General features: G+C 48.6%; 2 protein-coding genes and 1 non-coding gene across 4 annotated transcripts; 1 reads left to right on the forward strand and 2 right to left on the reverse strand.

Moving 5' to 3' along the window:
- Nucleotides 1-7901: 7901 nt before the first annotated feature.
- On the reverse strand, nucleotides 7902-34317 carry FBXO31 (F-box protein 31). Of its 2 annotated transcripts, XM_030458074.1 has the most exons (10): nucleotides 33864-34274; nucleotides 27236-27307; nucleotides 24831-24917; nucleotides 20415-20491; nucleotides 18894-19061; nucleotides 18102-18176; nucleotides 16515-16624; nucleotides 15660-15813; nucleotides 14717-15081; nucleotides 7902-13543 (listed from the first exon to the last, which is right to left on the reverse strand). In XM_030458074.1, exons 1-10 carry the CDS (start codon nucleotides 34240-34242, stop codon nucleotides 13321-13323), a joined length of 1710 nt encoding a protein of 569 aa, XP_030313934.1. In that variant the 5' UTR covers nucleotides 34243-34274; the 3' UTR covers nucleotides 7902-13320. The 2 variants fall into 2 exon arrangements, with proteins under 2 accessions (XP_030313934.1, XP_030313936.1); XM_030458076.1 differs by lacking the exon at nucleotides 24831-24917 and having other exon boundaries at nucleotides 33864-34317.
- Nucleotides 34318-34650: 333 nt separating this feature from the next.
- Nucleotides 34651-34723, reverse strand: TRNAM-CAU. The gene has a single exon. It is a non-coding gene; the product is annotated as a tRNA-Met (tRNA).
- Nucleotides 34724-42221: 7498 nt separating this feature from the next.
- MAP1LC3B (microtubule associated protein 1 light chain 3 beta) lies at nucleotides 42222-51236 on the forward strand. The gene is made up of 4 exons (XM_030457561.1): nucleotides 42222-42370; nucleotides 45207-45262; nucleotides 47725-47831; nucleotides 49590-51236. Exons 1-4 carry the CDS (start codon nucleotides 42331-42333, stop codon nucleotides 49762-49764), a joined length of 378 nt encoding a protein of 125 aa, XP_030313421.1. The 5' UTR covers nucleotides 42222-42330; the 3' UTR covers nucleotides 49765-51236.
- Nucleotides 51237-51693: the final 457 nt, after the last annotated feature.

The raw sequence follows: 51693 nt of genomic DNA on the forward strand, positions 1-51693 counted from the left end.
GAGGGTTCCAGAAATCCCCAGAGCCCCACATCCCACCCAGAGCCCCTCAGCTCATCCCCTTCCCCAGGAGCTGCAGAATTCCCTTGAACCTTCTTCTGCTTTTGAACCCCAGCCCACAGCTACCTAAATTCAAGTCAGACCTCCAGGTGCTGCCAGAATAGAGAAATAATAAAATACAGACCTGGTGTGTCCCATGGCTGTAAAATCGCTGGTTTGGTTTCTTTTTTTTTTTTTCTTTTTTCCTGTTTTTTTGGGGGGGGGTTGGTATTTTTTTTTTTTTTAGGGTGGGGGTTGGTTGTTGGTTTATTTGCTTTTGGGTTTTTTGGGTTTTTTTTTTTCCCCTCCCGGGCTGAAACAAGGAAGAGATAAACCACGCTTCTTGCTCCAAAGCAGAGGCAAACAACAGCTTATCACCACGTTAGCAGCCTCAAGGCTATTGCAGGGCTTCAGGAAAAGCATTATTCCTCTCTGCCGGTGGTAAAGTTGCTATTTTTGGCCCCTCTGTCACACCGAGCTGCTGCTTCCATCCCCGCAGGGCTGGGAAACCAGCCAGCCCCGCACCCCCCAGCCAGCCCCGCAGCCCCCAGCCCTGCTCCTCCATCCCCCATCCAGCTCTGCCCCTCCCCAGCTGCTCATCTCACCCCCAAAACTGCTGAATTTTCGGTTCAAGTGAGATATTTTTTTTGCTAAAGGGACAAATTTCTCGCAGTCCCACTCTTTATTATTGTTGCAGGGAATTATTTTTATATTTTATATTATCCTTTATTTTTATAGGTGTTTCCTTTTATTATTGTTGCTTCTTACAGTGATTTTTTTTTTTTAATTTCACATGGCTGTTATTATTTATAGGGAATTGTTTATATATAAACAATAATATATAATTATATATTATTTATAGGGCTATTATTATTATTATAGGGAAATCAAGGTGGCTAAAATGCATCCAGCTGCCCAAGGGCATGGGGTGGGGGGATGCTGCCAGGCTGGGGATGCTGTGCCAGGAGAGCAGGCACCAGTCTGGGGATGTCTTGATGCTGAGAAGAGTCCAACCAGGGCCACCAGAGGGTTTGGGGCTGACATTGGTACCCCAAGGGATGCTCAAAGGAGAGATACCCGAGGGCAGATGCATAAAGACTTCATGTTGCACAACTTAGGGTGGAAAACTGTGGCTTGTCTGTCCTCAGGGGGACAGAAAAACTGCCCCCGTGTTGGTGAGAGCCCTGGATGGTGCAAGGGACAGCAAGCAGCTCCTGCTGCCAACACATCTGTGATGCTTTTCCTCCTGCACCACGTTTGCCTCGGCCAAAAAGAGCAGATAAATTCATTTTCTCTCTCAGCTGGTTCCCTATTTCCAGAGCCCATCAGCCAGCCTTGGGCTGCAGAGCTGCCACCACCACTTCTGCAGTGCCCAAATCCAGACCCTGAATACATTGGGGGGGAAAAACCCCACCTTTATATATATATATATATATAATTACATTCCATAGAACTGCAAGATCTGTAATTGAGGGTGAAATTACATCCAGGGTGCATTTCACTGCTGCAAATAACATGATAAATTAGCTCAGTTTTGTTTGTTTTTTTTTTCCTGGTTGACTCAGCTAATCCTTCAGCCGCCGAGGGACAGATTTGATTGTATCATCTCTCCTTGGGCTCAGGAAATACCAAGGCCAAGTCGTGGCAGCTGCAAGAAGAGAGATCCAGGGGCTGCTGCCTGCAATCTATAATCTGCCTTTATTCCTGGATGCAGCAAGGCTCAGCAGCAGAGCTGAACCGAGGTGGCTCCAGTGCCTGTTTTGATTTATGAATATGGATTTTGTTGGTTAAGCCATTAGGAGTGGTGATGAAGCAATTCAGGGTACATCCTGAACTGCAGCTTGCCTCATTTGAAGCCTGTTCAGCAGAACATTCTCCACGTCTTTCCTTCCCCCCCCCCCTCCCTACAAGGCTGTTCAGGCAGGGAAGATTATATTAAGGGCTTTGTCTGTGATGCTGTAATCTCACCTTGCAGCCCTGAGCCTTCTCCCAGGGAGGAAACAACCCAGAAGCAGCAGGCAAGGAAACGCTGGCAAAACAAGGGGATTTTAGAAGTCTAGCATCCTGTTCCCTGTGGGAAAAGCAGATAGCCCACCCAGGAGGCTTAAAGCAAAGCTTTATATCTGCTGAGACCCCAGCAGGGCCCTTGCTCTGGTTGGTTGAGGTGCTGCCCCAACCCTTCCACCCACCCCGGGGGAGTCAGGGATGCCCCTGGCTGGGGTTGGGAAGGAACCATCCCACTCTACGCAGTGGATAAACTTCCCCAGGAGCAGCATTTCCCCCTCTAGAAAGCAGATAGCCCACCCAGGAGGCTTAAAGCAAAGCTTTATATCTGCTGAGACCCCAGCAGGACCCCTGCTTTGAGTGGTTGAGGTGCTGCCCCAACCCTTCCACCCACCCCGGGGGAGTCAGGGATGCCCCTGGATGAGGCTGGGGAGAACCCATCCCTCTCTGCTCCATGGATAAACTTCCCTGGGAGCAGCATTTCCCCCTCCAGGAGCAAAGCAATCGAGGGGAGAGTCCCCATCAGTACCCAGGGCAGGCTGAGCAGCCGAGCATCACTCCCTGCTAAAGCCCAAACCCATTAAACCCCCTTTTTTTTTTTTTTTTTCCAAGGTCATATTCCCGGGTCAGCACGTCCCAGCTCCGTGCCTGCCACGGGGCTTTGTACCAGTGGAGGGGAAGAAACAGCCTGTGCCCGGCAGGCCTGGCTGCTCCTGCAATTAGAGAAAACAAAGAGAGAGATGGGAATGCTGAGTACAATCCTGGCCAGGCTTTGGGGACGGCTGCTGCCTCCTGCTTCCCAGCTGCCTGCTGGGTTTCCTCCCCCCCCCACACCACCCCAGTTGCTGCCGTTTCTGCTTTTTTTGGAGAGGAGAAAGCTCGGCCTGGCTGGTGACTGCCTCCAGCTGCTCCCCTCTCAGGCACGGCGGGAGGAAAGGGCCAATTTGGCATTTTTTTTCCCCCCCTCCCCTAAAGAACCAGCACCAGCCAAGATGTGGTGATGGATGAAACCAACCCGAGCCTTTGGGAAGGCTCCCAGCAAGGGCAGGTTTCCCCCTGCACAGGATGCTGAGAAAGGAATAATATCCGTGATCTCTCTCTCTCTCTCTCCTTCCAGAATGGCAGAAATTGACATTTCCACCTTATTTATCCCCGGCAATTCGCAGAACTGCAGCAAACGGAGCGGGATGGGTTGGAGCCATCGGGTCCATCACTTGCCAGGCGTCCCCTCCTCGTTTGTTTTTAATTAGCAGAAACATGCAGGGGCCTGAGCCAGGCAGAGCTGCTGAGAAGATAGAGGAGCTCAGCAGCAGCTCCAGCTAGGATTACCAGGCAGCAGGGCTGCAAATTACCTCCTGATGTGCTGGGAGCAAAGGTGGGAGAACTGGAGCAGGTAAGGAGGTCAGAGCCAAAAAGGACATTTGGGCTGTGTCCCGGGTCTTGGGGTGAGGAGGACACCGAGGGACACGGGGTCAAAAGAGGCTCCGTGGGAAGGAAGGTGAGGGCAGGAATGGGGGTGAGCTGCAGGACCTGCCCCAGCCCGCGGATCATTTGGGTTCCCGGGGGTGAGATGAGTGATGAGGTGAGAGAAAAAAGCCCCGGGGTGAAGGCAGACACGGGAAAAAATCCCAACAAACCAACCAAAAAAAAAAAAAAAAACCCAGGGAGGTGAGACAGAAAGGTTGGAAGGGTGAGAGAAGAGGGAGCGAATTTACATACAAATTTAAAGCAGTTGCCTCCTCCCTGGCTCAGGGGCCCAGAAATGCTTTGGACCGATGGATGGAGGGACAGAACCCCCGGGGCTGGGGCAGGCAGCAGAGAGGGAAGTGCGTCAGGTCGCTAAGGAGCTGCTTGCTGAATAATTCAGTGAAGCTGATGGCCTCAGAGCCCCCATCTCTCCCCCTGCCCTCGGCAGCAAGGTTTTGTTTCCCTTCCTGCTGTGTTCCAGGGCAGGACAGCTCTTCCTTACCTTCCTCAGCCCTTCCCAAAAGTTTTCCGTGGGAGAAAGCACTGTCCTCACGGCTCCCTGGGCTTGGGCTCCTCCAGCTGTGGCTGCCAAGGTCCCCAAGTCCCCCTGACAGCCCCCTCCCCCGACCCCACTGGTCTCACAAGGGACTGTGACTGTGTCCAGGGGGCTCCCAGTCCCACCACTATCTGTCCATCGTGTTCCCAGTCCCGCTAGTGTCCATATTCATGCGATTACCTATCCCACGAGGGTCCATTCCCTCGGGTGTGCGGGCTGTCCCTGTCCCACAAGGGGGGGAAGGAGGGGTTCTGGTCCCACCAGTGTACAAATTCATGGAGGTCCCGGTCCCACGAGTGCTCATGTCCACAGGGGTCCCTGTCCCAGACGGTCCATGTCTAGGAGATCCTTGTCCCAGAGGGTCCATATCCAGGGGGTCCCAGTCCCAGAGGGTTCATATCCAGAGGGTCCCGGTTCCAGGGGGTCCCAGTCCCAGAGGGTCCATATCCAGGGGGTCCCGGTTCCAGAGGGTCCATATCCAGAGGGTCCCTCTTCCAGGGGGTCCATATCCAGAGGGTCCATGTCCAGGGGTTCCCACTTCCAGAGGGTCCCTATCCAGAGGGTACCGGTTCCAGAGGGTCTATATCCAAGGGGTCCCGGTTCCAGAGGGTCCATGTCCGGGGGGCCCCTATCCCAGAGGGTCCCTATCCAGGGGGTCCCTGTTCCAGAGGGTCCATATCCAAGGGGTCCCGGTTCCAGAGGGTCCCTATTCCAGGGGATCCATATCCAGAGGGTCCCTCTTCCAGGGGGTTCATATACAGAGGGTCCGTCTCCAGGGGTTCCCTCTTCCAGGGGGTCCCAGTTCCAGGGTGTCCATATCCAAGGGGTCCCGGTTCCAGGGTGTTCGTGTCCCAGAGGGTCCATATCCAGGGAATACCTATCCCAGAGGGTCCATGTGCAGGGGGTCCCGGTTCCAGGGGGTCCATATCCAGGGGGTCCCGGTCCCCCCGGGTCCGTGCCCGATCCCCGCGCTCCCCCTGGCGGACACACCGCGCCATAGCCCGGCAGCGGCTGCCGCTACCCCCGGGATGGGGGTGGGGGGGGAAAGGACCCCGGCCCTGTGAGGACCCCCAAGGGAAAGGCTAAAAGGGACTTTGTGACATGAAATCCCGGGAGCTGGGTCCAGAAAGCATCAGGCAGTTAATTACGGCAGGAACAGGTCAGCGGGGATGGAGCCTGCGAGGCAAAGGGTGACAGCTCCGAGGAACCATGGAAAGAGCTCTTTAATTAACCGTGCCATTAATTAACCTTTTGCACTGGGGAGAAGAGGAAGAAACAAAGCCCTGCTGGGAAGCGGGATGAGCAAAGCAGACACCGAATTGCTGACAGCCTTCCTTCTCCTCCCAGCCCATGCACTGGGGAGGAGAGGAAGGCCAAAGTTTGGGGAGCAGGATGTTCCCCCCCTTTAGGTGCCTCCAAAGGCTTGGGAACGGGGAAACACCAGCTCCTGGGCCAAGGAGTGAGGTGGATAAGGATCCTTTCTCTTCCCCTGGGCTCAGCACTGATATTCCCACCCCATGGGAGAGACTGCAAGGGTCTGACCCCCTCCATCCCCAGGAGGGAAGGCAGATGATGCTGCCCTTCAAGGAGAGAGAGAGCTCAGGGTGAAACAGATGGCTGGCAAGTAGAGAACAGTGAAAAATTCCAACCCTCCCAAACAGCACTCAATAAAAGCCTCTGTTCCAGCCCATTCCCAAAGGCACAGGGAGATTAGGACCAAGGCAGAGCACCAGGAGGTGTTTGACCCAGCTCAAGGGTGTCGATGATCTGGATGAGCTCACACAACATCTGGACCAAAGTCCCTGTGCCAGTCAGTCAGCAAGAGGTTCCAGGACCTGCCCAGCAGCCCATGTCTCCCAACAGCCACAAAAATATGTGTTAGGGAAAAGGATTGCATGGACAGGGGATGGCAAAGCCTAGTGGTGCTTTCACACCCCATCCTTATCCCAGGGTAAGGTCTCCAGCTGCCACCAGGGTTTGGGCTCACCCTGGGAACTGGTTTTCTGACACATCCTTGAAACATTAGGAAGGGAGAGCCACCCACCTTCCCTCCTGGCTGCAACCAGCAGCTCTCTGACTGTGTTTGAACACCAAATCCTTGTGGTTTTCAGACACAAGCCAAGAAGGAAGAAGCAGCATCACCACCAAGAGAAGTTGTGGCCTCTTCAGCAGAGCTGAGACAGTCCTGAGAGGACACCAAGTCCCCAAGCCAGCATGGGACATGCCTGTTCACAGCAACCATCTTCCCAGAGAAGGAAAAAAAAACAATCCCCAACCCATAAATCTACCCCTGTGTGGCCTCAGTTTCTAACCTAACAACTCTAGGGACAACCCCCTGCGTGTCCCACAGTTAACAGCCCATAACCAGCAGTGACACTGGAAACTTCACCCCTTGCAGATGGAAAAAAACTGTTCATCCATCCCCAAGGCAGGAGAAGGAACCCACCTGCTGAGGAACATCTCTGCCAGGTCACAGATGCCTCCTCCTCCTCCTCAGTCCTTGGCCAAGAGGGTCAAGGCTCAGCCCTGCTGCTCTCCAGGAGGTGTTAAGCTGCCCAGCACCCAACCTTCACATCTCTGAGTTTCTTTGGAAGGAGAAGGAAGGTTTCAAGCCAGCATTTGGGAGGTGCATGTGGTTGGTATTCCGAAATGCTGCCACTTGAGAAACTCCATTTGTGCTCCTCAAAGGCCAAACATATGGTAGGAGTTACTGCAATACTTATTAGACGTGTGTTTGACTCCTTTCCCGTGCTAAGGCTTGTGAATATAGAACATGAGTGGGCTCAGATGTGTCTTTAGCACCAGAGAATTAATCTATGGAATTAGGGGAAGGCACTGGTGGTAAAAAGAAAAAAAAAAAAAAGCCCAAAGCAAAGGAGGACTGGAAGAGGTCAAATTCACAGAGACTGCACTCGAGGAGCTGGAACAGGCACACTCTGGCCTTGATTAACTACTGGCATTAAGGCAGAGCCATTTCCAGATGAGAAGTTCATGTGTGAACTTTGGTACCTTAGTGCTCCCTGGCCAAATTTTGCTCTCAAAGATTCTCCCAAGTTGCCAAGAAACTCAGCAGCAGAATGATTGGGTTGCAAAACTTGAAGCACAACCACCAGCTCCTGTAAGGGCCCTGGCCTGGAGCCATTCCCACCAAAGTGGGGACAACTCTGGCACCTGCCCAGGCACAAGGTCTGCTGCACAAGGACAAATAAATGACTCCTCAGGGGCAGCAGGGCTCATGCCACAAATTCTCCTGTTTCAACATCATCACTCTCTTGGACAGGCAGTTGAGATCTCAGGTGGGTGTGAACTGGAAGTGAGGGGAAACAGGAAAAAAATGTTAATACAGCCAACTCTTAGCTTGATTCCCTGAAGGTTTACACCATGCTGCCTCCCCCTCATCCCTGGTGTAAGTTTTGTGCCAGCTGATCTCCTTCAGACTCATTAGAAGAATAATAATTAAAAAAAAGGGTAATTCAGGCTTACCACATGCTTCCTTTCAGATAGAGAAAGCTGTGGCTGGGAGGGCAGAAAGACTTCCTCAGGGCTCAGGAACTTGTGCTGCAGGAGGAGCTGGGCACCACAGGGCAAGAGCTGCGTGGGATGCAGGGGGAAAAAAAACCAGGGAGAAGGAAAGAACTGGGATTTCACAGCATGAGTTGTGGGGGTGTGTGCCTCACATTTTGAGGAAACCAGTTTAGCTGCTCACCAAGTGCCCAAAGAAGGGAAAATGAACTCTCAACGGGTGGTGGAAGAGAGGTTGCTGCACATCAGGAAGGTGGAAGGTGCTGACTGCTTTCCTTTGGAACAAAATAATAAAGAAAGAAAGAAGCAAACAGAATTTAAGTTCACAAAACTTTCCATTTTATTATTTGAAACTGGAAAAGGCTCCTTGGGTAACAATGATCAGGTGTAAAAGTTAACACACACATTTTGCTCAGCTTTCTGATACCAGGGATGAAGTAGGCCAAGTGTTGCAAAGTCCCCTCTGGCTTCTCCACACCCACCACCAAAACTGGACAGATAAAACCCCATCCCTCAAGACAGAGGAGCAGCCCAGGCAGGTGAGGTGTTTAAATTACAGTTAGCATGGTCCACGTGGAGGGTTGTGGCATGAAACCTTGGTACCAAATGGCATTTTGGAAAGCAAAGCTCACCCTCTGCATGAAGCAGGGATCTGGTGTTTCACCTTCATTTGTAGTAAGTAGCATTTATTTACACTCAAAGCCTGCAGGAGATGCCCAGATTAATCCATTAGTCTCATGATCAAGTGGGGAGTGCAAAATCCACAAGGGAAAGAGGGTACACCTGCTTAGGGGAAGTAATAATCAATGGGAAAAAAAAGTGCAGATTGCTTTAATTAAGCTAACGAGCAGAGTCAATCTGAGTGCTCTTTTCCTCACAAATCAAAGAAGACTGCAATCCAAACAAAACCCAGAATAGTACAGTTTAATTTAGCACACACACACACACACACACACACACAGAAGTCAGTTTGGTTACTTATCCTCCCCTCTGCTGCCTGACCATCCCCCTCAGACATCTCACTGCCCAGCTGGGATGGGATGTTCCTGTCTGCATGCAATCCTGGGCAGAAAACTCCTGGCCAAGTGAGCAACCAGCTACAAGACAGAGTTAACCCTATTACCATGTCCTAAACTACCAAAGTTGAGGTTACACAACCCATTTTCCACACAACACCCAACGCTCTCCTTAAGTTCCACTAGTTTTAAATTGATAAAAAGCAATACAAAGTCATCCTTCTTTAAAAGGAAACACTGAGCCAGCTGCAGTTTTGTTTGGGTTTTTTTTTTTTAACTGGTATCTTACACCTCTGAGCACATCAATTTGCTTTCTCCCCAGTACAAGTTTCCTAAATCATTGCCATCCACCTGACCTCTGCTGTCCCATTCCAGAGGAGCTGTGGCAGTCCCACACTGATCCCACTCCAGAGGGAAGCTGACAGACAAGTTACAAGTATTTCCATCCCTTTTACTCCTAAATAATAATAATTTTTAAAGCCTGACAAGTCCATGAGGACTGCAGTGAGTCTCCTACAACCACAACACTCAGTCACAGCACATTTATAGCTATGAAACCAGGCCCAAGGCAAACAAACAAACTGGCTGGATGAAGCTCTTTGATGCTTCTGTTTTCCAGCTGGCCAAACCCCTGTGGTTTTGACAACACAGAGAGTGTGAGCTAGGAGCAGAACCCAGTCTGAACACACAAACCAAACACTTCCTTGCTGCTCCTCAGTTAAAATGAAGCCCTGGGTCTTGCTGTGGCTACTGGAGCAATGCTGCTTGACACCCCAGTTGTAAAGGGTTTGGTTTTTCCATAAGGCTCCTGCCCAGTGAGTATTCCTACCCCTGACAAGTTGTTTTCCACTTTCCCCAGCACTTTCTCCCCATCTGGAATCAAGAAATGAAGCCCAGCATCCCCAAGATTTCCTACAGAGCAACTGAGGACACCTCAGAAATTTATCACCATCTGCAAGGCACTACCAGAGCTTAACCCTGTCAACAGCTCCCAGAAATAGCCCTACAAGGTGGACACGTAGGAAAGGAGCAGGGTACAGAAAAAAAAAGGTGACTGCAGGATCAGGGCTGTGCTCACAGCCACGGGCCAGGCTCAGATCCTGCCACTAAATCTGCCTTCCTTTTCCTCATTCCCCTCTTCCAAAGCTCTCAGAGCTGCAACTCCTCAGCCTGTTATTCTGCTAATTTCTGAATATTCTGAAAGCACTGATGTAGCCGTGCACAAAGGCAGAGGAGCATTTCTGCCAGGCTCTCCAAATTCATCCTCTCAGCAGCTTTCCTCACCCAAAGCCAAATCAGAGGCAATTTTCTTCTGAAATGCCAGAGAAGCCTGCCAGGCTTTGAGGAGCAGAAGGTGAGAAGATAAAGCAGAGGATGAGCATTAATATGAAATTTGTTGTTTTCATTGCCTGTGCTCCAGACAGAATGAAGCCACAGAGCATCAGCAGTTTTGCCTTTAATCAGGACTTGCTCATTCTGACATTTTGAGGCCAATCAGGTGCACCATAAATAAAAAGATCATGGAATCAGTCTTAGGCTGGAAGGGACCTTAAAGATCATCTAGTTCTGTAGTGCCATGGGCAGGGACACCTCCCCCAGCCCAGGGTGCTCCAAGCCCCATCCAACCTGGGCTGAGACGCTGCCAGGTATGGGGCAGCCACAGCTTCTCTGGGAAACCTGGGCCAGGGGCTCAGCACCCTCACAGGGAAGAATTCCTTCCTAAAATCTCATCTAAATCTTTCCTCTTTCAGCTTGAAACCATTCCCCCTCATCTTATCATTCCATGCCCTTTAAAAAGTCCCTTATAGCCCCTACAAAGCCCCTCTCCCCAGCCAGCCAAGCAAATCTCAGCTTCAGAAAGGAGATCCTGAAAAGGTTCAAAAGGGCCAAGCTCCAGGCAGAGGAACTGCTCAGCCTGGAGAAAAGCAGCTGCACAACAGCCCAGCAGGTCCTCCCCCAGGTGACAAAGCTGACCTGCACTGAGCACAACCCTCCTGCCATCTGCTGCCACAGCTTTGCCCTCCTCAGCAGCCTCCTGGTACCATGGGGATCTAAAGCTCCAGGCAACAACTACTACAAGCATTTTATGAGACAGCAGTGAACCTACCCCCAGCACCTTCACACAGCCAGCACAACACAGCAGGTTACAGGAATGCAGGGTCAGCATCAGTGCTCATCAGACAGAAACTCAGGTCTCAGGCCAAGTGGCTTCAGTATTTTCAATCTGCCTTAAAAAACAAAATCTAAGTCAGCAATGCAAATCTTCTCAGGATTTTTATTTTTTTTCAGGTGAATGGGGAAATGGAAAGAACCAGAATTATGGATCCATTTGCAGCTGAGGCAGAGATGGTTTTAAAGATAATGGATTACAACAGCTGCCCCTGGGGCACCTTGCTCATTGCTTTAGGCTGTTAGGGAGAATACAAAGTTGGCTGCACCAACCTAACTGCAGGCTCCAAGATAAAACTGGCCACCCAGATGCTCCTGATGCCTCTGGGTATCCCAGAAATCTGCATAATCAAGCTGGAAATCTCTGGCTGCAGGGTGAAGCCACACAGTGCAGCTGCAGCAAGAGGCTGAGATGCCAATTTTAGCTTCACCTCACCTCTTAAAGAGCTACCACCCTTCCCCTCTCCCAGCCCTCTGTGATGGGGTGAGATCCAAGCTCTTCCCTCTGCTGACACTGCCAGGAAGAGCTCTAACAGCCTGCTCAGAAACAACCTGCTTTTTAGAGTTTAATTCACCAGAACAGTAACAGCACTTCAGAGCCTCACCTCTAACACAGAGGCAGATTTTCCACTACTGACAAAGCAGTGGGAAACAGAGAGAAAAGTGCCCCAAATCACCTTCATACACCAAGAGGTTTGTAAAACTGTATCCAAAGAGAGAGGAATTAATCCTGTGAGTGACATGACCTCCTGCTCAAAGCCTCTGCTGGAGGCTCGGTTCTCACACAGCTTGAGGGAACCCTCCAGAGCCAGAAATGGCAAAAAGCTCTTGTGAGAGTGAGGATAAAAGCTGCTTACAGGCAGGGAAAGCAGGCAGCAACTCAAACTTCTTAATAGAAGGGGTCTGGACCCCTCCCCAGCACCACACACCCCCTGCACTCACACGTTTCCAAACCAAAACCCGCAGAAGATGCTGAGTTTGGTGAGAGACTAATCCAGCTGGGAGCAGGGAAAGGAGAAACCTGGAGTTGATCATCACTGCCAGAGAGAAACTGCAACAAAGGAGGTACTCTGCCTGCCACCAAAAGCTGCCTTACAAGTGGTTCTTTTTCCTCCACACAAGGATCCCTCTCATCTCTTCCTATACAGGATTAAAAACGGGCACCAAGGCAGAGGCTGAGAGGGTTTTCAGCACAACTCACACTGTGGATTAGCACTGCATTTTCCAGCAAGGGAAAATCTCTGGGGAATCTGCTCCCACACCTCCCAGTGGAGCTCAGATCTTCCTAGCAAAAAAAGAAATGAAGCCCAGGAGCTTTCTGTGGAAGCAGCAATCCTCTAGGATGAAAGGAGTGAGAGCAGGAAGGGAAAAGAAGGGTCCTGTGAGTGCAGAAGCAGCTCCCACCTGCCAGCACCAACCATAAAAGGTGGCAGAACGAGCCACAGCAATATTAGGAGAATCCCTCCCTGCTCCTTCAGACTGCACAGGGCAACCTGATCCAAGAATGAGACATAACTGGGGTCACATCAGTGCCAGGGACACACGGCACCTTCTGCTGCCCGTGACAGACAGGAGCCAGGAGGCTGCACGTGGCCCCATTTCACAGTGTCCTTAGTTTTTCTTACTTTGCATTTTCAGTTTAAAAAGAGCTGAGGTTGAACCCTTCAGGCACAAAACCAGTTCTGAACTCATCAACTTCTGCAGTTTACATTCATTTCCAGTTCCATACCCAGCTCCTATAAGAAAGAACAACAATCATCTCTGTGCTCAGGGTGACACCCAGACCTGGAGCCCCAGGGACAGCACATCCACCAAGCTTCAGAAGCCAGGGCAATGCTACACACACTGTCACTTCCAGTGGGAATTGTCCCCTTGCTGCATTTCTCAAGAGGAAACCACCCCCTCCAATGACTAAGCCAAAGGTGCAGGTATCACACATCAGCCTCTCTTGACAATGCTGCATCCCAAGAAAGGTTTCTGGAGAGGAGGACATGCTTTGTCACTGCTGATGCAATTTGTCAGGAAGCAGCCAGCCAGCCTGCAGCAGGGACTGCACATGTTCCAGGAGGGTAAATCAAGTCTCCCTGGAGGACATATGAGAGCAGCAAAGGCTTAAACAAGTCCCTTCCATGAAAAAGAGCTCTTTCCACAGGAGACTGCTAATGGTCAGAGCAGAGGGCTTGTGCCATCCAGTCAGTGAGGTGTTCTCCTCACTCAGCTCTGAGCTTGTGTTATTTTTGCTCCAATACATTTTTTCTTTTTTTTGCAGTAAGAAAGTCTGTTTCCCCCTCTGCAGGATCCCTTCAGCTACACAAAGCTGTTACAATCTGGGTAAACAAGGACTGCCAGGGAGCAGTGTGGGGTGGGCAGCGTGGAGAGGGCAGTCATGGATGTTTTAACTGGGATGTGTACATTTGGGGTAAAAAGGCTTTATTCAAAGTGCATGCTTTTAATCAGAGGTACCAAGAGCAAGGAATCCCCATCCCAGCTCTGGCTGGGGAGTGCAGCAGCCTTTGCAACCCCTAGCCCTGTCCCATCCCATATCACCCATCAAGTAGCCAGTGACTGAATGTTCTTCAGCATTTCATCAAAAGCCTCCCTGGAAGGTGCTTCAGCATTCTGGAAGGAGACTTTGATCCTGCTGTAGAGGCTGAAGGATTTGAGATCCAGCCAGATGAATCCAAAGCGATCCTCATCAAAGAGAACAAAAACACCTGGGGTTCTCTCAGGGCTGGTGAAACCATGGCCAGCAGTGAGCCCTGTCCCATAAAAACTGCAAGGAGAGAAGAACAGCAAATCAAAGATGTGAGAACAGCCACAATCAGGCAGTGTTTACTAACAGGAATAAAATCAAAAGGAGCACGGTCAGAGATCATGGTCAGAAACGCTGCCAGGTGCTACAGAAGAGGGAGTTTTCCACTCAGTTCTTATCACACAACACAAAACATCATTGATGCCATTTTAAGAGAAGAAACTCTCCAGTGGAGGTTCCTGCTTTTCCTTATTGTAATCAGCACCTGCACACCGAGGCTGAATTTTTCTGTACTTCAGCCCAGTAATCCATCTGAGCTTTACTTCTGCCACTCAAGGATCAACCCAGGCTCAGACAATCCTCACAGAAAAGGAAAGGAATGTTGAGAGGGTGACCAGAGGCAAACCCTGCAACAAAACCTAAGGGAAGAGAGAAAAAGAAAAATCTAAAAAAAGAAAAACCTAACTGGAGCAGGGGAGGAGCAAAGATCAGCCTAACCTCCAAGCAAGCAGCAGGTGGAGCAGGGTTTTATTCAAACACAACTCAGTTGTGACAGCAAGAGCCCTCTGGGATTACCCAGCTATTGGTAGGTTTTTCCATCAGCACAGATGTTTGGATGAAGGTCACCTGCCTAAGCCTCAGCTTTTGGGCTTTTTTTCCATGCTCCATTTTATATGCTGGTTCACTGACTCTAGGTCTCATTCAACAAGGCTCTCTGCACACATGCACCTACTGCTTAGGGTGCTCAGCACCTTCCAGAGCTGGCCCCAAGGCACCAGAGGCCAGGGAGTGGTGGGAGAGAGCACTGTGTTCCCACAGCTGAGGAACAGAAGCAACACACAGAGAAACGGGAAGTGTCTGGAACAAATCTCTAAACATGCATGCTGGGCAGCTCTGGGAAGCAAAACAAAAAGAAAAGAAGTGGGGGGTGGATATGGGAGAGGTGTTGGCTTCACAAGCAGCAGGGTAAAATCCCAAGATGGCAGATGACAGTGTGGTAATAAAGAGAGGGAGCAAACAAGAGTGTGGGAGATGGGACAGCAGTGGCAGAAAATCTGAGCCCAAGGGGCTGGGAGATCCACAGGCAGGTAAAAGCCAAGCAAATACAGAACATGCCTCAGAGCCTGCCCCCCATGCTTCTGTTTCAAAAAGTGACTGGCACGACCAGGCTATAAAACCCCCAGTCCCTGTTACCAGATTCGGCAGGTCCGGGGATAGTCCTCATTCCTGGATATGACTCCCATGGGCAGCACGAAGGGCTGGGAACCTGGTGCCTTGTCCTGGGTTGTCCCCTGTGCCCCAGCTGCAGTCTCTTCCCCCTGAGCACCTTCTCCTCCCAGGGGTGCTGCAGCAGGCTGGAAGGCAGCTTGCTGGGAGCAGTCCTCTTCCTCTTGTCTCTGTTCCTCCTCCTGCTCCTCCCGACGCACCTGCTCCTGGACCTCCAGGACAATGCGGGAGAGCTCGCTGAAATCCCGAAGGTTCTCCACATCAGGGAGCTGCAGAGGATGGGCCAGGTCAATCTCCACAGTCTGCTGTCCAGCTGGGATGTTTGGATCTCCCTAGAGACAGGAAGCAACAACACAGCTGCAGAGTTCAGACCTGTATCCTCCCCTTATCCACCGTCCGACTTCTTCTACACAGTTCAACCTTTTTTACAGTCACCAAAGTTTGCAACTTAAAAAAAAACCAACCAGCCCTCAGAGCTCATCCATTGCTCCTTGAGCTGCCTACATTCCCTCTGCCTTCTCCCTCCCAGAAGGAGAATGTTAAAAGCTACAAACCAGGTTGTATTTGCAAGGGTGAAAGAAAGACCCCTGTGCAGAGGAAGGGGCTTGCTAGCCTGGCTTCGCTGAAGAGCTGCCAGCATTTGGTAAGGCTCCTCAGATATTCCTGGGTGCTCTCCAGTGACCAAGGGAGAAGAAGAGAAGGATGAGCCAGGTGGCATCATGAGAAACTTCCCAGAGCAGGTTCTGGCTACTCTGCACGTGTTAAAATTCACTCAGTGCCATCAATCCAGATGAGTAACAGGGTTTGGTGTGGCCACAAATGAACACCACCCAGACAGAGATCTCTCCTATGAATCCATGGCATTGAGAATACTTTACCAAGCATCTGAGAGAAAGCAAAATGCACTCACAGTGATTTTAGTCCCCTTTGCTTTCTTTCCATGAAAACTCAACATGACAATCTCCAGCCCATGGCTCCCATATGTTCCTTTGAAGAGTCCTGGTTTGATAAGGTCGTCAGGGCTGCTGGGAGGGAGGTAGATGCGTCGGTACGTCAAGCAGTTGCTGTGCAAAAACCAAAAAGGTCAGAGAGTTAAGAGAAATCTCTGACATGAGGAATGTGTTCACAGCCTGCTCCTCCAGGCAGCTTTGGGCTGTTGTCAAGAAAGAGGCAGGATCTGTGCTTTCAGCAATACCAACAAGCTCAACTGAGTTTTGCTTTTGAGCCAGGCAAACGCTCCCTCTCCCTGCACTCCTGGCTTCTTGGCCTTGTTAAAACATCAGGAGGGTCCTGGATCAAGGGAACCTCTTCACTCCCTAGGATGTCTGGAGAACCTAAGAGTGCCACACACTGAAACATCTGCTATAGGGAGGTGGCTGCTGTTAGAAATCTGGAGTGATAGTTTAAAAAAGAAGAAACACCACCAAGTTCTTAGGGAGTGTGATTTCTGCCTAGTCCACTGCAATGACTCAAAACCACTTTCCTGTGCCATTGTTACTATAAAAAACTTGGAATCTCTTTGACTGCTGTCATTGCATCTCATCTGTCTGTGCAGCTGCAAAGGTAAAAGCCAAGCAAATACAGAACATGCCTCAGAGCCTCCTCCCCTGCTTCTGTTTCAAGAAGTGACTGGCACGACCAGGCAGAGACAGAGCATTCTTCTGGCTCTTGAAGCCCTCTGCAAGCACCCATGATGGGGACAAATGATCCCACGTGCTCTCCAGGTTGCAGCAGCCTAAACACCTAAAAAGAAGTGTGCCCTTACTCATATTGACTGGTGTAGATGAACTTCATCAAGATGAGCTCTTGCATGTGTTCATGGAAGATGTCTTCCAGAGTCCTACCCCACTCTTCCCTGAGCCACGTCCGGAACTCCTGCAGCACAAGGAGAAGAGAAAAGGAGGAAAATAAAGACACTTCATTTGCCACAGTGTTGTACCCCAACCTGACTTGGCCTCCTCAGCACAGTTCACCAGCAGAGCCACAGCAAGGGTCTACATTCTGCCAAAAAGAGGTTGATGGGTGGATTTGGGTACAAGCAGGTGCTGCTGGAGAGCTGGCTGGGAAATGGTGGTAACAGAAGTCACACAATCAACACCCTCTCCTCCATATCAATACAGGGAGGAGCAGAATACCTCTTCAAAATAAAATTAGCATCACCTGTTACTGCCAAGTAGCTAATCCACTACTTCTTTACATGCTGACTAACTCTGCTGAAACTCATTTGCCCATAAGCTGACTCCTGTGCCCTCTCCTGGCATGTTAAACATAAAAGGGGAAGCTTTGGAAAGGCACTGCAGATTGAGGTTAAATCCTGCTGATTTACTACTGATGCACCCAAGTCCAAAGGGTGCTTTGAAAACACCTCCTGAAGTACCTCTAAAACCAGCTCTGACAACTTAATACCCTGCTATGAGTTAGGGTGATAACAGCTTACACTAAGATAGCAGCCTACCAAGTGATATTCCAAACCTGCTTGCTTTATCTTCTAAAGCCAGATCTTCCAATTACCATAATGCCACACACACTTAACACAGTGCTTTGAATGTATTAAAGCATTTCTCATCCGCTACAGACCCAGAAAATGCTTAACTAAACCTTTCACCCAGCTGTTTCCCATTAGAAGACAGATATTTTAAAGCATTTGTTAGAAGCAACTGAACTATCAGATTTGTCACATTTAACTAGCTGGTAGCAAACAGCAGTACCTGGAACAGGTATTTGCTGAAAGTTTTCACAATGGTATTTAAACCTGCACTTTAAAAGCTGTAGTTTGAATCAGGAATTTACCTTAGTGAATATAGCAGACACAGACAGAGGATAAAAATACCAAATGAAGCTTTTAATCCCTCAACCAAGATGACAAGGAGTAGAACAGTACCCCACTGAGAAGCAGGTATTCAGATGCAGCTGGTACTCAGTATCAGGCCTGTGTCTGAAAGATCTTTATTATACAGACAGCAGCAGCACAGAGATCAGTGTCTGGTGAGTACACAGAGCACAATGCACGTTGCTTTATTTGCAGGCCTGCTACCAAAGAGGAATGGTGTCACAGTACAGGAAGAAAAACAGGTGCTGGGGCTCACAGAGCACCATGCCACAGCCAGCTGCCCAAACCAGATTTCTGCTGAAGGGGATGAATGTGAACAGCCTGCTCCAACACCTTGCCACACATTGAAGGAAGGCACAGGGTCTCTACCCAGACATTCTGCAGGTCTAAGATTGTACTGATCTCTTATACTGGATCCTTAAACATTAGCCAAGATGTTTTATCTTGGCTATGCAATGCTTTATCTTCAGAAAGGGAACAGAAAAGCAGCCTTAATGCAGACTCTTGGCAAAGCACTCTTACCTCCTGCCTTCCCCCCGACATCCGATGGTGATCTGTCTGGTTGCATTTTGTGGAGAACTCATCCTTCTTTACAATCTGTAGTGACCATGGACAAGAATTTAAGAGGTTACAGACCTCTCTAGAGATTGCCTAGGATGATGTAACTATGACTGCTTGGAGTAAATGCTTTACAAAGGTTACTAAACATGCTACAGCAGAGAAATCGTAAAGCAGTTCTGTGTGCATCAGGTACAGAATACAGAAATAAAAGCAGTAAAAGCCCAAGGCATCTGGATGAAAAACACTAGTTTAAGTTTCTTCTCTATTTGAGTTTCTTTCTTCAAAGAAAGAGCCTCTCAGGAAGCTTTTCAAAGGACCCAAAGCACTGAATGGATGCTACATCTCTCCTGAGATCTCATTTTAGAGCTGTGAAACAGAAGAGATGTGTGTGTGTGAGTGTGTGTATGTGTGTGTGTGCCTTCTTGGACACCTTCACCAGCTGCTTGAGGCCATTTCATGCATCCTTTCCCCCAGCCTGTACACACCCTGATGCTCCAACCCTCCCACCATGCTCCAGCTCAAGAGAAGACAGGGTAACAGCCTTGCTGGAATATTGCCAGTGAACAAATTCAGAGCAGGGAACTGCCCACACAACTTGTCAGACACATAATGAGTGTTAAAAGCTGGCATCCAGGCAGACAACAAGGTGATGAAAGCCACATCTCTTAACTAAAAAGTCTTGTATTGACAAATCAGGCACACACACACACCACACCTAAGACAGCTGGTGCTGGAAGTGGCTGAGGAGCTCACCTGGATGTGGCCATTATGAGGTCCCTTGTGCCCATACATACACTCCACCGTGGCACATTTCCTCTCCATGAGATGAATCCTGAAGAGTGGTTTGAATCTCATCGGATCATCAACGTGAGGGTCGTGAGGAGGTAAATACATCCACCCAATGATGAATAAACCATCCACCTGCAGCAGGAGGGGAGGCAAAGCAAAGGAGATCAGCCTCACAGCCTTCCCGTCGACTCTGCGGCAAACAACTCCGGAGGCAAACCAACTCTGGAACAGGAGCTGTGGAACAGCTTGCAATTCCAAACTGCTTTCCAGCAATTAAACCAGACCATATGCACTCAGAGGACACCCTCAGTGAAGAGGGAGAGGGATTCTTTACAAGGCTTCCTGCGCCACTGGAAAATGATCAGGCTTTTCTTACTGCCAAGGACTTTGTGAGGGATGCTTGGTGCGCGGGATCCGGGGAGAGAGACTGCTCTGAGGGGACCACACAGCCAGTCAGACTCTAATTGGTTTGAGAGCTCATGCTGGCAGATACTCAAACAGAGGGATTCTGCTCCGTGTGATTATCTGTGCCTTTTGGATGAGGAATTATTTGGCTTTATTACTCGCAGACTGCACAGGAAGCAACAATCTCCTCTGCTGAGAGGTACAAGTGCCAGTCCTCTTGCTAACAGAATCCTTCCCCTCAAACCCTGTGATTCCAGAGAAAGGATGTTTTCTAAACAGAGACAAAAGCAGAGCAGTGCCACAGAGGCATGCTTGTCTTTATAAGGTCAAAATACCATGTCAGTGCTGGTGCACTTGGATGCACTCCTATACCAGCTGGTGGAACAGAATCTTGCAAAACCCAAAGTGCTTGGGATTTGTCACGCTTCAACCTGTCAGCTACTGAACCTTGGTGCTAAGAGCAAGGGCTTCAGGCAAATTTCTGGTCCAGCTCTCACCAAGGCAGAGTCAGGCATGGCTCATTACCTGCTCACCCCAACAGCACAAGAGCTGCCAGACTGCAAAGGCCTCACACCCCTCGTGCACATTTGATGCACTAGTTTTGGACATGAAAAGCATGGAAAACCACAAGGAGAGATGTGTGAAGATAAGTGCAAAAAAATCCTTTGCAAAAACATTCAGCTGCAGGCCAAGATCACCCAGCAAGTGATGGGCCAGTGCTGAAACCTCAACTGTACTCAGTGCACAAGGAGTGGACTCCTGGTGCCAGCCACTGGAGTATCAGCACTCAACTCTAAACCAAGCCTTTGCCCTGCAATGGTGCTCATGTTTTCTGCATGTTCTGTGGCTGTTGGGAGTACAGCTGAAACACAAAAGGACCGTCTGGAGAAAAGTGGTGATGATGAAAACATCCAAGAAGCAAACTCTGGGTCACAGTTGCTTGAGGGCTGACAGTTCAAGACTCCTCAATAACACAGAGATAGCAAGCAGGTCTAGAAAGTGGTATACAAAAATGAATATATATTTTTTTTCTTTCTTTCTTGACACCACAGCCCCTGGAATAATGAGGTACTCACTCACCACCACGTTCAGCAGTCCCCCATAGGGCCCAATGTCTGGCTGCCATAATCCCAGGATGTGTCGGTACCGGTGCAGCACTAGGGAACAGTGAGAGACTGAAGTCAGCACATCAAGCTAAGAAATTGGGGGTTTGGGGAAAGAAAGAAGAAGGAAGATTGCTACCAGACTGCACATAACACTGAATAATACCACCCACAGCTGCCTTTACTAAAGAAGAGAAAACTGGTTACACCCAACCACAGCCAGGCAGTTCTGAACTGAGGCCTCCCACAAGCTCACACGGATTTATGTTGCTCACTCCAGCTCCTGGCCCAGTGCAGGGGCAGGAATTAAGTTTCCAGACTTTACACAACCAGATACCTCACCAGGAATTCCCAGAAAACTTTTGCAACATGGTCCCATTCAGCCAAATTACTCAGAGCTAAAACCAAATAAAGTATCTGCCATCTCCAGTTACCAAAACTGTAACAGATGCCTCAGACTGCAAAGCAACAGAAAACAAGGAGGAGCAGAAAGGAACAGGGAAATTGAAATATTTTGAAAGAAATTCCCTGCCCTGTATTAAAAAAAAACTTGTACCCAGAATTAAGCATCCTTAAAAGCAGCCATTGAGAGAGCACAGGCAAAGCACACAGCCCATGCCAGCTCAGGAGATCTGGTGGTGTTACCAGATCAGTAACAGCCTTAAAAATTCTATTTAAGCAGCTGCATCTCAGCAGGGCCCAGAAGCTGCAACAAAGTGCCCCTTCAATTCCACCACAACCAAAGATCAAGTAGGAAAGCCTTCAGCAAGCAGGAGAAAATGCCTGTTAGTGAACTTAATGCCTGTTAGAATCCTAGACCTCCTCTCTTGAGGAAAGCCTGGAGGTGCTACTTGCCTCCAGTCCTTACACAGCCAGCCATGATTTTTGTCCATATGATTTCCTGACATGACCAATAACCTTCAGGTGAAAACATCACACACCATCTGGCATTTTGGGCAGGAACAAGAGGATGCAAATGATTTCTGTGAAGATGGCAAGAAGGTATTTCTACGAGGATGGCAAGAAGGTACTTCACTTGCCTTACAGTGGTGTGCAGGGCCAACTCAGGAGGCCTCAATAACCTGTTTGAACCCCAGGTCTGCCTGGAATGAGTGTTTTTGCTTTGCATCAATTTACAAGAACTGTGTTTCAGTGCAGCTGCTACAACAGCTTTTTTTCATTAACTACATCAGATGGCAAGTACTCCAGGAGTGGTTTTATTATACCGAAGCAGAGGACTTCCACAGAAGTTCAAGACAGGAGGGAGGGTTGTCCAGAGCTGCTGCCAACTGGCCTGGAGGAGCCTTTTTCCTGTGCAGTAAACAATTTAAGATTGATGGCCTGGTTGCACCCAATGAACTGAGTGCAGCACAAACAGCACTAATGCAAGCAAGCCAACCACATTCCCAGTCTTCTTGTCTCAGGGCAGTAATTACATATTAATAAATGGTATGTGCATAAGCCACCCCACCCACCACATTCTGCCTCCTACCCTTGTCTGGCATGGAGCTGACAAAAGCCAGCTTGTTTCTTTTTATTTTTAGGAGAGAAAACTTGATGCCAAGCTACTCAAGGGCTACGAGGATGTCCCTCCTCCTCACCCAGCTCTTGTCTGGAGTACTTTCAGAGTTGTGGAACTTTTCAATAGGACAGGAGGTGTCTGCTTGACAAGGGAAACCCTCCCAATCCAAGACACACGCCTGTTGAGGGCAGTTTGTGTGCTCACTTTGAGTAAACAGCCAGCTCCAGCTGCAGCTGGGTTTGCCAGGAGCCACAGCAGTTCAGGAAATGTGGCTGAGTCACAGCCTCAGCCTGGCTTCACCATCTGCCCCAACCACCTGGAAAGCTGAGAAGGAGGGCAGCCAAAAAAATCCCATTCACCTTCAGAAGAATCCTACCCACTGGGTAGCAGCTTCTGTACTTAGCTTGCATCACTGCTGTGGGCAGCTCTGCTTTTTGCATCGTTTTAAAACCTTGTTTGGCAGCTCATCCAGAGGACCTGATGGAAAAACGAGCTGCAATGCCAACAGTGCTCCACCCAGCCTCACCCTCCCTGTACCCCAACACCCAGGGCCCCAAGGGACACATCCTCTCCTTCACTTGCTCAGGGAGCTGTGGACTCCTCCTCCTTCTCCTCTTGTTCTTTCAGGAAAGGAAGTTACTGGGGAAAATGCTGGTTACTTGGCCAAAAGCCCAAACAAGTTTCAAAAGCAAAAACACAGCTCAATTTTCAGGCTCGGGGGTGTCTCTGGGCTCCAGTCAGCCAGCAGCTCTATTTATTGCAGGAAAAAAAAAAAACCTGATGAATTCCAGCTCTAGCTCTCCCTGGAGGGAGCCAGGATGGATCTGACAGTTGTTTCCCTCCCTGCTCCTCAAAAGAAAACAGCACGTGGGGCTTTCTACACACACCACTTATTTTTCTCACTCCTGGAGAAGCCTATCCAAATTTCTGAGCCCTCACCCTGCCAAATGGAGCATCCCCTGGATGCTTCAGTCCAACCCCCACCCAGCCTCAGCATTACCCACATTGCCACAAGCAGCCATGTGCACTCTTTCAGGTTGGAAAGGCTTCTTGAATCCAGCTGGGGATGGGCTAGGAAAAGCTCCCCCAGGCTGCCTGGGAAACATCTAATCCTGTGCACTTTGTCAGGGTCAGACACAGGACAGGGAGGTGGCACTGAGCAAAGGCACAGCAAGCAAGCATCACTGCCACATCACAGACACCATAACCAGGCAAGTTCCAAGCCCAGCACAGGATATTAAACCAGGAGGAGAGCAGATGCTCACAGATGTTCTGACTAAACTTTATTTCACTACCTGTGTCCAGCTTGGAGGGCAGAGGCAGAGAAATGCAAATCCCCAAGATGAGAGTTTTCAGTGAAATCTGCAGCCTTTTAAAGCAGAGGTAGCTCACTTTGAGTGGAAAAGACCTGATCTACTCCAACCCTCTTGGGCTTTCAGGATGGTATCAGGAGGTATCTAGGAGCAAAAGGAGCTGGAACAATGTAAGTCAGCTACTGCCCTCCAGCTGGTGCTAAGTGACCTGCTGGGGCATTGAGCTAAGTGTCAGCCAGCAGCTTAAAACCCTGGGGAAATCTGGGCTGCCTGAATAGCAATTAGGCAGCACTCACATGGTAAATCCTGGCAACACGGGCTGAGTACACAGGAGGGGAAAAAATGCATCTGAAACCACAAGGACTGCTCCCCAAGTAATACAGCACAGCCCCAGAGAAAAGGGGCACCAGGCATCAGAAGACTGGGGCAGCAACTAAAGAATTAAAAACTGAGGGGTCAGCACAAAATGCCACTGGAGAGTCACCACAAATGGCACATTGGGAGCAAACACCCAGGGAAGCAAACTACAAAGGCATTGCTTGTCCCCTGGGGCAGCTTGGATGTGTCTCTCCTTCCCATCCAGCTCCAGAACAACTGGTGTTGACCTAAAACTTTCCAGTGATCCTTGCTGTAGCACTGCTGCTGTTCACCTGCCACGACTCACATTAAAGACACCATCTTCTCTGGCCCACACTTAGCTGCTTTCTTCAGCCCAGGTAAGCCTGCAGGATCCACTTCACTCATTAGCCTAAGTGAAAATCTACATTTCCAAGCACCAGTGAGTCAGAAACTTGAGTCTGCAAAGCTCTGTAGACCCACAGGAGCATTAGAGAAGGCTCAACACCCCTCTGAGTACCACGCAGGACTGACTTCCTTAATTGATGTAAACTAATCAGTATCCTACAGAACACTGAGCACTAACTTCCAATTTACTTCCCTCAACACAACATCAGGAGGGAAAGAACAGTTTACCCAGAGCAGCTATTTGCCTGAGGAAGGCAAATCCCAGACTCTGAAACGTCAGCAGGATGTTTCCTAGACAGGAAGATGGTGGCTAGAAGGATTTACCATACAGGGAAATAATTTGTATGGGAATCCTCACCATTTTTCCCTGGGAAGGGCTGTGGATCTGAACACAGCTCACCTCTGGATCAAGACAAAGCTTTTCTGCCAGCCCAGAGCTTATTTAAAATTCCATTTGGAAGCCCTCACCAGGGTATCTCAGTAATTCCTTCTAAGAAAGGAGCAATCCATAAAGAGCAGAGCAAGGGCTCCCCTAGTGTGAACAGAGACCTTCCTTTTTGCACCTGAGGTGTAATTTCCTCACTCAAGCACTTCAAACAGAGACCAGCAAACCTCACTGCCTGCCCTACTCACACTGGTGCCCTACTCCAGCCTCACAATTCCTCCACTGACACGCAGAAGAACCAAACCAACACCCTCCTGACTGCCCCCAGGGTCCACCCAAAAAGAATTCGCTTCAAGCAATGCCACACTCCATGCAGCAGCAGCTTGTGTGTGCTTGGTGCAGGAAGCATCAGGCAGGAGGGGTACGTACGGCAGGTGTAAACATCTCTGTACTCCATGTGCTCGTAGTCGGGAAGGATTTTCATAAAACGCCCCGACTTCACCCGTGGGTTTATACCTGAACAGACACAGCAGGGTCAGTACCAGCAAACTCTGCTCCACCACAACCACAACACTCTGCTCCACCACAGCCAGCACCTGACAGTACCAGGGATCTGGACTGACCACACCAGGAACTCAAACTCTCTCCTGATTTTACTTCAGCGTTTTGTTGCCGTCGGCCCCGGTTCCAGGTGGGCTCTGTTCTGACTCACACAGAACTTGGCTTCCATTCCAGATTCCCACAGAACAGTGTTTACACATGGCACTGAGGGAATTCCAAGGGGAATCGAGGTCCTGCTGCCTTAGGAAGACCACTTAGGTCAAGTGACTACAAGGACAGCAGCCCAGGCTTTGGGTTAACTATGGTTTCTAGCACTTAAGTTCTGTTCCCCATTTCCCACACTGCTTCCCACATTCAGTGGACAGAAAAGTGTAGTAACCCCAAATTAGGATCAGAATCAGAGAATAATTTGGGTTGGAAGGAATCTCTAAAGGCCAACTAGTGCAAACCCCTCTGCAATAAGCAGGAAACATCCTCAACTACATCAGGTTGCTCAGAGCCTCCTCAAGCCTCACCTTGAACATCTCCAGGGATGAGGGCTAAACCACCTCTCAGGGCAACCTGTGCCATTTTTCCACCACCCTCATGGTAAATAACTTTTTCCTAACATCCAGTCTAAATTAACTCTTCTGGAATTCAGGAAGTTCATGAGGCAGTAGAGAAAATGGGGTCACATCCCCAGGAAACTGTTTCACTGAGTAGGCTGCACAACATCAAGTGCAACTCCTTGTCAAGGAACCAAACACTACTTTGGTGCAAAGGAAGGCTGGATACATACATGTAAGACTGATCTGCCAAAGCCTACAAATCACATTAGACTCTAGAAATCCCCCAACCTCAAAGCAGTCAGAAGCTGGGAGAGTTCTTTGGGAAGCATTGCCCTCTTCTCAGTCTTCCTGGGTGACTGCTCACAGCCACAGCTGGGAGATCCAATAGAGGGCTACAGACAGAGCACTGTGTTCTGAGCATTTTTATGTGTAACTCGTGTACAAAAAGCACTAAATATCACTTTAATGTATCTGAACCATGGGACTTTTGAAGAGAAAAAGACTACAGGTCATGAAGAGATGTCATAGCAGAGTTAATGGGAAGTGAGGGAAGCCTCAAGTGCTGACAAGACTTCTCTGTGGACATCTAAGTGCTGGTCCAGCATAAATCATCTCTCCCTGCCAGGAAAATTAGGTAGTTTCAGTCCTAATGCACAAAAGAGACAAAGAAGGACACTAGGTGATGAAGTAATTTGCCTATAGATGCTCAGGAAGTCTATTACAGATGGGATTAAAACCTTTCTACCTGTTTTGGTTTTTTTTTTTCCAGAAGTAAGATCAATTCTTGAGGTCATCATTGCTTCAAGGTTCAGAAATACAGTACCTATAGAAGCAGAGGAAGATTTGGGGTCTGCAAGGCTTACAGAGACCTCTTGGGACTTTAATTTGGGACAACTGCAGCATTTGTTTCATAAAGCAGGACTTTCTGTGAAAAGACAGAAGCCAAAGTTCACGTGCTGCAGGTTATATCTTCCTCTTTATCCTAACACAGGTAAACTCTGTGGTGGGGAGCAGAGATGAGACAGTCTGGCAGTGCTGGTTTGGGAGCTCCTGGAGGCTTTGCAAAGCTCTCTGAGCAACCAGCTCAGCTTCAGACTGCAAAGGGCAAGAATTGGTGACAGGGGAGACAGCCTCACTGTGGATCCAGGCTGCCATTCAGTCCTTGGCTTCCATACTAAGACAGAAGATGTGCATCTACCTTGCAGAAGGCACACTGGGTCTGAAGAGTTGGGGTCCCAGTCCCACAGAGGTTTCTAAAAGGCACCAAAACCTTAGGTGTGTCCGCCCTGCCAGGCTCTCCTCCTTCAGGAGTGGCCCTGAACACTCATCCCTTTACCCACAGCACTGTCAGCATCTAAGTGTCCTTTCACTGAGCCTGAGACTCAGCTACATCAGGGCTATGAAAAAACAGAAGTTAATTCCTTAGCCAGACCTGAAAATGACAAAAGAGGATGAAAAACCCTCCATAAACTTTGTTATAAAGGCTAAATCACATGCTGTTTTCCCACCAAAGGACTGGGGGGCACAGACATCCCAACTCTGGGCATCTGCTTAGTATGAAATAAAACTCCAAACATGTTAACTTCCCAGGTGAAGGCCCTGCCAGAAGCAAGTAAGTCAAAAGTAAATTCCACTGTCAAAATTTAGCAAATAATCAACATGTATAGGGTTTCAAAATGGGCACTAATCAAGGACAAACAGATCTGTATCAGCTTTATCACTCACGTTTGGCATAGACATCTCGACAGGACACTCCTGTGATCTCCAGTTTCCTCAAGTTTTCACAGACACCGTATTCTGCAACGACAACATTGAAAAATGAACAGAATGTCAGCTCTGGCACAAAGGTGTTTGCAACCCAGGATCTTGACATCAACTGTTTGAGCAAAAATAAGATCCTATCAGGACTGTCCTTGCAAGCCTCCACACTAGCCAGAGAATCTTACTGCTGTTTTGAAGAGCAAACAGAAAATTAGATGTCATTTCCTTGCAGTTTGGGCATCCAACCCATTTTAACAAGCAATGCCTGCAACAAACACACCAGAAGGGACACACAAACACACAGCAAAGTTCCAGATGCTTACACCTAGAGTAGAAAGGACGTGGAAAATGTACTCATTCCAGCTGGGATTGTATGCCCGTTCCGATCGCATCGTGAGTCTGTGTAGTAATTATCTACTCCCACTGAGGCATCCAACAGGGAAAACTGCTTATTAGGATCTTAAAGAAAAGGTCACAGACTTTAAAAAGAATGAAATGGAGACATAAAACAGCCATCAGCATGTACAAATATGGTTACACTTGAAAGCAGATCAGATTGGGATGGGTCTGTTGTACGCTCAAACGCCTTTGATTGCTTACAGAGCACCCTGAAAACAAAGCAGCCCAGAGCTCTTAAAGGCAGCTTTGAAGCAGAAAATCAGAATCTGTCATTTCATTTTCAGCAAGTCGAGGCTGAACTTCTAAGAAACTTTAAAAAAAAAACCTAAAAAATAAAAGCAAGTACTTCAGTGCGAGAAATCCTTAGAAGACCAGAAGGAGGAAATGAGAGGAGGGAGATGCCAAAAAATCATGAGAAAAAAAAATCCTCTGCTGCAGTGACCCTGACAGATCACAGCACAGCAAAGTAACCTCTGACATCAAAGAGGTCTTACACCACAGATCAAACACCAGCTTCCCTTAGCAGTACCAAACATCTGCCAGATATTTGACATAAAAGTGTCTTCATTAAATATGAGGCTAATCCTGTGGCTGCCAAACACCACTACCTAGTGCTGGTAACCTGCTGCAAACCAAGAATTCATCTTTGATAAGGGAGAAAAGAAGTTTCCCTGAATGAATCTGACCACCTCCTGTCTATAAATACACTTGTGGTCCACAACCATGATGATAAAGCACACACCAAGCTTACTGTCAGCCTGCCTGTGGGGAATACACATTCTGCTGAACCTGGCTTGGGGTGAGCAGCAAGTTTAATAAGGCTAGGAGTGGGCAGAAAGCCCAACAAACACCCTGCCCTTCATGAAAAGATGCAAAGGTCAGTGGCACAGTTCCTGCTGTGCTCTGCAGCAAAAGCCAGGGGAGGTTCTAAGTGTTATCAAACACAAGGTGGGATGAGGAAGCACAATTAGGCAGGGAGTAGACATGCAAGCTTGCAGGAGAGAACATCCAGGCCAGCACAAACAAGATATTTGGTGCTGGGAGGCAGCCAGCTGACCTGAGACAGCCACTGGTGAAACCAGAGCTCTGCTCCAGGCTGGAAATTCAGAGCCACCCTGCAGGTCACCCTGTGCCCATCCTTCCTGCCAGATTTAGCACAGCTTTCAGCTGGCCTGCACACAGAGAGGAGTAGGCATGTGTTTGGTCTTCACATCAAAGGGATGGAGGGAACACTATGTTTCCACAGCTGATCAGGAAGGACAGAGATCTTTGGAAGATGAGAGGAAAGGTGTGGTTGTAAGCCTGGTGTTTGGAAACAGCCAGCTCTTCCCATGTGAACACTCACCTGGCCACAGAATCAGTAAGATGCACACTGTGTGCAGCAGGCATTGCAGCTAGATTAAACTCAGTGTCACTGAAGAGACTTGTACTGCATCAGAAAGGGAGGAGACATGCAGAGGATCCTGCCCAAATGCCATTTCTCCTGGTTGCTCTCTAACAGCAGGGCCAGCACAGTGATGTTCTCTCTTCCTCCAGAAGGTGCTGCTGATTTTTCATGAAGCCTTTTCCCTAGCAGATGTGTAAATCACTTTGAGTGCAGTGCCACAACAGAGCCACTACCAGCAGGCAGCTCAAAAACAAAAGGATGGGGTAGGAAGTGATTTCACATTAAAACTCTATCCCAGTTTCATGCAAGTGCACTTTATAACCTGCAGGGAAATTCTGTAAAAGCCAAACCACTACTAAAGGTGAACTTCCTAAGTTTTGCAGTTCAAATCTTTCCTGGCAAGATTCAGCTCTCCCAAGTTAACAGCAAGCTCCTTTAAAAAGAAAAGACAAAAATTTAGTATTTCAATATTGCTACATGCTATTTGACATTAAACATCCAAGGCTTAAAATAAGGATTATCAAGAAAACAAATTGATCTTGTTTAATGTCCTTTAACACTCATCTCGTTTTATGGTAACTTGTCCTTACCCTGTTTTGGTCAGCAAGCAGCTAAAAGAAGTCTAAATTTCAAAGTGATGGCTTAACTCTGGGTAAGTGCATCACTTAAGCTCTTCTGAGCCACTAACACCAAGAGGGCTTCTTAACAGAAAAAAAAAAAATTAAAAAAAGAAGAAAATCAGTCTTTTTGGGTCATGGTGCCTACAAAAACTCCAAACATTGCAAGCAAGAAACGTGGCCACTATTTTTAGCCCAGAATACAAGAGGAACATAAAATTAACAGCAATTAGAGCTCCACGATAGTTACAGAAAAATAAAGGTGATGAAGTTTTCTTTACAGAGACTAGAAAGCCTTTTCCAAAAAGGTTTGAAGGGCTCAAGCTTCCTGGGAAATTCCACTTTGGTGCAACTTTATCTATTTTAAGAAAACGTTTCTCAATGCAACAGCTCCTTGAGTGAAGTATTTGAAGGAGTTACTACTCACAGAAATTCACACATGACATTTATCCTGTTAGAAAATGGCTACTTACTCCTGCTTCAAGAGCAAGGATGGAAACTGGGTCCTTACTTGAGCAGCTGGAAAGCCCCTTTATTAGGTTTATAAGGAGTGCTCAGATGATTTACCAAACACACAGTGACACAGTGCTGTTTCCATGGTCACATGCACTGGAATTTAAAGGGCTTGGAAAGGCAGTTATCAACTAATACTTCTCCAAGTTAATTAATTCCCTGGCCTGCTCTCACCATATGCTCTCCTAAGCTTCCCATTCCTTTTTTTTTCTTTCTAGATGAACCCATGTCACATCCACCCCCTGTGAAGCCTACACAAGTTTGAAAAAGCAAAAACAAGTAAACAAGGTTCTCTAAATCCAGGTAGGGAAGAAGCCCTGAAATGTTGCCAAAGGCTCAATCACTGCTCCTTTTTCCTCAGCACTGCAGCTGCAAGCTCTGTGTGAGGATCTCTGCAACTCAGAGGAAATCTGGTAGAGCCTGACACCCTTACCATTGCTTGGTTTCAGCTATGCCCTGACTAACCAAGCCCTCTGATTTTTCCTGGGTCAATAAATGAATGTTCACAAGGCTGTACACAGAAGAGAAAGCACAGAAACTCCCTGGATTATTTCAGAGACCACAAAACCAGGAGACACTCAGGCAAACATCTCTGAAATACCAGGTGGACAAAGCTTGGAACGGGCTTCTTATTTCCAAAGGCTGAGCAGGCAGATTAAAATACACCAAATACTTTCCCAAACACTTCTCCCAGGGGAAGGCTTGTAGTTACCACTGAGGTACTTTGCAGCCACACAGAAAGAGCTGAGCAAAAGGAGATTTTGATCAGCAACAAATGAAAGCACCTGCAGAAAACCTAAAGCAAGAGATGGGTGGCTTCAGATCTACAAGTTACAAACAGATCTCAGGAAGATGCTCCCAAAGCTGCCATCAGTGGTGACAAACGACAAATGATTGCCAAGGTGTAGTCTAAAAGCCAAAGAATATGGTCAGAGATGAAGAAAAGCCCATGATGGTTCAAACAAATACACCACATGGGCCTTCAACCTCCCATAAAAGGCAGGTGAGAGGCTTGGGCTTTATTAAAACTACCTTTGCATTTAGTAGGGTGCAGCACTGCAAGCAATCATTGCTGTTGTGGGAGCAGGTGTGCATCAAACTCCTGTATGGATTCTTCAAGCCTGCAAAGAGCTAAAGCCCCTCACTGAGCATATAAACTGAATTTCCCACTCTCCTCCACCACAGGCACCTCTTTCTCTACAAGATGCTGAAGGGTAGCAGCTTTAATAGCTTGGCTGACAGTTTTCAGCAGGTCCAAAAGCTGCTGGAGCTTCTTTTGACAAACAAACCCCCTTTACATACAAGTTCTGGAGGTGGTTATTCTGAATTACTGGTCTGTTTCCAGGTGTCCTGCTGCACTTGTGCTGTTTTAAGATGGAAGTGGTTCCCATTTAAAATGGACTCTCAGGTGTTCATCAAGGTAGGTCAGGCCAGCAGCCAGGAGGAAGCTTTCATCCTGCTCCCACTGCAAAGATCAGCAACCCCCTATTTATAGAAAAGAGGAAAGTGACTGCAATCCTCTTCCTGCCAGAGAAGCAGTTCAGAGACATCATTTACCCCAAACAGTGGCAATGATAAAAGGACAACAGAACACTTCTAACAGCCACACCAGGGACACAACTGCTTCTGGTTAATCCCAGCACCCTCCCAGTTCACAATCACCACCAGAAGCCACTTCACTTTCAAGATAAGCCCTCTGGACACTTGCACTGATCACATATTCTCAAGTCTATCCTAAAGCTGAGTTGGCCCACACCAGTGGAAGAGCAAAACTCAGCACTCAATGGATTGTCCTTCTGGTGTCTCTCCTGCTGTGGATTTTGGGGAACACAAATAGTTTTTGCATATGCACCTGGCACAAAGATGAAGCCTGCCAATTAATTACCTGAGCTCTGGAACATCATCAGTTGGCTGCAGAGTGAAGAAACTGTCAATACAAGGAGAGGCTCCCATGCTGTGTTCCTAGGGCTCCACAAAACACACTGCTATGCCATGCTTCAGCTCAGGCAGATCCAAACACACACTTAACTTTCCTCAGTTGGGAAGTGGCTTGTTTTTTGATAAAGATTAGCAAAAATTAATTACATTTGATGTTTGGCTGGCATGCAGTCACCAATGCATGGCTATAGAGAAATACACTACAGGATATCCTACATTTTGTGTGTGCCTTTATATACTAATAGCTGCTGTCCATCTGTGTCCCCCAGTAGCTGTACTCCTCATGCTCACACCTGAAGATGCTCTGTATGCAGAGAAATTAGCCTTGTAATTAGTTAAGGGCCTGGAGATAAGAATCCAGTCTTGATACATTCCTTGATACAAACCCCACTGCTTCTTTACATTTCAGCTAAGCTTCTGAACCCTTTTTTACCCACTGGCAAGCAAATCCAAGGAGCAGTCATGAACTGAATAAATAAATTCCTTTCCCCACGAGGCCTAATTTAGTGCTTCTTTAACAACCCAATCTAGCCTATGTTTCAAACATATCCATTTCTAAAGAAACCCTTTGCCAGGATTATAATCTCCCAACATAATTAACCAGTGAAGTTTTGCAGCTCATTCATGAAATAAATGTCCACAAAGACCAAAGACTCTGTGTCTTGGGGAATGTAAGGAAAGAATCAACACTCTTTTATTAGCCTGCCTACCTCTGATCACCTCCCACTGAAAGAAGAATGCTTTGGTTTATATTTTCTAGGTGCAGCCTTTGTACTGTCCAAAGGTTCTTGGTTAGTGCTGATAGGGCATGAATTCATTCCTGCAAGGTTTAATGCATGTGCACAGATCCCACTGCCCACGGCAGGCAGGCAGGCACCAAGACACAAACCTAAATTCTTCCTCCTGATGCCCTCAGTGATATCACAAACACAAAACAACCAACAGCAACAAAATGTACATGACTTCATGTGCTGGCAGCAGATGCATCCTGGCAGGATCACGCTAGGAAGAGAGATGATGAGCACAGTAAGACAGCCCTTGGAGGGTGGGTCAGCTTCTGGATTAGCAAACAGGGGACACAAAGCCACATAAACGTGAGGAAAAGAATAAGGAGGAAAGAGGAAGAATCGCAGCCTAACAGATCAGGGACAGAGCAACACAGAAGTGAGGCACTACGGCAATAAAAAAAAAAATGCCCTGGAGTCTTTGCATTAATGCAGCACAGCATCCTTCCAAGAGACACACACAAACCTCCAAACCTCCTCCTGGACTTCCCAAGGGGGGACAGGAACTGATTATTTCAGCCAGGCCTCCATCACCCACTCACCAGAGCCCAGCAGACTCCTGCTTTCAACCCACTGTGCCTCCACGGCTTCCAGAGCTACAGCTCCACAAACCCCCAGGGACTCCTCTCTTCCCCGGTCTTGCGGGGAACGAGCATTCTCCGGACTCGGTGCCTGAAATAACTCAGCCTCGGGATTCACCCAAGGGCACTCTACCCGGAGGCACCATCTGCCAGGGGCTGGCCTTGCTCCCGGCCCTCTCCCCCGGCTGCCACCGCTCCCTGCCCTTTGCCAGACCTGCTCACACATCCCCCTTTCCGCAGCGAGTGCCCCCAAGACGGGACCGGGAGCTCCGAGGCTCCGGGAGATGCTTTCTTCTTCATCCCCCACACCCGCACCCCTTTCCCGCACCCCCCGGGGGTGTCCCCGGCCCCCCACTTCGGGGCGGGCGGTACCTTCGCGGCAGCGCCGGCGCCAGATGGTGTCGGTGCGGAGGATGCGGCGGAAGGTGGTGCAGACACGGGCCAGGTTAGGCAGATCGGTACCGGGCAGCGAACCGAATATCTGCACCAGAAGCTCGGGTGGCAGCTCTAGGAGAGACAACGGAGCCCTCCCCGCCGGGCCGGCCTCGGCGAGGTGCAAGGAAGGCCGCCCACCCTCGATACGCTCCGCCGCTTCTTCTTCATCCTCCGTCGCACCGCCGCCGCCCGCCTCCTCGGGATCGGTGTCGGTATCAGGCTCGCTGTCCCCGCCTCGACGATGCTCCCGGGCCGACCCTCGCCGCCGGCAGCCGCGGGCCGGGCCCACCCCGCAGAGCCGGGCACACACCGCCATGGCCGCGGCCTTCCCCGCCACCGCCGCCACCGACCCCTGAGGGGAGGGAGCTGCGCACCGCCCCGCGCCGCCGCCGGGACCGCCCCCCCGCGCGGTGCAGCCAATCAGCGCCGCTCCCGCTGCATAGCCACGCCCCCGCGGGCACCGGGCGGGCCGCGGGCCCGTTAACCGCCCGCACCGCCGGTAGTAACCGGGAGAGAGGGGTGTGCGCCCCCTAGCGAGGTGGCGGACCTCAGCGCTTGGCGGGCGTTCTGACGCTGGTACCGGCCCGCGGTACCGCCGCGGTTTCTGCCGCTTGCTGCGATTCGGTTGAAATAAAAATCATTAAAATAATTAAAAATTAAATAACTGTTATATTTTCTTTCCGGGAAAATCTTGAGCGGGGGAGGAAAAGGAGGAAACCATCACTGCCCCGTGTGAGGATCGAACTCACGACCTTCAGATTATGAGACTGACGCGCTACCTACTGCGCTAACGAGGCTCCTCGACGATCGGCTTCCCGCGCAACGGCCTTCCCCCGGCCGCCATTTTGTGTCGTTCTTCTCTCCCCTCAGGCTCTGGGGTGGGACCTCGGGACTTTTTATTTTATTTTATTTTTTGCTCTAAATATCTTCTTTTCCCCATGTTCTGTGAAACTGAGGCGTTTCTGGAAGGTTACTCGACGGCCTCATCTGGCTCTGCTGGCAGAGGAACAGAGCATGAGGGCTGCACTGGCAGCACACTGGGAAGGGAATTGAGTCATTTCGGTGAAATTGCAAAAGTTTAACTTTCTGTTGTGAGGAACCGCTGGGATTTCTGTAGTGAAATGAACTCTGTGCTCTCAGTGAAGTGCTCAGCAGAAGGTCCCCTGTGATGCCAGGCCTCACCCTCATCGAGGCAGCAGTCACCATGACAAACGTATCAATAAATAAATCAGCAGAAGAGAGGAAAACAGACATTTTCTTGAGGCAGAAAATCTCCAGACCTCACCCTGAAGAACCACCACAGAGAGGTGGTTCCCCTGAGGTTCAACTGGAAGCTTATGATGAAGAAACAGAGCTCTGAACATCAGGCCCACTGGGCAAAAAAAAAACAATAAAAATATTTAGGTTGTGTTGGACAGCCCCAGGGATTTTGCCAAGGGTCCAGTGGGCATCTTTTGCTAGACTAGACCCTGATTTCCAAGGATCTGCCTGGCCATGCATTGGGAATGATGAATCCAGGCTGCATGGTTTGTGGGATGGACAAAATGGGTACAGCATGAGTAGTAAACACAGGGCTCCTGACAGCCTGGATGCCTGCATTCCCACCTCTGAGCCTGCCTGCAGAAGGAGGAGATTGTTTTTAAAAGTGTTTTGATCCTTTGGGGCTGCTTACATCAACTCAAGTGGCTACGATGATGGTTAAATTCAGAAAAGCTGCTCCAGCCATCTAAAACCAGGCAGAAGTCACCAAACATCAGCCATTTGGAAAGGTCTGTAGCAGTTTTGGAATCACAGGGTTTTCCCCTTGTGTTATAATACACTCAGCTGGTACTCAAGAGTTTTCTGACACAGTTCCTTAACACATCTGTTTGCTTAGGACCTGATGGATTCACAGAGAGGACAGGGAAAGTCCTGATGGCAAGGATTTTCCTGTTAATGGAACAAAAGCTGTCCCCTGGTGACACCGCCTCCAGCAGAAACTCAGCACACACACACTTTTTTCCCTTTTTTTTTGCCTTTTCTGTTTTTATTGGACTCCTTCCTACTTGTCCTCTGAATGCTTTTGTGTCTCATCACCCTACAGCCCTCTCTCCCTTTCCCTCACCCACCTGATTCCTCTGGCTTTATCCCACAGACTGCTCCAGCCCTCAGCAATCAGACTTCCCCACTGACTCCACTCCAGCCCATCAGGAATCCATGCCAATTCCCAGGGAGTTCCATCACCCCATGCCCATTCCTACAGATCAAGAGGAAGAAGGGGAAGAGTCTGTCTGGATGAAAGGCAGCACCCAACTCCAGGAGGCACTGGTGTGAGCAAAGCCCAGCAAAAAGAACTGCAACAAAAACCCCGTGGGCTCTCAGGGTGACCACGTTTCTTTCCCATGGAGCAGCGTGGAGGAATCCCAGCCTCTCATCACATTAGAGAGGAGAAACAATCGTTGTCACCACTCCAAGTTTCAAAACCCAGACAGAAAAGGTTTCCAGTTCTTGCAGAGCAACAATCATTACAAGCAGAGTTTGGAGGATGGGCACAGTGAAGCTCCTTGGGGCCCAGAAGGCAGAGGTTAGTGCAGAACGGGGTGCTTAAACTTGAATATAACTTAAAAACTTCAGCATTTACCACTTCTGTCATCAGGCTATAACACTGGCTTTTCTCCCCCTGTGTTAATGAGTCCATTATCTGAATCTTCCAGCTTTGTTTGCAGTGATAGGGAAAACATTACAAGTGTGTTATCATCATCTCCCATCCTCTGTGGCACTACCAAGTGTCTGAGCACCTTTGTAAACATCACCAGGATAATAGCCCAGAGATTTCCAGTCCTGCTGTTTCAGGCAGCCAGCTTGCAGCCATTATCATGGGACTCTTGAAAAAAGGATGTACCAGAAAGGGAAATTTTATTGGTTTATATCCCTGCAGCAATTAAGGAGCTGATGCAGCTCTTGCTATAGTCAATTAGTCCTCACGCTCACTCTAAAGGGCTTTGGATTCATCCCAAAGTTAGTGCCCTCATTTTCTGTAATCCTGGAAGTGTTTATGCCTTCCCCTCCTCTGAGCAGGGATGAGCCAGCTGATGGCATATCCAGCCAATTAGAACCTGAACAGCTAGGAGAGAATTATTTATTTTCCATTTGGCAGGAGGGACAGAAAAGCACGGCCAGGAAGGCCAAGACAGATGAACAAACCCTCTTTGCAAGCCCTGTTTGCCACACAAAGTATTTGCAGCATGTTTTTTTTGGCATAAGCCAGCAGTGCAGCTTCTGCTTTGTAATAACCACCTTTGGAGGCTGGATGTTGTGAAGGGAGAATATTTCAATAGAAAGGTCAGAGAATTTTGCTTTTTTTGGGTTGGTTTTTTTTTGGTTTTTTGTGATGTACATATTTTTATCTCATACACTTCTTCTTTACTATTTTAAAGCTGGAAAGCAGCTCTTCTCATCCTGATTTTAGTATTTCCCACCTTCTTCCTTTCTGCCTGGACACTGATCTCACCAGATTTTGCAGGATAAAATCAGGGAAAACACGGAGCAGTGCTAAAAATGATTCAGGAAGTGTTTTGCATCTTTCTGCTTTAGAGCTGAGCTCTGTGCCCTCTCTTTATCAAGGAGGGGATGGTCTCTCTTCACCAAACTATCCTTGCAGTGAGGTACCAGTCAATATGTGGGTCACCCAGGACTTTCTAACACTTCTACAAGATGCAGTTGCTTGGTGTTTTCCTTCTCCTTTGGCCATGGTCCAACCAGAACAATTTGATTGTGCCCAACACCTCTGACAGCTCAGTTCACAGGAGCATTATCCTCTTTGGGACAGATCATGGGACAGGCAGTGAAGTGTTTGGGATGGTGCTGAGCAGTGGTTCTGTAGTTTCAGGCAGCTCACAGAACCTCTGCATGCCTCAGTTTCTCATGACATAAAGAAGGAGGATGTTGGCTGAAGTCATGAGCTACGTAGCACCCTGTTAATATTTGAACATGCATGGAATTGCTTAAGTCCCAGGAGTGTTAAAAATCAGTGGAAGGCTTCGTGGAATGCTGGATTATTCCACAATTTCCCTACTCTGCCTGCTGCACTCACACTGTCATTGCTGCTTGCCAAGGGGTTATGGATCTTTTTTGAGTGAAAGGTAGTACATAAACATAAGTTATTGTTGCTTCCACCAACTGATTTGCTGTGTTCTCTTGTGAAACTAATGGCCTCCATTTAAAATTTGATCCTGAAGCCAAAAAATGTTTGCTGGAACAGCAGCAGCAGCAGTAACTGATGTCAGGGTTATGGTACATGGCAATTATATCTTGGGCAATACTTCTTGCAAGGGGGGATGCAATGAATTTTTAGCCAAACATTCTAAGAAAACAATGTTTTTCTGGTGAAATTGCATAAGCCTCTTTGTTGATTTGGATTTGCCATCCAGAAAAGCATCTGTCTAATAATACTGCAAGTGGGGTATTCCAGATGTGTTGTGAAATAGGTGGCCAGATAGAGGAGAGAAACATTGTTAGTGCTCCCACTGAGGGATGGGCTCATCTGTTTTTAGACCTCAGAGAAAACTCACCCAGGGAAAATATTCCCTGGGAGGTTTATTTAGTTTAAGTTTTCTCAGATTACATTTTTATATCTCCACAAAAAGATGTTTTCTCATTCTCACCATTTCCTGCTAGAGGCCTCCTAACTCAGTGACTCCTGCAGAGAAATCTGAAGTTCAGGAATTTATTCACAGGATAGTCATCATCCTGAGATGAATTTAAAACTTCTCAGGAGAGTTATTTTAAGTCATTGCAAACAGTTCACTACAGTCTGATTCTACCTGAAAATCTCCAATAGTAGCTAGGTATTGTACTAAGAAAATCAAGGCCCACACTGATCATTAGCTGAGCTAAATCAATAAGAATAATTAATGAGTAAATAACTAAAGGAAGGTGTTTGGATTCAGGTTTAAATGCAAGTTGCTCTCAGCACAGTGTCCTTCATTTTATTTTATGGGGATATTCTCTCCATGTTTCTGGTGAATTTAATATTGCTGACAGCTGCTGAGCTAATAGCCCTGGACACTAAAATGCTGTCTTTCCAGCAAGGCAGAGGAATAGCTTTGTCTCTGCACACACACACACACACACACACACACACACACACAAAAAAAAAGGCCTTTTGAGTACATCTTTTATCAGAGAAAAGAGGGGAAGGTTTATACACTCATTTTGTTGTGAGGCAGCTAATAGGGAACATCACTTCTCTTTGGGGTTAGGGGTAAGAGGGAGTTTTTCCCCAGGGATATACTGTAAATATCAGCTGGGGTTTGGAATCACCATTTACACGGATTTTTTAACAAAAAAAACCCAAACACCTTCTGGAAGATAAAGCAGTTTGGAAAGCTGTGTTTGGTTTGGGTTGTTTTCTTCAGTCTTAAGATTTAGTACATCCTTCTGTATAGAGAACAGACACAAGTACCTGAACAGGGACCCAAACCCAGTGCTCTAACCTGGTTTGTAAGTTTGGGGAAGTGATTTCTGTTTCATGAAGAATTAGGGCTGAGATTGTTTACCCCATCCTTTTCCCCGAGATAAGAACAATTCTCCATGAACTGTTCAGCTGTGTTACTGATTTATGATTAAATTGAAGTATCCAGTGGTGCCTATTTCACTGCTTTCCTGGGCAATTTGTTGCAGTGCTCAACTGTTCTTACCCTTAACCCAGTGTCTAATTTCTGTGGCTTTTTCCAAGGAGTAAGCTCATTATTTCTTGTCTTAAACCCAGTGCATGCAGAGAAGAGCTAATTCCCTGGTGTTCTGCAGCAAAGAAACCTCTTGCATATTTGAAGACGATTTAATGTCTCCTCTCTCCTTCAGCCTAAATGCTTCATAAAGTGTTCTAGGACCAGAATAAAAACACTCTGCATTTTTCAAGAGCTCTCTTCCAGTGCAGCCACCAAAGTTTTGAAGCCAAAGCATTTTCCAAAGCAGCATTTCCTCACCGGGGATGGCTGATGGCACTTTCGGCAGAGCTGATCCCAAAGGCTGTGTCCATGCTGTTCATTCCAACTGTTCCTGACACCTCTCTCAAATCCAGACTCACCAACTGTCTGTGCTGTCGACACACAGACACAGGGGGAAGGCTGAGATGAGGAGGGAAAGGTCAAGCCAGCCTCAGCGTGGATCTAAGTTTTCCTTCTCACAGTCCCTGCAGATTATTCATTTATGGAACATGTGATAGCCCAGCCTGTCAGCAGATACTCTGATTGTGGCTCTTCAGAAGCACCATATGGATGCTTTCAGCCTCAGCTGCTCACAGTTGGTAGTCTGGATGGAAAAACCACACCACAGGCACTGCTCGGTGTTGTTGGTCCTGCCACCAGGACACACCTGGACACTCCAAAACCAGCGTGGTGTGGTTTCACCAGGGCTTCTCCTCCTCTCTGCAGCCCCTGTGGCAAAACTCTGAGAGCCTGGCAGGATTTCCTCAGCCCAGAAAACGAGGGTTTAGTTTTTGTTTTGTTTAGTTTTTTTAAAGGCAGACATTTATGAAAGAATGCTGTTAAAACAGAAAATTGGGATTACTAGTTTAAGTTTCAGATGTATGAGCCTTCTGATGGTCATGCACTATGTCTCACCTGCTGTCCCTGGCCAGTGATGGGATGGATAGAGCACTCACAGACCTTAGGGCTGTTTTTCTTTCCTTGGTTAGTCACTGCTTCAATGGTCTCATCCTATAATTAAACAGCCACCGGAACTGTATGACCCTGAATCACAAAATTAAGCAATGAACTCTCATTCCAGCACGTGAGCACAGCATCACTCTAACTTCAATGCATCATTCCACCTCAAAAATTGCAAACCCCCTGATAATCTCTAAGGTTTTCCTCCCCTTACTCTCAATAAGGACATTGCTGTCTGCAGCTCCTCATCCCTCCAGCCCCAGAAGTGGGATTGTACAGCAAAGGTGGTGTGGCCCTATTGCTCCAGAATCATTCCTCTATTTCAAAACACAGTGCTGGGAACACATGTGAGAGGAGGAGAAAGAAAGGCAGCTGAAAGTCTGCAGCCAACAGCTTGTGAAGGAGGGAAGAGTTGGGGATTTTTAATCCCAGTATCTGCAGGATGGATGTGAGCAAACTCGGCTCACGACTGAATTTTCAAAACGAGTTGAAACACCTGCCCCTAAAGTTCTGTTCCCCCAATAAACACAAAACTTTGACACTGCCTCCTCGTCCTGGTGCCAGCCCCTGATCTGGTACCTCCTCAAAGCTGATGGAGAGAGCAGGTGTGGGGGGAACATGGAGGGGTGGCCATGGCTGCGTGTCACTGAGGGGGAACACTGGCACTCTGAGGTGGCCATGGGCCTGTGTCACTGAGAAGGGACACTGAAAAGGGGTTTTGGGGTGGCCATGGCCCTGTGTCACTGAGAGGGGACACTGAAAAGGGGTTTTGGGGTGGCCATGGCCCTGTGTCACTGAGAGGGGACGCTGAAAAGGGGTTTTGGGGTGGCCATGGCCCTGTGTCACTGAGAGGGGACGCTGAAAAGGGGTTTTGGGGTGGCCATGGCCCTGTGTCACTGAGAGGGGACGCTGAAAAGGGGTTTTGGGGTGGCCATGGCCTTGTGTCACTGAGGGGGGACACTAAAACGGCATTCTGAGGTGGCCATGGCTTGTATGTTGCTGAGGGGGGACAAAAAAAGGCTTTCTGAGGTAGCCATGGCCTGGTGTACTGAGAGAGGACACTGAGAGGGCACTGAGGTGGCCATGGCTGTTGGTGAGGGGGCACAAAGAAAGGTTCTGAGGCAGCCATGGTCTTGTGTCACTGAGAGGGGACACTGAAAGGGCATTCTGAGATGGCCATGGCTTGTACGATGCTGAGGAGGGACAAAGAAAGTTTCCCTGAGGCAGCCATGGCCCTGTGTCACTGAGAAGGGACATTGAAAGATCGTTCTGAGGTGGCCATGGCCCTGTGTCACTGAGAGGGGACAATGGCAGCACACTCGTAGGCAGACATGGCCCGGTGTCACTGAGGGGGACACTGAGAGGGCACTGAGGTGGCCATGGCCCAGTGTCACTAAGGTGGACACTGACCCTGGCCATGTACCGCAGTGGGTGAACACCGTCACGACACTCATGGCGGCACCATGTCCGTCTATCGCCGAGCGGGCACCCCGCAGTCCGCTGCCGCCCCTCGGGGACCGAGGCGCCGGGGATGGTCGCCGGGCGGTGTCTCCCCTCCCTTCTCCCTTCTCTTCCCCGTCGGCCACACTCAAGATGTCGGCGGCGCCGCGGCGGCGATGCCCGCCCCGCCATGACGGGGGAGTCAGCTGAGGGCGGAGCCGCCGGTGGTGGCGGCAGCGGGGGGCGGGCGCCGGCACTCGGAGTCGGGCGCCGCGCAGAGTTGCCACCGCCGGGCCTGAGGCCGAGCAGCCGCCGCCATGCCCTCGGAGAAGAGCTTCAAGCAGCGCCGTACATTCGGTGAGCTCCCCGGGAAGGGACGCGATCGGGTCGGGTCGCTGACAGGGCCCGGCTGACCCCCCCCTGCCAGTCCCCTCCCGGGCCTCGGCGGGCGGGAGGGCCGCGGGGGGAGGCCGGCAGCGGGTGTCTTCGCTGCGGGAGGTGGAAATGGGCGAGGCGGGGAGGGGAGCCATCTCCTGAAGGGGACACCGAGGTCCTTGGGCAGCCCAGGCCGGGGCTGCTCGGTGCTGACAGCCGGGATATGCGGCCCGAGTGGGCCGGGCTGGCCCGTCCGCGGTCAGCGGGACCGTGGTGCCGCTCCGCCGGGGGCTGCGGGGGGCTGCGGGGGGCTGCGGGGGTGTCCCCGGCCGCGGCCTCTTCGGGGATGAAATGGAAACAAACCCCGGCCCGGGCCGCTCCCCTCCAACCTCCCCACTTCGGAGAAGCAGAGCCTGGAAGTTTGGGCTCTTTTTGTTTCGGTTTGAGTTTTGTTTTTTTTCTTGTAATTGTCCGGGAAGAGGTGAGTGGCGGTGCTGCGTTGAGAGAAGGGGTTGGGGTGAGAGGTGATCGTCTCTCCACATCATCCATTATCGGCTGCAACATTCCCGGGAGCCTGAAAACATCACTTGGCATTGTGTGCCAGGAGCTGGGCCTGCCCTCCCTGTGTTCTGCTCAGTGTTCGGCTTCCTCTGGGCCACTGACAGGAGAATTAAAGCTCCTCTTGCAGTTCGGTACTTGGTGGAGTGTCAGGAATTCTCTCAGGAGAGTTGTGAGTAGACCCGAGGTGTATTTAGTGATTGAAAAGTAGCATGGCACCGAAAAGAGCTGTGTAATGATGGCTGGAGAAATGAGATTTAAGGGTTTTTTTCTCGAAGGAACAGCCTCGGCAGAGCAGTGCCAGGGCTTGTGCTTAGGATGGGACCTGAGCAATCAGAGAGCTGGGTGTCTGTTCATGTGGATGTCAGCGAGGGAGGCTGAAATGCTCTGAGGGTAACAAGAACTGGCAGTGTAACCTATTTCTGCGTGAACTATAAAATCCCATACATAAAATGGAATGGATGGAAGTAATTGATCCAGATTTTCCTTCCCTTCTGCCTCGGGGCTAAACTCAAGCTGCTTAAGAGAGCTTTCTGGTGTGCCCACCTTGCCTTTGCTGCCCTGTTTACACCTAAGCTGTTCTCTGCGTGGCAGCAGAGAGAGAATTTTGGTCTAACAAAGACTGTGTTTAAGCTGCCCCTTTTCTTGGAGGCTTCCAAAACTGTTGTTGACCCCATCTCCTGTCAGCAGCCTCTGTTGCAGGTATTAAGTTCAGCTAGGATGGCAGCCAAGCAGTTGCCACTGAGACTGATGTCGTCAGAGAGCAGTGTTTATCTGTGTCTGACTGAAGCCTGATTTTGAACACCCCGTATAGAATAATCTCAATAATTTGTTGGATTTCTGTTCCTTCTGCTCCAGGGAGTTCTGAGTAACATTGCTGTGAACAAACCTGTTCCAGTTGTAAAGTCAGCCAAACCTCTCTGTGCCTGCTGGCTTGGTGGTTGGTCTCACTCCCCGTATCTCGTGTGTTTCTGGTTAATCTTTAAAAGTATTTTAATTAGCCAGTATCTCTGCCCTTGGAGTGTTAATGCAGCTCTGGAGGAGTGTGGCTTGGGATGTGAGGCAGGATGGCTTTCAGGTTCTGCTCTGGCAGTCAGGTGAAGGCTTTGCATACTCCTCCCCTTAGTCCTCCTTGATTCACCTCCAGCTTAAAACCATGATTCACGTGAGGTGCATTTCCTAATGGGAAGGCTCAGGGATGTGTTTGATGCACAGGAATTTCATGTGGACTAATGAGAGCTGAGTGATGTTATTGCTGAGTGTGCGAGCACACCAGCTAGGACTTCCCTTGGGAGTTTTGGTAGTCCCCTTCTCTGCAGATACTCAAGACCCACCTGGATGCAGTCCTGTGTGAGGTGATCCTGCTTTAGTGGGAGACTTGGATGGGATGAGCTCAAGAGTTCTTTCCCAACTCTGACAGTTCTGGGATTCAAGCTGATGGGTGCCCATCGAATCTCTTCCTCCCCCAAGAACAACACCTCTCCCTGGGAAGGTGTCTTCTAAGGCTGTGATGCAACACGAAAAACCTTCTGTCTGAGTGGTGTCTGTTTGGAAAGCCCCAGCCCTCTGAGAAGAACTGGGGAGGTTAAAATGGAGTTCACTGTATCTGAAAGCAGGCAGGGTGTAAGCAGATGCAACGGCGCCTGTTTCCTTTGGACTTCAGCCTGGTGTATAATATCTGTGCTATTAATATTGATGTCTGAGGAGAGATGAACTTTATCCTGAAAACTGCAGCGAAGCCTCTGGGTACACAGTTACCTACCAGCAGCTTCTGCACATCACCAAACCAGCCAAGTGGCCCTGGGTAAGCTGATGCTGCCAGGCTTCAGCCAGCCTCAGGTCTCCAGTAATTGTTGACAACTTCCTCTTCTGGGATCTCACAGAAATAGTACACAGGATATTCAGTCACTAACTTGGGTGGTGTAATTTGTTGCCATAAATTTATGAGGTTAAACGTCTGCTTTAGTGGGCAGAAAACGAGGGGGAGGAGGGGAGATGTGTGTCTGTCTGTCTGCGGGGTCCTGTCTGCTTTCCCATGCAGTGCTTGTCACCTTGGGTTAAGGAGGAAAGTGTCATCTGTCAAAGGAGAGGTTTGACTTGTGACAGGGCTGTCCCACTGGAAAGCTGCTTTGCCTGAATTTGTTTTGGTGGCTTTTACTAACGTGCAGTCCTCTCTTTTTGGGGGTGGAGGGATAAGGTAATAACAGCATGAAGCGTGGATATTTGAACAGATTTTTTTTTTGTTTTAAATCTCTTGCAGAGCAAAGAGTGGAAGATGTACGACTGATTCGAGAGCAGCATCCAACGAAAATACCAGTAAGTCTCAGTCTTTCAACTTTTCAGTTTCCAGTTTCATGTTCTTTTTTGTTTTGTTTTGTTTTTCTAGTTAGAAAACCTCTAAAAAAGAGCTGTCCTGATGAGACCAAACGAAACTTTGGCCGTTCAGCCTCGCTGAGCCTGGGTTTCAGCAACATTCTCAAAAGGCAGGCAGGGTGGCAGAGCAAGGTGCTAGCTGGGGACTGGAGGAAATGGGCTTTCCTGTGTACTGAGCTTGTGTGTTGTAACTTCAAAAGAAAACCACACCCCAGCTGAGCTCTGAGATTCTCCTGAGTGTTCAGCTCTTCTCATCTCAGCGTTTTTCTTCTCCAAAAGAGGAGTCTGCAGAGGCTGAATGAGAGGAATAGACAGTAATGTAGAGACAGATCTGGCTTTCATCAGCAGTCTGTGCTGAGAAGGACAGAAGTGCTTTGCCTTCCAGGAAACAGACCTCTGCTTGAGGTCTCCAGAAATGCTGCTTGGCTGTCAAACCCCTTCCACCTACTATAGGGCCACCCCAGAGAGGGGACCAGCCCTCACCTTCTCACTCTTCTTAACTGGTTGACTCCAAATGCAGCCTGAGTTTTTTCAGTTCATTTTATTTATGGCAACATCAAGGTTACAAATGCAAAGCAAAGCATCCTGTGAAGCAGAAGGCAGAGGTGGTGTTTTATTGCTGATGAGTTCTCACAGCTAATAGGATTTTGTGTGCTGGCTGTCACTGCAACTCTCCTCACGGCTGCTTGGAGGAACAGGGGAGGTCTCAGGACATCTCAGGGGGCAGGAGTGTGAACTTAAGTCAGAATTTCAGCTTTTGGTGCTCAGTGATGAGAGCTGATGATCCCTGAGTGTGAAAATTTCCCTGTGAACAAACAGCTCACAAGCTGCTGCTCCAGTGCAGGTTCATTTTCAGCAGCAGTTGTTGCCCCCAAGGTTTTCAGTTTCCTTCAGCTTTGAAGTGCTTCACCTGGAAGTGTTGCTGCTCTCTTACTAATCCATTGGGCATGGGAACAAGTAATATTTTCTAGCAGAGATTTTCTGACTTTTCTGGAATGTGCAGTTTTCCCCAAAAGGCTCTTTCCTCACACAGCTTTTTTCCTGGCAGAAGATTGCTTTTTCTCCCACCTTTCCCAGACCACTCAGCTGTAGTCCCTGAGCTCCCTGACCACAGACTGAAAGCCACAGATTTATGGCAAAGCTCTCATCTGGAGTCAGCCAGGGACCAGCAACAATCTCAGAGGTACTGAATAAGTACCTAAGAGGTACTGAAGCAACTTGCAGAAGATGGAGTGGTGCAAAGAGGCAGCCAGGACAGAGGCCTGCTGGCATCCCTGGAGGCTTCCTCTGCCTGCCTGTCCATGTCCTAGCTTGAGTCACTGCCTCTTAATTATCATTAGGAATTCTGGATAAGATGGCAATGTTAAATCCCTCCTCTGCTGCCCTTCATGTTGCTGTTGGGATTATTACCTATTGCTTATGGTCTGCCTTGTTTTCAACAGAAGTGAGTTTGTTGGGTTTGGTTTTGTTTCGTTTTCCAAAATGAGCCAGCATTTATTTAAGCTGGTGTAAGGAAGTCTTTTTTTTTTTTTTTTTTTTTTCCCTCTGAATTGGCTCAATCTCTCTTCACCTGTGCAGCTTTTGAATCTCACCCCAGCCAGACCCCGTGAGCAGGGAAATGATCCAAGAGAATGGTGTCACGTAGCTACCACTGCTTTGAAAACAACAAAACCCACGTGGCTGTGGAAACAGGAGCACACCAGTGCTGAGGTCATTTCTTAAAAGCAGGAACCAAACACAGTTGCTGGGCAGGCTGCTACTTAAATTGGCAAATCTGCAGTTTCCTTGGGAATGATGCAGTTGCTGCATCACAATCTGGAGGGAATTACTGGTTCCTAAGTGTAAGGAGGAGGAAATTCTCACCTTTGAGGATTTATACCCTTCCAAAGTAGCTTTCTTCCCTGCAGGAGAGTAGCTGTGGAAGGTGAATGGAAGTGCACAGTAATCTGGAGGTGTAGTTCTTGGAAAGGAGATGGCTTGAAACTGGAGAGATTCCAGTGAAAACTGCTTGAGTTTGCAGACTTGTGCAGCAGCCCAGATCCCTCATCAGCCACTCTAGGGTGCTGGCTTTATCTTTCCTTGGATTTCCTCCTTGCTGGGTAGTTCAGTGCTTGCAGCAAATGAACTGTCCTAAAATGGCACTGAAGCTGTGGATGTTTGCTGTTAAACCTTTCTTTGCTTTCTTTGCCCCTTCCTGCAGTGGCTCTTGCAAACAGAACAGGAGGGGCTGGGGAAAATAAACAGGATTGTTCCTTTTCAGTTTTCAGTGGGATCCTGCACTCAGCCACGGGGGGGAATGGAGCTGAGCATCCCTGTTTGTACTGTGTGAAATGGAAGAGAGAGATGAGGACACCAGTTTCTGCCTCTCACATCTCCTGCTCCTTCCTTTTTGTGTTTCTTTTTAGGTGATCATTGAAAGGTACAAGGGAGAGAAGCAGCTTCCAGTTTTGGATAAGACCAAGTTCCTGGTGCCAGATCATGTCAACATGAGCGAGCTAATCAAAATTATCAGGTAGTGTGCTGTCATTTCAGCTGCATCCACCCAGGGCTATGATTCTGGATTAATTCCCCACCTGGTGGGTGCATTTGTGAACTCTTTACGTGGGAAAAGTCACCTGATGAGTGCTTGGTTGTCATCTCACCTGAGAAGGTGATTTTTCCTTTGGCTTGGCTAGGGAAAAACTCTGACAAGATGGGAGCTGTTAATCTTCTTCCAAGAGAAATAACTGCATCCCAGAGCTGTAGGAGGGAGGCTGGGGCTGTGAATCCCTCTCTGAGATGGGTGCTTCTGGCCCAGAGCCCCAGCATTTCCTGCTTGGTTATTTTAGGGTTATTTTAGGGTGTCTTCTCTGTGTTCTGCCCGGGAGTCACTCTCTGGCGTGCCTCCCTCTTCCCACCCACTGGAGGGGGAGTTTGGGCTCCCAGCCAGAGCTCTGAGCTGGTGCTTAGGGTTGCTGCTGGCATCTTTTGATTGGAAAATGAGTTTTTTTTCTCAATGGCAGCACTGAGGCCTGAAAAAACCCCACATGTTCAGAGTTTTTGTCTCTTTGCACAGGCTGTGGCTTGAATACTGCCCCACTCTGGTGCTGGAGCTTTGCTTACAAGAAAAGGCAAAGGGGAAGTAGGCATGGAGTGGGAGTTGTGTGGTCTAAAACTGTGGTCAGGAGTTCTGTTAGAAGTAAATTTCTGCAGGGTTAGGAGGATTTGATTAGTGAGAGTTCTCCAGTGGTGAACTCAGAAGTCAGCAGCAAACCAGAGTTGGCTTTGTGGTGTCTGCCTCAAAGGCTTGTACAGAAACTGTGGCAAGGAAATCCCAGCTCTTAGAGGAGTAGGAAGGTGAGAGAGGGTTTTGGAAACAGGAGCTTGATTGCTCAGGTGTTGCAGAATTTCTCATGGAACATTAAAGACCCTGGGCAAAAAAACAAACAGAAAAAAAGGTTAACAGCAAGCTGAAAGCTGCTTCCCCACCTGTTTTCTTTGGCTTCATTGTTTGTAGGTGACTTGGTGCTGGGTGGAGTGATGCCCACCCTTCCCAGCCCTCAGATGGCTGCTGCCTTCTCTCAGCTCACTGTCTCTGGGGTGATGAGAGCTTGGTTTTAGAAGGGTCTTTCAAGGCTAAATAAATCCTTATTTCCAGGATTCCTTCCAGTGAGTGGGAGCATCAGGAAACTCTTCTGATCTGTTCTTTGATTCTTTCTTTGGTTGCAGCTCCACATGGCCCAAATTCCATGGGCAGGGACACTTCCCACTAGATCAGGTTGCCCAGAGCCCTGTCCTGGAAGCCTTCAGAACTTCCAGGGATAAGTTTAGATAGGGTTAGGAAATTCTTTATTCATTATTTATTTATGATTAGGGAGGATCAGATCAGAAAGCTCTTTATTTATTATTCCTTTATTATTAGGAAGCTCAGAAAGCTCTTTAGCGGGCGGGTGGTGAGACCCTGGCACAGGATGCCCAAAGAAGTGGTGTCTGGAGGGCTTCAAGGCCAGGTTGGATGAGGCTTTGAGCAGCCTTTGGTTGAGCTGAGGAGGTGTCTGTGCCCGTGGCATCTTGGAGGAGATGGAATCTCCAAGATCCCTCCCAACCCCAGCCATTCCATGATGATCCCGTGAAGCGCGAGGCGGGAAGCGCCGACCCCTTCACCAGCGGCTGAGCCGCTCTGGGTAGGGAGGTGATAACTGCTGTGCCCTGTGCCACCACGAGTGGAAATCCACGGTCACCAGTGTCACACTCCTTCCCCCCCTCTGCTCCCCCAACCCCTCCCCAACAGGCGACGCTTGCAGCTGAACTCCAACCAGGCCTTCTTCCTCCTGGTGAACGGGCACAGCATGGTCAGCGTGTCCACCCCCATCTCCGAGGTGTACGAGAGCGAGAAGGACGAGGATGGCTTCCTCTACATGGTCTATGCTTCTCAGGAGACTTTTGGAGTGCAATCTTCTGTCTAACCCCCCCCTCCCCGAAGTGGCTTCTAGCCTAGGAGTTTGGTTGGCCCTTGGTCATCACCCCCACACTCTCCCCACGCACACACCCCAGGGAAAGAAACGGATGTCACCTCCGCTCTCAGTACCTTAGCATAGTCTTGCTTTAGCAGGTGTCTCATCTTACCTTGGTTGTGACTATTAAACAGTGCAGACCAGCACCTCCAGCTTTGAAACCTGCTGTAATATTCCACACAGGCACATTTACCTTGCTGGACTTTCTGAATGGAACCCAGTGGTGCATGTGACAGTTGTAAATAAAGGGACACCCGATCGACTTTGAACAAGCCAACAGGCACCAGGGAGGAGCCAAAGTGTTTTGTGTGACAGCTGTCTGGAAAAGCTCCCTGTAATTCCTTCACTTTTTTTAATTATTATTTTTAATTTTTTTTTTTTTAATGGGAAGGCTTCTCATAAGAGCAAAAATGTTTTAATGTTCCAAAGTGGAGCTTTGTCTGCTGCAGCTGGATAAGGGTTGAATCAGAGCTGCAGTGAGTTAAGGCAAGTGCTTGGGGTGAGCTGGGGGAGTGCAACTCTTTTATTTTTATTTTTTTTTCCTCCAGTTTTCGTGGCACTGCAAGTTTAGGAACGGTGCCAGGTTCAGAAATACTCATACCAAACACCACAGCTTTATTGTAGTTGTTTAGGAAGTGATTAACTATATAAAACACACACCTGGATAGGTAACACTGAAATAAACTTGAGTCAGTTCTGCAGTTTCCAACGTCTGTGCATTCAGGGGGACAGGGAGAAACCCCCCCTCTCTTTTAGAAGCAGCTCAAGCCCAGGAGCTGCTGTCAAGAGTTGATGAACAAACGATTTATATATCATTATTTTTCTCTCCATCACTGAAACCTCCTGCCACGTGGGGGGGTTTGGAAGACATTGGTGTTACCACTGTCCCGAGCAGCCTGTGCAGAGGAGAGGCATCCCTTAGGACCTGTGGTTTTTTGGGTTTTTTTTGTGTTTTTTTTTCCCCTCTATAGAGTCGTTGTCCAAGTGAAGTGTAGCAGGATGAGGTTACTCTTGTATATTATGTGTCTGTGAACTAACTCCATCCGTTACTGGAAGCTAACTTACTAGAACAGGGGGGGTGGGAAAAGAAGCAATACTACTGCATCTTGGCACTCTAGCTCAATAATAAGGTGTACAATTTGTACCTATCTACACCTCTTTGCATGCATCTCCTTCACAAGGCTTACTTCCAATTTTATTTTTTTGTTTTTTAAATTGTTCTTTGTGTTTTTACTCCAAGGTAAAACTTTTAAATGCAGCTTGTTCTACGTTTAGTTCTGTTCTGTGGAAGGAAAACTGTTTAACTCATTAAACTGACAACCATCCTTGTAATTACAAACGTGATTGACTGATAATTCCTGTACAAATGTTGCTTTTTTAAGATTAATACAGTGCTGATATGGATGGATTACATCCCAGCTTCATTCTGGCTTGTGTGGTTATTTCTAGACAACTCTGGGGAGCTCGGGCAGGAAAAATCCTCAGGCACCAACCACAGAAAAGTTCAGGCAGTGCCTTCCCTGCTCCTTTTCCATGGGGAATGGGGTTAGGGCTTGGGCAGGCAGCTGGAGTCAAGTGGCAAAGCAACTGCAAGGACTGGGATAGATCTGTGTGGGTGGGAAGAGAGCAAAAGTAATAAAAGGACTTGAAAAAAAAAAACCAAACCAAAAGTCCCTGGTAGCTGCCAAGCTGGAGGAGCCTCCACATAGATGAAGCCCCTTTAAATGAAAACCAAAAATAAAAAAGATTCTGTTTAACTCTTTATTTTCCATACATTAAATTTACTCAGATAAAAACATTCTAAAAATGTACAATTTTTTACTTTTAACAAAGTATAATAAAACATAAAAATCCCAATACCAGAATACTTGACATTTACAA

This window comes from Calypte anna, chromosome 11, assembly GCF_003957555.1.
Source record: "Calypte anna isolate BGI_N300 chromosome 11, bCalAnn1_v1.p, whole genome shotgun sequence".
Classification (NCBI taxonomy): domain Eukaryota; kingdom Metazoa; phylum Chordata; class Aves; order Apodiformes; family Trochilidae; genus Calypte; species Calypte anna.

Bases quoted from the DNA above. Each gene is read 5' to 3' on its own strand.
- FBXO31 (XM_030458074.1), bottom strand. From the start codon at position 34,242: ATGGCGGTGTGTGCCCGGCTCTGCGGGGTGGGCCCGGCCCGCGGCTGC. The intron at 24,918-27,235 runs GTGAGTGATAAA...GTGTCTGTTCAG, and splicing joins TCGAGATGTCTATGCCAAAC to GTATAAACCCACGGGTGAAG. The intron at 20,492-24,830 runs GTACGTACCCCT...ACTGTTCCCTAG, and splicing joins CAGAGATGTTTACACCTGCC to TGCTGCACCGGTACCGACAC.
- MAP1LC3B (XM_030457561.1), top strand. From the start codon at position 42,331: ATGCCCTCGGAGAAGAGCTTCAAGCAGCGCCGTACATTCG. The intron at 42,371-45,206 runs GTGAGCTCCCCG...AATCTCTTGCAG, and splicing joins CAAGCAGCGCCGTACATTCG to AGCAAAGAGTGGAAGATGTA. The intron at 45,263-47,724 runs GTAAGTCTCAGT...GTTTCTTTTTAG, and splicing joins AGCATCCAACGAAAATACCA to GTGATCATTGAAAGGTACAA.